Source organism: Lactuca serriola, chromosome 4, assembly GCF_051521515.1.
Source record: "Lactuca serriola cultivar US96UC23 chromosome 4, Lser_US96UC23_V15, whole genome shotgun sequence".
Lineage (NCBI taxonomy): Eukaryota > Viridiplantae > Streptophyta > Magnoliopsida > Asterales > Asteraceae > Lactuca > Lactuca serriola.
In genome coordinates this window covers 46,704,575-46,776,663 of record NC_136411.1, presented here as the reverse complement: position 1 = coordinate 46,776,663, position 72,089 = coordinate 46,704,575, and the positions used below count along the sequence as shown (strand labels likewise).

The 72,089-nt window shown below is 35.2% G+C and overlaps 2 protein-coding genes across 2 annotated transcripts; both read right to left on the bottom strand.

Annotated features, from left to right (window-relative positions):
• Positions 1 to 42,339: 42,339 nt before the first annotated feature.
• Positions 42,340 to 45,503, bottom strand: LOC145101483 (Metallo-hydrolase/oxidoreductase superfamily protein). The gene is made up of 9 exons (XM_079038689.1): positions 45,200 to 45,503; positions 44,383 to 44,518; positions 44,083 to 44,210; positions 43,842 to 43,989; positions 43,627 to 43,732; positions 43,488 to 43,546; positions 43,364 to 43,399; positions 43,165 to 43,274; positions 42,340 to 42,622 (listed from the first exon to the last, which is right to left on the bottom strand). Exons 1-9 carry the CDS (start codon positions 45,385 to 45,387, stop codon positions 42,565 to 42,567), a joined length of 969 nt encoding a protein of 322 aa, XP_078894815.1. The 5' UTR covers positions 45,388 to 45,503; the 3' UTR covers positions 42,340 to 42,564.
• A 2,991-nt stretch (positions 45,504 to 48,494) lies between these two features.
• On the bottom strand, positions 48,495 to 54,370 carry EMB2765 (P-loop containing nucleoside triphosphate hydrolases superfamily protein). The gene is made up of 10 exons (XM_079038688.1): positions 53,700 to 54,370; positions 53,464 to 53,553; positions 53,327 to 53,389; positions 53,161 to 53,247; positions 52,774 to 53,072; positions 51,014 to 52,679; positions 50,753 to 50,938; positions 49,501 to 50,655; positions 49,054 to 49,404; positions 48,495 to 48,968 (listed from the first exon to the last, which is right to left on the bottom strand). The coding sequence occupies exons 1-10, from the start codon at positions 54,138 to 54,140 to the stop codon at positions 48,675 to 48,677; spliced, it is 4,632 nt and encodes a 1,543-aa protein (XP_078894814.1). The 5' UTR covers positions 54,141 to 54,370; the 3' UTR covers positions 48,495 to 48,674.
• Between the last annotated feature and the right edge of the window lie 17,719 nt (positions 54,371 to 72,089).

The window sequence follows — 72,089 nt, the reverse complement described above, 5'->3', positions numbered from 1 at the left end:
ACTCGTTTGCTCGTGAGATTTGGAATTGACTTGTTTCGTGGAGTGGTGCCTTTCCGGCTTGTTTCGAGTCGTTTGAGGTAGCTAAAGAGGTTGCTTAAAGAGGTTTGTGGGAATAAACAATTATTGAAGCTCATGTTAGCTTTTATTTTTACCATGTTATGGAGCGTTTGGAATGCAAAAATGCAGTTATTTTCATAAATTCAAAGTGCACTCCACAAAAAGTTACGGATGACATTCAAGTCTTGGTGTTTAACTAGATGAAATATAGAGCTAAAAGACATAGTTTAGTGTTGTGTTTTTCTCTTCGTTTGGCTTGTAATATGTGATTTTGTTTAACATCTTGCTAGTCTGTTTTTTATAAAATTTTCTTGCCTTTCCCCAAAAAAAAAACTATCGAAAATGTTCTATAAACTCATTTATTTAATTAATCATTTTTAAACATACATTATTCCAATAGCATTTTTAAATAAAAATAACTAATATATCTTCATCTATCAAAAATGTTCTATAAACTTACTTATTAATTAGTCGTTTTTAAACATACATTATATAAAAAATTGTCACTTTGGTCCAAAAAAGTTTGGACTAGCACCAGTGATCCAAAAGTTTGATTTTGGTGTGACTTTGGTTCAAAATTTTAAACTTCTTATAAAGACAAATTTACCCTTGGTGTTTTCCAATCCCCCCCCCCCCCTTTTTTTTTAATTACTCTATCAATTTTCTAAATAATTTTTTTTAAAAAGACAAAAAAATACCCTACCACTACCCCATAATTTATACCCTCTCTCACTTGATCTCTTTACTTCACCGGAGCAAGTCACCGGAGACTTGGGAACACCCCCAAAGCAGTTATCGGACCACCATTGGAACGCTAGCAAACCACCATCAGACCACCACCACCATCACATATCAACACCCCCACGAGCCAAGAACAAGAGAATATGAAAAAAATCTGATGAATTCAAGCCTAATTTTTCGGACCACCACCAACATCACCTGCCACCAGTTCAACACCACCACCAACATTAATTTTCCGGCAACAACCGTCATTACCACCACCTCATGAATGCTTCTAAAATCCCGCCATCACCGATCAGAACACATTTGATTTGAATGTTGCTAGTGCCACACATTTTGCTGCCTCCTTTTAACATCACCACCACTGCCTTTCTACCACCAACACATGTCAAAATACTACCACCACAGTTCAAACCCCATGAACACTCCGCTTAGGGTTTTCATCTTCAACCCCCATTTTCTCCGCTACCACCAACCTTTGATCAGGAAGACAAATCGATATTTAAAGAGCTAGGATTTTGTGTATTTGGTCATCTGCAAACAACAAAGACTCTAACTCTGAAACCACCATCTGAAACCGTCGTTCCTGCGACAAAGACGTTGAGCTATGACCAACAGAAACCTCATCGATCACGTTACATCTTCGGAGTTCCTTGTTGGTTTCAAGATCTGGAAGGGAATAATCACCAAAAAAAAACCTATCAGCTGTGACAACCCGATATTTCGAATCAATGTAATGACCTAAAAAGTCAAGAATTGTAATCTCTTTTGATGTAATGAAATTAGCGTCAAAAATAGAATGTTCAAAAATTTCTATTAGGTTGACTAAAATTATAGTTATCGTGTCAAGGTTTTCAGAAATATAGAGAACACTAAAATCTAAGTTATAACGAAGAAGTTATGACCAATCAAAAATTTGTGCCAACACCGGTAAAACACTAACAAACGTAAAAAGAGAAATTTCAATAAAATACTTTTAGCCTTGGGTATCTAAACGAAAGTCGTAGATTGTACTAGCCTGTGAACGTGCATAAAAAGAACGTCAAAATCCGACTTCGTATGAGGAAGTTATGATTTTTCTAAGTTTCGTGACAACGGTAGTTAGCTAAAAACTCGAAGTAGAGATCGAGGGATTTTTGGCCGAAACAACCTAAATGAGAATCGAAGATCTCAACAACAGTAGCGCAACGATAAAAAGTCTGACGATAACGGACACCGGATGAAGAAGTTATGGATTTTTTACGGACTTTTTGATGGGTTTTGGTCCTAAGAACATCCTATGTGGTCATACAAACCCTAATGCTTGGATCTAGGTTTCTCTATTGTACATGCAAGTTATCCAAGACTATAAACCCTAATTCTAGCATACAAGTAATCATATTAACATGAGAATAGGTTTAAGATGTTACCTTGATTGTTATGTAGCAATAACAATCCTAAATCTCCTTGTATTGACTTTAGACAGCTTGGCGTCACAAATTTCACTCCTCTAATGGTTCACAAACACCATAAGCAAGAGGATGAAGAGGAGAGAGGATGGAGGCTGCCCAAAAACGTGTGAAACCCTAGAACCAAGCTTAGCCACGTTTTTGGTCCTTAAGGGGTCTATTTATAGTGAGGCTATTAGGGTTATCTAACAAGAAAACCCTAATTTGGATGCTTAAGCCCTAAGCAACCCATAGACTCCTTTAATTAAGGCCTTGGACGATTTCCTTATGGGTTTCCCCATAGAATTTGTCCACTCCTTAATTTAAGACAATCCATAGCCCAAATTGCAATTATCTTATAATTACAATTTTAGTCCCTTAAGTTTAATTAATCTCTTTTAGTCACAAAACTAATTACTAATTAATTCTTGACTAATATTAATTAAACAATATGATTTCTCCTTTAATATATTATTCTCATAACATATTAATAAATCATATTTAATCCTTTCTCTCCAAAATTCATCCTATCAAGTTGCTTTGGTGAAGGCAACCCAAAAGGACCATGCACCATCGGGTCAAGTACATACCAAAATAGTTATGGACTTAGACACTAATCCAACAGTCTCCCACTTGGATAAGTCTAATAACTATTATGCGTATGACTTCAGATCCTGATCTGCAATCGTAGCTTTCCAAAGCCGTTGTCAACTCTGATCTTATCAAATACGCGTGTCCTTATATAAGGGATCATATATTCCTCCATTCTAGATATCGTATGAGACACGATTTCCAATCATTCTCTTTGTACTATTTCTCGATTCCCGATTTATGACGACTGACTAATTGAACAAATCAAATTAGCCCTAGCCCGGCCGAGCATTTACGTTTGTCATCACTAAATCATCGAGGGGCCCAAAGATATCGCTTTTATCCTACTTTGGATAAAAGGAACGGATAAACTTTGATACAATGTTTGCTTGTACTCACTCACCGAATCACACACAACAATATGTTTTATAACACCAAGTTACTAGTGTGTTTGCATATTATCAATGTGAAACCGATTCGCAAGATACAACTCACACATCTTGGTTTCAAGAATATAAGATGTTATCGTCTCACCAATCACTCGTGACACAATCCATGGAATGATCTAAGTGAGCGTGGGTCTAATCCAATGTTCAAATCATATTCGTAAGCACTCATGAACGTTGCAGCAAACATTTGCTTATGTCTAATGCTCTTTAGACAATCCACACACAAATTCACGACAGTCTTCATTCATATCTACTTCCAATCATATGAATGACTGTGGCCCGTTTAAATAATTTGACTATTCTTAACCAATTAAATTATTCTGGAAGTCAAAACATGCAAAGTGAAACACAAGAATAACACTAATCCCATATGGCCTCAAACCTTTGAGTATAAATAAAACACCTTTTATTTATCACCATATCGATTACTCATTATTTGTCGTTTCGGGTAATCAACTTCTTACTTGAATTATTACACTTGTCCCATGCTCTTAGCATGCACACAATGTTTACCTATGGTTCTTACTTTGTGAAATAGACCAAATTGAGCACATTTCCTATCATTCTCATTTCACAACTCCAAATCCTTTTTCATAAGTGAAAGAATATCAAATTCTTGCTACTTATAGAATATGCTAGATTCTAACATTCTATGCAACGATCCTTTCGTAATGTCACTGCACCAAAGTCACAAAGACTATTGCCAATGATATTACAAATTCCTCTATCGGAGATTGTTACAAGACAATTCCATATACGTGATGTATCTCACTCAAAGTACATTCTTTGAACATCCTTTTGCATAAAAGTTTCTAATCTAGTCATAGATTTTCAATATTCAATTCCCAATATGGAAACGTTTCTATATTTTCCATATGACAACTCATTCTTAATAATGTCGATATGGTCCATCCAATATGGAAACATTTCCATATTTTCCTATACTATACTTCCAACTACTCACAAGCAACCAATCCTCGTCAAACTTTGGATTGTCCTTTGATAGTTGTTTAATTATTTTAGTCAAAACCGATTCTAGTCCTTTTTCCCTCTAAATGCGCTAGACATTTGGAAAATTCTAGAATGGTCAAATATTATAGCCTATGCAATCAATCCTATACCCGAAGCGTATGGGACACAATGAAAAATGTCTTACATAAAGATTTGATACTTTATCAATCTTCCACCATAATATTTTATTTGCTATGTTCTCAAAAATTCGAATTGTGAAGAGGAATGCCGTAATCATAATCGAAATTTTAAGAACACACTATGTTTCTTTGACTAAGTTATTAACATTCCACAACCTAAGCCTTTAGATTTGAAATGAAGCATAATATTCTCTCCCTTAATTATAGCAAAACAACTATTCCATCCTTACAACTTTGCAAGGTATAACTCTTGTTTTCTATAATTAATATTGCCAACTTGCAATACTTTCCATAATAATCATACAATCATAACTTTTATGCTCCCACTATCATGATGATTACTATAAAACATAACACTTATGCTCCCACTAGCTTCGACATGTATTCATAAACATCTTAACTTTCAGAAAAACAATACCTATTGAATTTCTTAAGTCCATGTGTCTAATACTTAATGCTTTGATAATCTTTTATCAAGGCTTCTTGAACTTATACACCTTTGCCTTAGATAGTTCATATGTGTGTCTAAACACTTAATACTAATTGCCAAACCTCACAATTCAAATCATGGAAAGGGATACCGTAACCATAATCGAATTCGAGAATGCAATTTTACAATCACTATCTTCTTAAAATCTTTCTTAGTGAAAGCATTTCCTCACAATCATTTTCATGAAGGAGGGAATCTTATGACACTTAGATTTTAATGGTGTACGTGTTCCTATCCATGTGAATTTGTCAAAACCAAGGTTTACGACAAATTCAAACTCATATGGATCGAACTTTCTTAATCTTGATTTCTTGCCCTATGGTAGCACAGATGCCCACCATGTCTTCCAAGTAGTGAAGCAGCTCACCATTTCCTATCAATGTACCTTTCATTAATTAAGGTCCTTGCCTTTTATACATTCAAATGAGAACTCATAGGACTCACATGCATAATTAACTCAATTGGAACAGCGTAGAAACATTATAATGTCAACACGATAGGTTGTAAACCTCAACTCGTGTGCTAGCGATGATTGATAAGGTTTATTTGATTTGTTCTTGAAACCTTTCAAGACCATTAAGACTCCCACTGACTTCTTGACATATAAGATTCTCTTGTCAAAACATTTCTTGACAAACAAATATTCAAGAGTTAGTGTAGCTTTTATCAAAACTCTTCATAAATTGGTCCTAGTTGGTCTTTGTCTTATCCAAGACATCACAACTTTCCACATTTGACGAATGTTATAAACCTGCTTAATACTTTTCACTCAATGTCACAATCTTAACTTTAAGACTTGTTTTGGAACGAAGTATGATTGACTTCTTGATTTAACAATTTCTTCAATCCTTGATTCCTCTTCTTAAACATACAATTGTACTAAGACTCACTTAGAGGATCAATTGAGATATGGTTCTTAATCATTAAGACCTATCATAAAGCATAAAAGCTACTCTCCTTTCTTCTTAGAATGGAGAAACTTTTATCTTTCTGCCTACTTGATTCTTCTTATTCGTTCTGCTATTGATTTAAACATTTTCAATCAATTCAGAATTACACTTAATCTTGTAAGTATAATCATATTTACTAAACCTTTAGTAAATCATGACGAATATTTTTGTTATTCTTATGGTGGACTTGATCAACACGCAACTTTGTGTACTCGATCTCCTAGTCCTTCACTTGACACTTTGTCAATGAATTAGTCTAATTTCCAAATATGAAATTTCTCATTCATCGTGCAACCAAGTTGCATGATTCCAAGTTTCTGTCCAATTGAAACTTGGGTGATGAGAAACTTTCCTTATTTGGTAAATTCTTCGACATTTCCACAAATAACATAATAAGAACCAAATCCATTATTGCTAATAATAGAAACATTCAAACATCAATTTTCATATACGCCATTGCAAGGATAAATAAATAATATAAAATCAAAATTTATTTTATTGCGGAAAAATTTGTCCTTACAATGCAATTCATTGAAAAACTTATGCTAATACATCTTTCTTAGCAATCTAATTCTAACTCTAAGTAGTAGCTCAAGAATCTAATTTTCGAGAAATGCGATCGAAATCCATTCCTTCACGGTTAGATTATGCTCACTTCTTCCCTTAAGCTTCCTTTCTTTTCTTTGATCCTACAAAACATCAATTGTAATCTTATCACATTATGTATTAAGAATCTAGAATAGAAGCTTAAAAGAGTTAGCTAATGGATTTTACCTATATTAGAGCCATACGTTTCGACTCTCCCATCTCTTAGATCTCTTAGGTAAATGGGGCAGCTTCGTCTCCAATGCCCTTTCTCTTGGCAATAAAAGCAAATTGACTCTTTTGGAACATGACATGGAACTAATTCAGACATTGCCTTTCTCTTATGATCAAACTTTCCGATCATAACATGTCTTTCGTTGCCATTGTCCATATCCATAGAGGTCTTGAAGGCAGATTCACCAATCAACTTTGCTTTTCTATTGCGCCAAAACATTTTTGATTCAGCACCAATAAGCATATAGGTGAGATCTATAAGGGTCATGTCGCGGTTTATCATATAGTACTCTCTTACGAACTCACTATATGAGTTAGGAAGTGACTGAAGAACCCAATCAACAGCCATTTCCTCACAGACAACGGATCCCAACATTCTTAACCTATCAATGTGTGACGTCATCCCTAGGACGTGTGCACACACCGGCTTTCCTTCTTTATGTTTACTTGCCAAAAAGGGCTTGAGTGATCTTGAACTTTTCAAGCCTTTGAACTTGTGGGTTAGGGAGAATAATTGGAGGAGGTGGAGGAAGTGAAGCATGATTTCTTGTTCCTCGATCGAATCGTGGAATATCATCTTCATGTGAAAAGCTTGTTCCACGGGATTTGGGAAGACCATAGTTGTCAAACTTTGACATCTACAAAACGGGAGAAAACGAATTCAAGTTAGTTGATAGATTGAGTCCTCAGTAAATCACCCAAATGAGATACTAAGGCTAGGACCCAACACAATGTTCTACAACTCGGGAGAGGGATGCCGTAACTCAAATTGCAGAACATTTGAAGGTAAGTGAATGATGATTCACTAATTTCCACCATGAAAAACGAAAAAGAAATTTTAAGTTTTAAATATATGAAAACTCCTAGATCCTTTGAGATTCATTGAACTTTCAATGGCATGTTTAAATCTCGATATGCCCCTCTTGTTTGTGACTGGGATGCCGAGGATCACAAAGCAGGTGTGAATAACCATGCAAACTTACATGGTGCCCTCACATGTTACAGTCACCTATTTGATGTGCCGGTAAACCACACACGCTCCACCGAACTATGACAAACATTGAGTCACCCTTTGCTACCTTTTCTTAGAACCATTTAGTGTGCCGGTAAACCACACACGCTCCACTAACGTCTTTGCAAGGGCACAAAGTGTAATTTCATGGAATTGCATCAATTCACTTTTGCCTAAGTAACTAAGATTGGGAATTTTATGAAAACATTTAGTTACTTTAATAATTCATTATACTTATAATGGAGGGTTTCTTCCTATCCTACCCGTTCGGCTAACGACCCTCCACTAGTCAAGAGTGCGGTGGGTAAGAGTGGATACCCATTCAATCGCCATTTTATAGGCAATTTCCTTAAACACCCCTTATAGACCAACTTCGTGAATAAGGCCTACTAACGGTAAGACTGACTTTTACTCATACATATATATAATGTTAGACTTTTAATGTTATATATATAGTATAGGGTGTATTTTACACTTTTAAAATACTAGGTGGTTTAATTTAACAATTATACTTTTAATTCAATTAAATTGTTAACCTAAACTTTTATGGATTTATTAAACCTCTTTTAATTATACACCTTAATTAATTAATAAAACCATAAGGGAGTGATTTGAACTTTTCAAAACATTACTTGGGTTTTAGAATTTAACATTCCTAATTAAACTTTTAATCAACTTTTAAATTCCAAAACTTGAGGGAAAGTTTTGAAACATTTCAAAACATTAGGGTTTAGAATTTAAATATACATCAAAATTAATCTATTAATTCAAAATTTAAATTCCAAAACTTGAGGGCAAGTTTTGAAACCTTTTTCAAAACATTAGGGTTTCAACTATTTAAATTTCAAAACAACAAAACTTTTGGGTTCAAATTTAAACTATAAAACCTAAAAGGGAAAATATGTAACTTTTCATAACAACAAGGATCAAATAACAAATAATCTAAATTAACATAATTATCCATATTTGATTAATTTAAATGATTTCTTGCAAAACAATTTACCAATTTAATCAAAATAATTAATCAATTATCATATAAGGAAACAATTATCTTATTAATTGATAAATATCTTCAATTAGATCAAGAATATAGTCAAATATATCATAAAATCGGATTAATATCGATCTAATATGATAAGGCAACTATCCTTAAGCAAAAACAGCAAGAAATCCCGGTTTTCCCTCCATCTGACCAGCCGACTCGCCGAGTCAGGCATGGACTCGGCGAGTCCAGCCTCCAGAACCAAAAAATCGAATTTTTCAATCATACAATGCATCAATACAATAGAAACCAACCTGGCTCTGGTACCACTAATGGGTTTTGGTCCTAAGAACATCCTATGTGGTCATACAAACCCTAATGCTTGGATCTAGGTTTCTCTATTGTACATGCAAGTTATCCAAGACTATAAACCCTAATTCTAGCATACAAGTAATCATATTAACATGAGAATAGGTTTAAGATGTTACCTTGATTGTTATGTAGCAATAACAATCCCAAATCTCCTTGTATTGACTTTAGACAGCTTAGAGTCACAAATGTCACTCCTCTAATGGTTCACAAACACCATAAGCAAGAGGATGAAGAGGAGAGAGGATGGAGGCTGCCCAAAAACATGTGAAACCCTAGAACCAAGCTTAGCCACGTTTTTGGTCCTTAAGGGGTCTATTTATAGTGAGGCTATTAGGGTTATCTAACAAGGAAACCCTAATTTGGATGCTTAAGCCCTAAGCAACCCATAGACTCCTTTAATTAAGGCCTTGGACGATTTCCTTATGGGCTTCCCCATAGAATTCGTCCACTCCTTAATTTAAGACAATCCATAGCCCAAATTGCAATTATCTTATAATTACAATTTTAGTCCCTTAAGTTTAATTAATCTCTTTTAGTCACAAAACTAATTGCTAATTAATTCTTGACTAATATTAATTAAACAATATGATTTCTCCTTTAATATATTATTCTCATAATATATTAATAAATCATATTTAATCCTTTCTCTCCATAATTCATCCTATCAAGTTGCTTTGGTGAAGGCAACCCAAAAGGACCATGCACCATCGGGTCAAGTACATACCAAAATAGTTATGGACTTAGACACTAATCCAACACTTTTCCAGTCTCGGCCTGTTAAAAATATAATATTAAAAATAAAGTCAAAATTAGCCGACGGAGTCTAAACGAGAGTTGTAGAGCATAATCTTACCTACGCGTGGATATAAAGAACGTTGAAAACAGAGCTCGTACGCGGAAGTTACGGATTTTACAAGTTCAAGGCACAAAACTCGAGACTGTCAGGCAGCTCACGACGTGAACCTGTGGCTGATGGGTTCCAGAGCCTATCAATGAGTTGATAAGTCTACGGGAGAATACCAGGCCGAGCTCACGACGTGAGCCACCCATGCTCACGACATGAATTCTCAAAATTCACCTCTATAAACAGAAATCGATGGTTTCGGGTTTAGGTGCTCAATTCTCTTCTCTCTCGTGCCAAAGCTCTGCGTTTTAACCCCCGAAGCCATCCCGAAGCCCCGGTCTTCACATCCAAGTTCCAAAGGAAGTTCTTACATTCCCGAGATTCCCGAAAATCCCGAGAAATCAACTCAACTCTCTCCGGTCGAAGCTCTGCTCAACTTCTGTCTCACCTTCTTCAAACTACCAAGTGGGTTCATACCCCTATAACTACGTTTTCAAATGCTTTTATACACTTTAACCGGGGGGGGGGGGGGGGGGGAGGGGAGGGGGGAATACAAGTAAACACACGATTATCCTCGTGTGAATAACATAGGTCTTTTGCTATAATTTTAGTTTTAATCAATCATATGTGATTTATAACTATCATACGAAAACCTTCTCATGCAACATATCACGATAGCACTTTGTCCATTTGAAAAGAAACATGTTATATAAATATCAAACACTTCATTTATATTTTGAGTATAAATGTTCAATAATGTTATTTCAAATGTTATACTTTACATACAAACGAAACATACTTTTGGAAAAACTATAATAGGTATAGTTTACAAGGAAATCATGAGATTTTACATACTATAAGTACTATATCAAGGAAATACTTTCATATACAAGAACAAATGGACTTTTAATACGTAAACCTATTTGATATTAAGTTTTGTGAGACATTCAACTTCATGTACTTTCAAGTATGCAGTTAAAGTCCTGTATTATATACCATAATCTCTTGTAGGAAGAGCGTGATACTTGTGTATAAATCTATACGGGATTGACAATCCCGCACCTAAACTGTTAGCTACAGTTAGACCGGCAGGTCTGGGGTGACAAACGTCATAACATTCCAACGCGTGAAGAACGTTTCTACAGTCAGTCTGGGTCAATAGCATGGTAGTAAAACTCAAATGGAGTATTAAGGACACGTTGATTTACGGGGTTATCAAATGCATTGGCGATTTTATGCATACATAAATCTATTATTCTAGGCATGAAAAACACTATTGCAATTCAGTTTTGGAACTTTTAAACTACCACACTTATGGACAAATATTGGATTTCTAAAGGCAAACATTTAAAACAGTCAAGTCTTGGTAGAAGATTACTTTTATACTAGTAGGAAATATGAGATTTTCTAGGAGTTTTCAAACATCTACAAACAATTTCATTCAAATTTATACAAACATTAACATTAAATACTTATGAACTCACCAGCTTAAATGTTGATCCACTCTTTCAAATCTACTTGTATTTCTCAGGGATTCAGTAATACATGTAAACTTCAGCTTTTGAAGAATTGATGCTAAGGCGTCGGTTTTAAAACTCATTTTTTCATCGTATTGTAATTTGTTTTTGAAACAAGTATCACTCAACAATGTAACTTTTAAATTATATATATATATATATATATATATATATATATATATATATATATATATATATATATATGATAGTTGTGTTTACTTTATTTACTATGTATTCAACTGTTACGATACTACATGAAGTCATCCGCCCTCAAACGATTCTGCCGTTCTGGTTTAGGGGTGTGACATCACCGCCCGTCGCCCTTCGTCTTCTCCTCTGACATGATCGTTGATGCAAGTGGTATTTAAACCCTTAGGAGTTTTGATGCCTTCGATCTGCGAAAGGGAGGTCCAACGCCATCTTCCTCAGCAAACCCTAGCTCGAAGCAAACCCTCCTTTGTAGAAGAAACAGATAGCATGTTGGTGAGGGTTTTTGTCCAAACCTTTTTGGACTAAAGTGGCAATTTTCTTCATACGTCAGGGAACATTTTTGCAGTTTTGCCTTTCTATAATGTCAAAACAAACAAAAATATAATTACAAAATGTCAAGTTTTTATTTTATATACATAAAATACGATATATATATATATATATATATATATATATATATATATATATTGCCATTAAATATTTACTAGAAATAATTAGTAAAGAAATAACAAATATTTAAAACTAAAATATAACTAATTGTGCAAAATGGACACAAAGGGGTTAAATGTACTAAAGTATATCTTACCGCTCAAAATATATATATATATATATATATATATATATATATATATATATATATATTTGTCAATAAAAATAAGTAAATCAGTTCTATGTTTTAATGGTTTTAAATGGTCAACAAAAAACAAATAATAATAAACTATAAAAAAAAAAGTTCCCTTGATCAATGTTCTCTAATAACATTTTAATTTATTTGCCTAAAGAAAAAATTGCAAGAATGGTCCTTGTGGTCGGGTGGAAATTGACACTTTGGGCTAAAAATGTTTGGAATAGCACTCATGGTCCGAAAGTTTTTATTTTCTTGCCACTTTGATCCAATTCACTTTAAACCGTAATAGCGATTTTTCCCTTTGGTTTTTTTCTTTTTCAGTTTTTTTTTTAATTTATTTAAATACTTTTATACTTAAAAGGAAAAAAAATACATCTCTCTCTCATAAACACCCAAGAACATATGCATAGGTTCAAGAACACTTAAGAACATATGCCGCCACCACCATCGTTCGACCACCGTCTACCACCACCACGATATGTCACCTCCATTTCCACCTAAATGATATCTGATGAATACATATACACACACAATCAGAATAGATTTACATACACATACACATACAAAATTAGATGAACACACATGCGCACACACAAAATCAGATGAACACACACACACACGAAATCGGATGAACACACACATACACACATGAAATCTAATGAATACACGCATACACACAATCTGATGAACACATACATACACACAAAAATGATGATAGCTTTGGTTTTATCAAGGAAAAACATGAAAACTGAATTCAAACACGGAAAAAACTCACAAAAAACGATCGAGGTTTCTGGTGAATCTGAAGGAGTTAGAAGATCGGAGGCGTCCACCATCGGAGCTCTGAGCCCTTTATTTTCAGGCAACGAACAGGTTGCACTCTTCATTTTCCAGCAAAAAACAAGTGATTTGATCCCTTCATCGGAGGTGAAGGTTTCATTTCAGTGTAGATATGAAGGGTTTCGGCGGCACTGTAACTTGAGGGTCTTAGAAGGTGAGAGTAGGTTGATGTGGCGACTGGCGAGGGTTTTCATGAAGCTAGGGTAAGGGTTTCTATTGGCGACGGACAACCATAACTCAAGAAACCTACTTCAAACGAATTCGATAAAGAAGACAGTGATAGATCTGAAGACGAAATGACGAGGAACGAAACATATCTGAAGACGAAACGACGGATTCAACGATCACCCTCCCTTCCCTGATGGGTTTTCAACCCAGAACAAAGAACATATATATATATATATATATATATATATATATATATATATTATCTAGTGGCGAAATCGATGAACATGTTCATAGGGACAGCGTCATTGTGAGTAGGTGGAAGAGGTCAGCGGGGAGGGCTTCTTTGCCGTCCATCAAACTCACCCCCTTCATTTCCAAAAGAATCAGTTCATAGGCAATGGTTTTTGATCCTTTTAAGTTTCTACACACACAAAAATACACATAGGGGGTTTAGAGAGAGATGTATTTCTTTTTATTTTTCTTTTAATTATAAAAGTATTTAAATAAATAAAAAAAACTAAAAAAGCAAGAACCAAAGGCAAATCGTCATTACAAAAATTTTTAAAGTTAATTGGACCAAAGTAGAAAGAAAATAAAAACCTTTGGACCATGAGTGCTAGTCCAAACCTTCTTGGCCCAAAATGACAATTTCCACCTAACCACAAGGATCATTCTTGCAATTTTGTCTTGCCTAAAAAAACAACATACTATCACTATTTCTCTAGGGAAAAAAATTAATGAATCCTACAAACCAAGTAAAAGGGTAAAAACAAAAAATATATCACTTTTTTCTTTAAATTCTAAAAGAAAAAAGATAGGTCTTAGCTAAAAAATTGATCAAAAAGTTATATTTGAGTGTTTACAGTGCGGTATTGGACGATTTAAAGTAAAAAACGTAAATTGCACCATATATACGGTTTGCAGCTTTTTGTAAACCACAAACTGCACCGTGGAAATTCTAAACCACATTATGTTCATCAATACATTTCCATGGATATAAAGATTGTCGAAAACGGAGTTGAAACGAAGAAGTTATGGCTGTTTGAAGTTGGGGTGGATTTGGGTGAAAAGTCGTGGCCACAACGTGGGGATCAGAGCCCACGAAGTGGTGATTATTCAGGCCCAACCCACATTTTTTTTGTGACAACCGTCAATTTTCGGTCAAGTCAAAGTCAACTAAAGTCAACAAGTCAAACCGGTCAACTCAATTTGCCGTGAGTACTAGAGATTATGTTATGTAACTTCTAAACAACTCTCTATTCTAATGAGAGATTATAAATCGAAAAGTGCGTTCACCTAGATCTCCTTAACCTAAAACGGTGGTACGTGGAAAGCCAAACCGATAAAACAATATTACATACTCATCGGGAGTATGCAAGATCCCTAAACAAGGCTTAACGGGGTTTACGGACCTTGCAATGCGTAGCCGGACACTCAAAAAGGTCACTAATGAAATCTCTCCCACATATCTCTAAGTATGTGAAATCTCTCCCACATATCTCTAAGTATGTGAAATATCTCCCACATATCTCTAAGTATGTGAAATCTCTCCCACATATCTCTAAGTATGTGAAATCACTCCCACATATCTCTCTGTATGTGAAATCTCTCCCACATATCTCTCTGTATGTGAAATCTCTCCAAGTATGTCAAATCTCTCCTAAATCTCTCTAAGTATGTGAAATCTCTCCCAAATCTCTCTTTGTATGAGAAATCTCTCCAAGAATGTCAAATCTCTCCCAAATCTCTCTAAGTATGTGAAATCTCTCCCAAATATCTCTCTGTATGTGAAATCTCTCCAAGAATGTCAAATCTCTCCCAAATCTCTCTAAGTATGTGAAATCTCTCCCAAATATCTCTCTGTATGTGAAATCTCTCCAAGTATGTCAAATCTCTCCCAAATCTCTCTAAGTATGTGAAATCTCTCCCAAATCTCTCTTTGTAGGAGAAATCTCTCCAAGAATGTCAAATCTCTCCCAAATCTCTCTAAGTATGTGAAATCTCTCCCAAATATCTCTCTGTATGTGAAATCTCTCCAAGTATGTCAAATCTCTCCCAAATCTCTCTAAGTATGTGAAATCTCTCCCAAATCTCTCTTTGTAGGAGAAATCTCTCCAAGTATGTCAAATCTCTCCCAAATCTCTCTAAGTATGTGAAATCTCTCCCAAATCTCTCTTTGTATGAGAAATCTCTCCAAGAATGTCAAATCTCTCCCAAATCTCTCTAAGTATGTGAAATCTCTCCCAAATATCTCTCTGTATGTGAAATCTCTCCAAGTATGTCAAATCTCTCCCAAATCTCTCTGAGTATGTGGAATCTCTCTCAAATCTCTCTCGAAATCTCTCCCCAACTTTCTATAATCACTCGGGGGATTCCGACCCCCGAATTTGGCGAAAATAGCCCAAAAACTGAAGTCTACGCGAAAAACGGACTTAAGGAAATAAACCCTCCGAACCGAAAGTACTATTCATGAAGGTCCGAACCGAGACTACTGTTCATCCGAACCGAACATCGCACAAGAGGAAGGTCCGAACCGAGACTACTGTTCATCCGAACCGAACATCACATAAGAGGAAGAACCGAACCCGAAGGTACTGTTCACAACAGTTCCTTCGGTTCTGGCTTCTCTTCGGACCGAACGGCTGGCCTTCGCTTCGGACTGCTTCTCATCGGACCGAGCCCTTACTTCGCTTCTTCCTTCTGGCTCGCGCCTTCACCTCCGAACCGAGCACCACCTGACCGAACTTCGGCCCAGAGACCGAGCCTCGGCCGAGATCCGAAGAGTCTCGCTGGGAAAGCTCGGATTTCACCCGTTTTTGCGTATTTTTGCGTTTTAAACCCATTTTTAATTATTTTAACATAGGATTTTCACCCAAAACTTTATTTTAAATTATAAGACCCCTAAATTAATGATTTAATCACATTTTAAGGATAAAATCTTATTTAAAAAGGAGTTGGTAAAGTACAAAAGAAGAGTGTTGACCTTACCTTAGTTTATGACGCAAGCAACCCCATACCCACTCCATGATTAACCCACACTCCTCCCCACCATACATTGTCACTTCCTTGTACTTTTTACCTCCCTCACAAGCCATCTCCACGTTTTGAGAGCTGGATATTCATCCTCTCTCCTCATTTTCTCTCATTTGCCCTCATTTCACAAGAAGATCAAACTCCTTTCTCTCTCACTTTCTCTCTCTAGAAATCCGAGATTCAAGGGCTGATCTTGAGTTTTTCCTCCACATTTGGTAAGCATAATCCATTTCCTTTATGATTATCTCAATCATTTCCACTCAAATCATGGATATCTTACACAAACTCCATTATATTTGTGTTAGAGCTTCGAATCTTCAAGCGATTCTTCAAGTGATCTTGGGTTGAACACTTCTCTTCTTCAACACTTATCTACTGAAATCACACAAGGTGAGTTCATACCCCTACATTTTCATGTTTTCTCAAGTTTTTAGGGGGGGGGGGGGGGGGGGGGAATACAAGTCAAAACACCAAGAACATATCTAAATTCTTCTAACAGCTTTCATCAGAAAAGTTGGACTCCATTCACGGACTGTTTTGGACACCTTAAACATTTTAGTTTTCAAAACTGTTTTAGGTGCATGTAGTTCCACTTCTTAGCTTTAAAATGACTACTTGCACATCTCCATAAGATTTTTCTACAATTTATGGTGATTTTTACAAAACTGCCTATCATTTCAAACACCAATCCGGACCAGTCTATGATTATGGACTTTTTCACCTAAGTTTCAGGTCATTAAAAATCATGATAAAAATTATGAGTAAACTAGACACATTTTGGGAACTCCCAGAATTTACGGATTTAGTTTTCGACTTCGTATGATTTTTCTATGAATTTTCAAAAACAGTGTAGAAAGGCTGGAAATTGGTTAACAGCTTATAATTTTTATAACACTTTGTATTATGTTGAGCAAAGTGTATAATGTCAAGTTTTACATATTGAATGTGTTACCTTGTTAGTTTATCATCATAAACTGAAAATGAGTCATTCATGATAAGATTATTCATTTATTTAGAACACACACACACACACACACACATATATATATATATATATATATATATATATATATATATATATAAACTATAAAAAGCATAGTTTAGTGGATTTCATAATCCTAATGCTTTTTCATAAAAGAGTTCTTACATATTACAAACATTTTGGATAAACTATAATAGATATAGTTTATGATACATCACATGACACACACGTACGAAAAGGGTACATTCATACAGAAAGATTTTACACTCCCGCATACAACTTGTAAACTTGTTAACCTAAATTGTGAGACATTCTCTTTCCGTACGTCCGAGTGCGGGATATAAAATCCTGTTCGTTATAATCAGAGTCTCCTAGAGGGAGAACGTGATAGTTGTATATAGATCTATATTGGGTTTGACACCCCACACCTTGCTGCTAGATACAGTTGGACCTGCAGGTCTACGGGTGACAAATGTCATTTCAGCTTTTATTCGACGCCTGAGAAACGTCGTGGCAGGTTCATTTAGTCTTAAGTATGATTATAGCGGCTCACATAAGGATATAACAATACAGAAAATTTACGGGATTTTTATAAAACTTAAATGGGTTTTATGTCGATTTTAAAATCACTTTTTATCTCAATAAGTACCGATATTACTGCACACTTTCGGTTTTGGTATTTATGACTACACATCATTTGAAACCACATTTATAACGTTAAGTATAGACAATACTTGTTATTTTCTCGGTCCTGAGACTTAGGACTACATATACATAAAGTATTAATAAACATAAGACTTTGCGGGAACTTCATTTAATTCAAGCGCGTTTATGACAATTCAAGCGCATTTTATTTTCCTTTGATAAGAAAGGTTACTTGTACATTTGGTCGTCGGTTATGAGACTACATTACATAAACTTTATAAAGAAAATATCGGATTTTCTGAATACATATCATATCATTTTTACAAGGAAAACGGTCTACTTCTCCAATAAAATCTCTTATGAACTCACCAACCTTTGTGTTGACACTTTTCAAAACTACTTGTATTCTCAGGAATTCAGTGAAAACAGGAAACCAACAACGTTTTGAGGATGGGACGATAAAACGTTATACAGTTCATTTTGTTTCATAATGTAAATGTTTCGAATCATGTAAACATATACTTTGATGTAACTTTTTCAATTATATTTATGATGGTTGTATTTACTTTGAGCACTATTATACTCATTGTTGTGATACTCTACATGAAGTCCTCCACCCCCGGACGTTTCCGCCATCCTTGGTTTGGGGGTGTGACATTTTTAGGGTTTTCAACGTATTTAAGCTTAATGTTCCGCATTTTGGGTCATTTTATCTACCTTTATCATCTCTAAAACCCCTTGGGAGAAACCCTAGTCTCCACCTTCAAGATTTGAACTTCTCCTCTCTCTTCCCTCCTCTTTTGAATGCTTTATATGTTATTTTGATGAAGTTTAAAGATCAAGAATGTTCCTATGGGTGCAAGGAAATTTGTTTCAAGCTAGGATTCATCAAATGCACTACATTTCTGGAGTGTTGTAGGTATAAAGTTCCAATCTTGCTATCTAGTTCTTTAAATCTTGTCATTTGGGGTTTTGACAATTTTGGTCCAATTTGTGGGTGATCTTGGAGTTGATGGGACTCCAACATCTTTTGATCAGTTTGTTATGTTTCTTGGACCCCATGGACTAGGAAAGTTATGATCATTTGCCTTCGTTTTTAGCCATGCAAGTTATCTTGGTCCTTTAGGCCATTTTGGTGTATTAAAGTTTAGATATTGAATGATTGGGGCATTATTATGGATAAAGTTGGAAACTTTATCCATCTAGACATCTTGTTGATTAAGATCTGGAGGTGGGAGACTTGAACTTAATTGATTAAGTTGAGAAGGATGCATTTTTGGGTCCCTTTGAGACTTAAAGTCTAGATCTTTGTGGTTTGGACCTTCCTAATGGATAAAGTTAGAAACTTTTGTTGGATTAGGTGTCTAAGCCCATAAATATAATTGGTATGTACTTGACTCGAGAGTAGCATGGTCCATTTGGGTTGCCTTCACCAGAACAATCTGACAGGATTGATATTTGAGAAAGAGGCTATTTATGATTTACTAATATATTACTGTTGGAATAGTGTCTAAGGCTGCAACTATATTAGGCAAGTATTTGACCCGGTTGTGCATGGTCCTTTTGGGTTGCCTTCACCATAGCAACTTGACAGGATGATTTATTATGAGAGAAGAAATATTATTAATATATTATGAGAATAATATAAGGAATAATAATATTGCTATTTGATTAATATAAGTCATAAATTAATTAGGAATTAATTTGGTGACTTAAAGAGATTAATTAAATAAAGTGGTATAAACTGTCAATTGTATGATAGTTAGACTTTGGGCTATAAATCCCTTAAGGATAATAGTGGACGATTTCTAGGGCTTAGGATAAGCTTAGAATTCGTCCAAGGGGTTATCTATTAGGGTATTGGATTGCTTAGGGCCTAAGTTATCCAATTAGGGTTTAAGGGTGAAACCCTAGGAGCCTTACAAGTATAAATAGATCCCAAGGGTCAAGGGAAATCGGCACTTGTGCTTAGAGAAGAAACCCTGGCCGATTTGATCCCCTCTCCTCTCTCCTAAATCATCTTCTTGCTAGTTGGTGTTTGTAAGCCATTAGAGGAGTGACAATTGTGACTCTAAAGCTCTGAGAACAAGAAGATCAAGCAAGCAATTCAAGGTAAACTTCTAATTCTGATTTGATAATGTTATTATAGTCAATTAGCCATTAGAAGTCTTAGATTGAATGTATGTTCAATTAGAGAAACCTAGATCCAAGCATTAGGGTTGCATGTGCACATAGGCATGTTCATATGGCTAAAACCCATCAGTGGTATCAGAGCCTAGATTGGTTTCTATTGAATTGATGCATTGTTTGCTTGTTTGATGCTTGTTAAATTCGAATTTTTTGTTTCTGTCTGATGGACTCGGCGAGTCCCATAGTGGACTCGGCGAGTAGGCTTGACTCGGCGAGTCCATTGGGGTACTCGGCGAGTCCATGCGTCAGAAAAAGGAAACTTCGGGATTTCTTGCTGTTTATCTTTGAGATACTTGCCTTAATCATATTAGATCAATATAAATCCGATTTTATGATATATATATATGAGTATATTCTTGATCTAATTGAAGATATTTATCAATTAATAAAATATTTATTTCCTTATGTGATAATTGATTAATTATTTTAATTTAATTGGTAAATTGTTTTGCAATAACTCATTAAATAAATCAAATATGGATAATTATATGATTAATTGTTAATTTAGATTATTTGTTATTTGATCCTCTATGTTTTGAAAAGATTTAAAACTTGCCCTCAAGTTTTGAACTTTATGCTTTGTGATTAAAAGTTTTAATTTAGACAATTTAAATTTCAAACCCTAGAATTTTACAAGTTTAAAATTCAACCCTATATAATATTACAAGATTAATATACATATATATATATATATATATATATATATATATATATATATATATATATATATATATATAATTAAAATGCTAGTCTTGCCGTTAGTAGGCCTCATTCACAAAGTCGGTCTACAAGGTGGGTATAAGGTTGCTGCCTATAAAATGGCGTTTAATGGGTGTACACTCACACCCACCGCTTTCTTGCTCGGTGGAGGGTCGTTAGCCGAACGGGTAGGATAGGGCAACCTCATCTCTTCATTAAAAGTATAATATACAAAGTAACTACATGTTTTTAAAATTTCCTAATCTTAGTTACTTTAGGAAAATTGAATTGATGTAATCCCATGAAATTACACTTTGCACCCTTGCTAAGAAGTTAGTGGAGCGTTTGTGGTTTACCGGCACACTAATTGGTTCTAAGCAAATGAAACATCCCAAAAATACAGTCTAAAAATTTCGTTTTAAAATAGTACTAAAACCATGTTCATCAATCGTCATTTAAGAATCATAAAGAATGTATCTCAAAATATCTTAACAATTGTCAAATATATCAGAGTATAAACATCCCAGGTTGAACAAATGGTGTGTGCACTGCAATCTTCCCGAGCTCCTCTTTTAAAAACTGAGTACCTGAAACCAAAACTAAAAACCGTAAGCACGAAGCTTAGTGAGCTCCCCCAAACTACCACATACCATACAATAACATATAAAGCATCTACTGGGCCTTGCCCACTGCATCGGACCGAAGTCCGCAAACTAACCAGGGCCTTGCCCTCTGCATCGGACCGAAGTCCGGAAACTGCATCGGACCGGAGTCCGGAACTAACCAGGGCCTTGCCCTCTGCATCGGACCGAAGTCCGGAAATAACTGCATCGGACCGAAGTCCGGAACTGATTGGGACCTTGTCCCCTGCATCGGACCGAAGTCCGGAACTGACTGAACATAACATAACATAAACATAACAACTAGCGTGAATACATATACTGCATCCTGCATCGGAACAGAGTCCAGAACACATAACACAAAACATGCTTGAATCACAAAGACATCAAGCACTCTAACTACTGCATCGAACCGAGGTCCAAAACTAACTGAACATAGCATAACATAATCATAGCATATAATATAAACACATATACCGCATACTGCATCGGACCATAGTCCGAAACACATAACTCATACCCTGTCTATATCACAAAGACACCAAGCATACTGAACTACTGCATCAGACTGAAGTCCGGAACTACTGCTAACTAAACGGGCCGACATTGTGGCCGTAGACGCGTTCCTACTGGAAGGAAACTCACCTCATACTGCTGAAGTCCCGCAGACACAATCCCACACTGCTGAAGTCCCGCAGACTCCACCCCAGCTGCTGGCTGACAGATTCCCGAACTGTCAACACCAAATAACACCCAATTAATAATTGGGTTCTAACACATAACTAAAAATACATGCTTTGGATAATTACTACATTACCCCTAGCTTGGCTTACCCAAGCCCAAGGCCCAATCCATAGACCCAAAGTCAACTAGGGATCAAAGCCCAACATATGGCCCAATTTTCCAAATTAGGCCCAAACCTCTACATGGACTTCCCTTAAGGCCCAATTGCTCAGTCTAGTCCATCATGCCTCATTCTAAGGGACCAATATCATACAACCAACTAGGCCCAACTATGGCCCAATTTTCCAAATTGGGCCCAATCCTTCATATGGGCCTTACCCTATAGCCCAACTAATTACTCTAGTCCATTTGATTATTCTTGGATGGCCCACACCAAGCCCATGTGAAATTAGGGTTGCACATAAAATGATAATTAGGGTTAAGTGTTTCTCACTTAACCCATTAAGGGCTTAACCCACTAAGGACTTAGTCCATTAAGTCCATTATTGCTTAGATTAATTTATGCCAATGATTGTTATTTAATATTTCACTTATTAAATAATTATCGTGTGTATGCTGATAATCTCTCAAATATTAGTATTTTCTCAATTAGCCCATTAAGGACTTAGTTCATTAAGTCCTTTACTCTACTAGATAAATGGCATGGAATAATTTGGGCTTAATTCACAATTCAATCCCAATGGCCCACAAGTGGCCCAATTAGTCTAAGGCCCAATACTCATAATTAGGGTTTTCCACCCAAACATGGCCCAATAGGCCCAAAACCAATCTCTAAGCCCATTAGGGTTTGCTAGCGGGGCACCACCCACTACCACCTCGGGTAGTGGTGGTCTACGGCGGCACACGGCGGCGGCCACCACCTTACGGTGGTGGTTACTATTACCTTTATTATTCATGTTAATTACAATTACAAGGTTTTTATCAAAAAAATAATACACACACCCACTAACATAAACTAACTACTACACATACAGCCACACCATGGTGGCCGGCGGTGGTGCTTTGCGGCAGCCACCACCTCACGGTGGTGGCAGTGGCCTTTCTTGCTTTTCCGGCTAGACTAACACACACTAACAAGAATGGATGCACACACACACTCGCTATGAGGTCGCAAAGCAACTCAGCCACCCCTTGGTGGCCTACAGCGGCGGTAAAGGCACCGAAAAACGGCAAAAGCGGCGATAACGGCGACAACCACCATGGTTGGCCGCCATGGTGGCTCTTCACGGGTTTTCACTAGCCAAACGAGCCCTCACAAACGAACAGCAACCGCAGCCCACACCCCCATGCTTTCGACCCACGAGCACACCAAAACAGCTGCTTCGGGTTGGCGGATGACGACTGGAATGGGGGGAAAAGAAGAACTAGGCGGCGGCGGCAGCAAGACGAACGTCCAATAGCTACAACCGGAGAAGAATGGAGAAGGACAACGAGCGGTTACAACCACGCAGAGAGTCACCGCGCCCAGCGCTATTCCGGTCATTCACAGCCCGCACAAGCTGTTCACGGCTTAAAAAAAATCTCGTCTCGATGGTCCTTGCCGCTCACAGCGTCGCCGGCAGTGGGTTGCGCCTTGGTCGGATCTGAAAAGAACGAGGAGAGGGAGATGGCGGCTACTTCACTCTTGGCGGCTGGAACCTTAGGTCTAGGGTTTGACATGGTGAGGGTGGCGGGTTATATCCCCGACCACTTTAAATCTTTCACAAAATTACAACTCTGGTCCCTCTAACTCTAATTTAATTCGAATTAGATCAATATTTTACCTTTTTAACCCAGGTCATCTAAAATATTTACAATTCAACTCTATATGTTACCATTTAGGCCCTAAGCCTCCAAAATCTCTTCAAAATAAGTCCCAATAAAATACCAAGTAGTCCCTGCCCTTATGATTATTTACAGAACCAATCTAAAACATACACGTTTAGCCCCCGACTTCTAATATTGTAACAATTAACTCCTCGAGACCAACTCTTATTATAAAATTATTGATTTTAGGGCTACTATCCATTCCTCAACTTTATCTATTTACTCAATTAGTAAACGGGATATTACAGCAAAGGTGGCAAAGGGTGATTCATTGTTTATCATAGTTCGATGGAGCGTGTGTGGTTTACCGGCACATCGAATAGGTGATCGTTACAATGAAGGCACCATGTGAATTTGCATGGTAATTCACACCCACTTTGTGATCCTCGGTATCCCAGTCACAAACGAGAGGGGCATATCGAGATTTAAACATGTCATTGAAAAGTTTCAATGAATCTCATCCAAACATAGGAATTCTCAATTCATTTAGAACTTAAAGTTATGTTTTCGTGATGGAGAATTAGTGAATCGTCATTCACTTACCTTCAAATTGTTTGCATATTAGATTACGGTATCCCTTTTCTAATATGTAGATATTGTTGTTGGATCCTAGCCCTAATTTTTCTTATTAGGTGATAATTAGGGATTCATATTCTAATCTATCTTTTTAGTTTCTATTTGTAGATGTCGAACGCTAACAACGCTGCTGCTAGTTCATTCACATTGATGAGCCTTTGTCAAAATGTGACTTTCGATGGGACGAACTTTAGCAAATGGATAAGATACATTCGCACAATTGCTCGCAATGAGGACAAGGAGTATGTCCTAGATGAGAAGCTCGAGAAAATCAACCCAGAAATCGCTACTCCGGCTGAAATGACCGCCTTTGAAACTCATGAGCGTGATGCAACGAAGGTACATTGCATCATGATAGCCACCATGAATGCCGAATTCCAAAAGTCCTATGAGGACATGTATCCGTACGAAATGCACCAAGACTTGTTGGAGAGATACCACCAAAACGCGAGGCAAGAGCGTTACGAGATTTTCACTAACATGATTTCCGCCAAAATGGGTCATGGAGAATCTCTTACCGTGCACCTACAAAAGATGCAAAGGTATGTCGACCGTCTTTGCAAGTTGAATGTTGACTTTGGGGAAGACTTGGCGATCGACATGGTGCTTCACTCTTTGCCTCCGTGTTACAATCAATTTAGGATGACCTACCACATGAACAAAGAAGAGGTCACCCTAAGTAAGCTCCAAGGTCTCCTTAGGGTTTCTGAAAGCAACCTCAAGGATAAGTCTGTTGCACCCGCTCCCAATCCACCCGTTGCTCCGGTTTTGGCCATAGGGCAAGGAAGAGGCAAGAAGAGGAAGACTCCGTCTAAGAGCCAATGCAAGGGAAAGTCCCGAGATGGTTCCTCTTCTAGTGGGACCAAAGTTGATCCTGCTAAACCCTGTCCTAACCCTAAGGAGGCAGAGTTCCATCATTGCCATAAAATAGGGCATTGGAAGAGAAGCTGCCCAGACTACCTGCAAGCCATAAGGGAAGGAAAGATCAATCCGTCTTTCACAGGTATATACACAATTAAATCTAACGATTCATCTCATGCTATCTCTTGGGTCCTTGACACCGGTTGTGGTTACCACATTTGTTCTAAATTGTAGGGACTAAGAAGAAATAGGGATGTGGAGCATGGAAGAATAAATCTAATCATGGGGAACAGAAGATCGTCGCCTGTGACCAAGATTGGAGTGTATTCTTTAGTGCTTAGGAATGGTTTATGTTTAGATTTGAACAATTGTCGCTATTCGCCAGAAATGGCTAGAAACATCATTTCATTTCATGGTTTGTTTAGACAAGGTTTTAGATTTTCTTTTAATAATGAGAATGGTTCTATTCTTGCTTATCTAAATGGTGTCTTATATTTTGAAGCAATACCGTGTAATGGAATTTATGAAACTGTTATGATTGTAGATAACTTAGGAAATGATGTTTTATGCATGGATTCTTCCAATGGTATGGATAGAGCATCCTTGTAGCATTGTCGTCTTGGACATGTCAACAAGAAGCGCATAACCCAACTCCAAAAGGATGGAGTGTTGGAGTCATTCGACCTTAGGGAAGATGACACATGCGAGTCTTGTTTGCTTGGAAAGATGACTAAGTCACCCTTCACTAGTACATGTGAAAGGGGTGAGGGTCTATTGGACCTAATACATACCGATGTATGTGGACCATTTAGATCAACCACAAAGGATGGGAACTGCTTCTATGTGACTTTTACCGATGACTATAGTAGATATGGGTACATCTACTTAATCAAGCAAAAGTCAGAAACGTTTGAAAAGCTCAAAGAGTTCAAGAATGAAGTGGAGAATCAATTGGGCAGGAAAATCAAGATGCTTCGATCCTATTGAGGAGGAGAGTACCTAAGTCTTGAATTCCACGGCTATCTCAAGGAGTGTGGAATAGTTTCACAATTGACGCCACCTAGGACACCGTAGTTGAATGGTGTGGCAGAAAGGCGTAATCGAACCTTGTTAGACATGGTTCGCTCTATGATGAGCCGTGCTTCACTACCTATCTCTTTTTGGGGGTATGCCTTAGAGACTGCCGCCCATATCCTTAACCGAGTCCCTACTAAGAAGGTTGCCAAAACACCTCACGAGATGTGGATAGGGAAAGCTCCCTCGTTAGCACATATCAAGGTTTGGGGTTGCGAGGCTTTCGTAAGACAAGATGCTCACGACAAGCTTAGAATTCGTCCAAGGGGTTATCTATTAGGGTATTGGATTGCTTAGGGCCTAAGTTATCCAATTAGGGTTTAAGGGTGAAACCCTAGGAGCCTTACAAGTATAAATAGATCCCAAGGGTCAAGGGAAATCATCACTTGTGCTTAGAGAAGAAACCCTGGCCGATTTGATCCCCTCTCCTCTCTCCTAAATCATCTTCTTGCTAGTTGGTGTTTGTAAGCCATTAGAGGAGTGACAATTGTGACTCTAAAGCTCCAAGAACAAGAAGATCAAGCAAGCGATTCAAGGTAAACTTCTAATTCTGATTTCATAATGTTATTATAGTCAATTAGCCATTAGAAGTCTTGGATTGAATGCATGTTCAATTAGAGAAACCTAGATCCAAGCATTAGGGTTGCATGTGCACATAGGCATGTTCATATGGCTAAAACCCATCAATTACAAGTATAATATATTAATTGGGAAATCATGTTATCTAATGAGTGTCGATCAAGAATTAATTTGAAATTAATTCAGTGATGGGGACTGATTATGTAAATCAGTGATATATAGTGTTTGGGCTATTGATCCATGATGGGCTAAGTCTATGTAAGTATCCATAAGAGTCAGCCCACATGATATATATGTGTTGGGTTATAAGCATAACATCATTCCTATAGTGTACATGCAACCCTAATTGCTTTGATCTTGGTTTTTCTAATTAAACATACAACATTGAATGTGAAAGCAATAAACCCTAATTGACTCGTATACAAATCTAAAACTGACATGTGATTAGGGTTAGAATCATTACCTTGATTATTATGTAGCAATAACAATTACAATCCTTCTTGGTCTTGACTCTTGAAAGCTTAGTGCCTCAAGTGTTGCACCTCTAATGGAGTCACAAACACTCAAGCAACAAGATGACTTTAGGAGAGGGAAGATTTTTGGCCCTTAGGGTCTCTTAGAAGCATTGGCCGAATATCCCTTAGTCATGGGGTCTATTTATACTTGTAGCTGCTAGGGTTTTATATGGAAACCCTAATATGACTGCTTAAGCCTTAAGCAACCCATGGACTCCTTCCTTAGAGACCTTTGGACGAAATCTTATGGGCTTCCCCATAAATTCCGTCCACTCCGCTCTATGGAGTCCATCAGCCCAACTAGCAACTAACAGTTAATTGCAATATCAGTCCCCTTTATTTAATCAGTCTCGTTTGATCACTAAATTAATTTCTGATCAATACTAATTAAATAGTATGATTTTCAAATAATATATTAAACTTGTAATATATTATTAAACCCATTTTCGAGTACCAATTTATTATTCATATAATAAATTCTACTCTCTCTCATCTTATCATCCTATCAAGTTGCATGAGTGAAGGCAACCCAAAAGTACCATGCTCATAATCGGGTCAAGTACATACCAAAATAGTTATAGGCTTAAATTACAAAAACATTAAATCTAGTAATTGAAAGATTTCAAAGGATGCATCTTTAGGGTTTATAACTTCAAAATTAATTAAATAGTTTTAATTTTGAATTTTTAATAACCTAGATGCCTTGAATAGTTCAATTACACCTTATGGACTTTATTCAATTAATTAAGGTGTTTAATTAAAAGAGAAGTTTAATAAATCCATAATGACATGGTTTAAGTTTAATTAAATTAAGAGTATAATTTATTAATAGATTAAACCATCTAGTATTTTAAAAGTTTAAAATACACCCTTATACTATATAAAAGTTAAAAAAAGTTTAATATATTATATGTATAAGTAAAAAGTCAGTCTTACTATTAGTAGACTCATGCACGAAGTCGGTCTATAAAGGGGTATAAGGTTACTGCCTATAAACTGGTGGTTTAATGGGTGTCCACTATCACCCACCGCTTCCTTGACTGGTGGAGGGTCGTTAGCCGAACGGGTAGGATAAGACATTAATTCTCATAAAAAGTATAACGAAAATACCAAGTAACTAAACACTTATAAATTCTCAATCTTAGTTACTTAGGAAAAATGTGAATTTGGTGCTAACCCATGAAATTGCACTCTGCACCTTGTTAAGTCGTTAGTGGAGCGTGTGTGGCTAACCGACACACTAATCTGGGACTGACAGTGTGTGGCAAAGGGTAGCTTGACGTTAATCATGGATCAATGGAGCGTGTGTGGTTAACCGACACATTGATTTGATGATTTATAATATTAAGTGTACCAAGCTAATTTTCATGGTTATTCACACCTTGTTTGTGATCCTCGGCATCCCAGTCACAAACTTGAAGGGAATAATTGAGATTAAACATGCCATTGAAAAGTTCAATGAATATCAAAAGAATCCAGGAATTTCAATTCATTTAAAACTTAATAATCAATTTCGTTTTTCATGGTGGAAATTGGTAAATCGTCATTTACCTACCTTCAAATATTTTACAATTGGATTACGGCATCCCTCTTCCGAATTGTAGAATATTGTGTTGGGTCCTAGCCTTAATATTTCATGTTGGGTGTTATATTAAGGACTTAAATCAACTAACTTGAATATCTCCCATTATAGATGTCTAGGTCAGACAACTATGGTTTTCCCGAATCTTATGGAAAAAGCTTTCCTCATGAAGATGATATTCCACAAGACACTCAAGGTGAAAGATTAATCCCTTCTTTTTACTGTAGTGGAACTTCACTTCCTCCACCTCCTCTAACAATTATTTCTAACCCACAAGTTCAAAGACTTGAAAAGTTTAAGGTCACTCAATCCCTATTGACAAGCAAACACCAAGATGGAAGGTATGTGTGTGCACATGTCTTGGAGATGAAGTCACACATTGACAGGCTGGGAATGTTAGGAGTCGTGTCAAGGAAGTTGGTTTTTGACTTAGTTCTTCAGTCACTTCCCGAGTCGTATAGCCAGTTTGTTAAAGATTACTATATGACAGACCGCGGCGTGACCCTTGTTGATCTTACCTATTTGCTAATTGCTTCTAAATCAGCAATGATTTGGCGCACTGGTAAAGCAAATTTGATTGGAAGATCTACTTCCCAAACTTCCATGGACATTGACAATGGAAACATTGGAAGTCCAGAAAATATTTCTCTTTCTAAGGAAAAGGGAAAGGCTAAGTCTGTGATTGTCCCGTGTACCATTCCAAAGGAGTCTGATTGTTTTTATTGCTAAGAAAAGGGACATTGGAAGCGAAGCTGCCTTGACTACCTGAGAGATCTAAGAGATGGTAGAATCAAATTGTGTGGTTCTGCTTCAGGTAAGTCAACTATCTAACTCTATTAAGTTCTTATTTGTAGATTCTTAATACATGATGTGATAAGATTACATTTTGATGTTTTATAGGATCAAAGGATGCTTAAAGGAAAAGCATGCGGCGTCTGATCGCAAAGAGATGGATTTCGATCGCATGGTTCGATGATCGTATTTTTGAGCTGATGCTAGGAGTTATGATAGATTATTTAGGAATATTTAGAAGCATAGTTTTCATATGTACTTGCATTGTAAGGAAAAGTGTTCCGTATTTTATAAATAAAGAGAAAATTTGATAATATCTTATTTATATTTCCTTGCAATGGCATTTGTGAAAATTGATGTTTGTATGTTTCTATTTTTATCAATATGGATTTGATTCTTTCATTTGTGGTAGTGTCATAATTTACCAAATAAGGAAAGATTTTCATCACCCAAGTTTCAATTGTCCAGAAACTTGGAATCGTGCAATTTGTATTGTGTGATGGATGAGAACCTTCATCTTTGGGAAATTAAGATTGATTCCTTGTTCATATGTATATGTGAGTCAAGTGAAGGACTAGAGGATCGGGTACACTTGGTTGTGCACTAGTTAGGTCCACCACAAAGAACGATAAGACTATTCGTCATGATTTACTAAAGTTTAGTAAATATGGTTATACTTACAAGATTAAGTGTAACTCTGAACCATTGGAAAAGTTTCAATGTATAGCAGAACGAATAAGAAGAATCAATTAGGCAGAAAGATAAAAGTTTCTCTAATCTGAAAGGAAATAAGAGTACTTTAGTATCGTGTTTTATGATCATCTTAATGATTATGAAAACCATATCACAATTAATCCTCTAAGGACACCTTAGTACACTTGTATGGCTAAGAAGAGGAATCGTGAATTGTTGAAATGGTTAAATCAAAAGGTGAGTCATACTTCGTTCCAAAATCATGTCTTAGAGTCATACTCCAAGACTGTGCCTTGAGTGACCTAATATTAAGAAAGGGTTATAACACTTATCAAATGTAAAGTAAAATGTTTCTTACTCTTGTACATTTGAAATTGGTAAGTTGTGATGTTTTGGATAAAACAAAGACCAACTAAGACCAATTTTGTGAAGTGTCTTGTCTTGATAAGAAACTGCACTAACTCTTGACAAATAGAGTCTTAAATGTCAAGAGGTCAGTGGGAGTCTTAAATATCTTGAAAAGCTTCAAGAACTAATCAAGAATAAACCTATTGTTAATCACTAGCACACGACTTGAGGTTTGTAACCTATCGTGTTGACATATTCTTGTTTCTGTGTCCATTCCGGTTAAAGTTGACTATGCATGTGAGTTATATGAGTGCTCAATTGTTTTCATAACAACTTGGAAGCAATGGTAGGCCCTTGAGCTGCCAAGTGGCAAGAAATTAAGATTGAACAAGTTCAATCCATATGATTTTGGGATTTGTCACTAACCTCGTCTTATGATTTTGTGATTTGTCACTAAGTTCTGGATTGTTTAGACACACATATGAGCTTTCTAATAAAAGGTGTACGAGCTTAGATAAAGGCTTATCGAAGCATTTCGTATCATAAATCTGGACTTTGGTGAGAAAGTCAATAAAGTACTAATTTCTATAAGTCCAGCTGATTTCTGAGTGCATGTCAAAGCTAGTGGGAGCATAAGTGTTATGCTGGTAAAAATATAATTATCATGACAGTGGGAGCATGATTATTATGTGAAGTGTTGCAAGTTAGCAATGTTCATTATAGAAAACAGAGGTTTCAATTCACAAAGTTGCAGGGTTTGAAAAAGTTGTTTTGCTATAATTAAGAGAGAGGAACTTATAGTTCATTTCGAATATAAAATCTTATATTGAAATTTTAATTTGGTCATAAACATATATGAATGTTATGTTGAAAAGATTCGACATAAGGAAATTCTATATGTAGAAATGTTATAGCAAGAGATTGGTAAAGTACCACGTCTTTATGTGAAACATTATGTATCGTGTCCCGTATGCTTCGGATATAGGATCGATTGCATATGCTATAACATTCTCATGTTCTAATTTTCGAAATGCCCAGGGCCTTAAGAGGGAAAAAGGACTAGAACTGGATATGACTAAAGTGGTTAAACAATTGCTAAGGACAATCCAATGTTCACTAAGGATTGGTCACTTGTGGGTAATTGGAAGTATAGTAATGAATGGACCATATTGATATAATTCTGAATAGATAGGATTCTATTAAGAATGGATAGTCATATGGCAATTATGGAAAAGTTTCCATAATGGTAGTTGGATATCGACAATCTATGAGTAAGTTAGAAACTTTTATGCAAGAAGGATGTTCAAAGGAATGTGCTTTGAATATGAGACTTTGTATCTATAGAATTGTCTTGTAACAATCTCCAATGGAAAGTTTTTTAATTAGCAAAGTCACTGTGACTTGTGTGCATAGTCATTACAAAAGGATCACTGCATGTAAGCTTAGAATCTAATAGATTACAGTAAGTGGCAAGAACTTGGTATTCTTACACTTACAATAAGGATTTGGAATTGTGAAATGAGTTTCATTGGAAATGTTTGCAATTGATCTATTTCACAATAAGGACCATAGGTAAATATAGTGTGCATGCTTAGAGCATGGGATAACTATTGTTTTAATTCAAATATTTAGTTGATAAATCGAAACATTATACAATGAATAATGTGTAATCAATATAGTGATTAAATAAAAGGTGTTTTATTTATATTCAAAAGTTTTGAGACCATATTGGATTCGATTATTCTTGTGTTTCACTTTTCATGTTTTGACTTCCCGAGTAACTAGGTTATTCAAACTATCCACAGTCGACCATACTTTGGAAGTAGGTATTGAAGCTAGACTATCATGAATCCGTCTGTAGATTGTCTAAAGTGTTTTTGACATAGCACAAGTTTGCTGCAGTATTCATGAGTACTTCTGGAATAAGATTCGAGTATCGGATTAAAACCACGTTCATCTGAATCACTTCATGGATTTTATCACAAGTGATTGTGAGACGATAATATCTTATATTCTTGAAACCAAGACATATGAGTTGTAGTGTACAAGTCGGTTGCACATTGACATATGTAAACGCACCAGTAACTTGGTGTTATAAAACATATTGGTGTGTGTAATTTGATGAGTAAGTATAAGCAAGCATTTGAGTCGAAGTTTTTCCATTCCTTTTATCCAATGTGGGATAAAAGCGATATTTGTGGGCCCCTCGATGATTTAGTGATGACAACCCTAATCGCTTTGCCAAGCCTGGACTGATTTGATTTGTTAAATTAGTCGGTCGTCATTAATCGGAAATCAGGAAACAACACATGAACAGAGAGAATGATTATAATCCATGTCTCAGTTCATATGATATCTAGAATGAAGGAATATATGATCCCTTATCTAATGGACACGTCATTTGACTAGGTTAGAGCTTGACAGCGGATTTTGAGAGCTACGATTGCTTGTCGTGATTTTGGATTCGTACTTGCAATAACAGTTATTAGACTTATCCAAGTGGGAGACTGTTGGATTAGGTGTCTAAGCCCATGACTATAATTGGTATGTACTTGACCCGAGAGTAGTATGGTCCATTTGGATTGCCTTCACCAGAACAATTTGACAGGATGGATATTTGAGAAAGAGGCTATATATGATTTACTAATATATTATAAGTATAATACATTAATTAAGAAATCATATTATTTAATTAGTATTGATCAAGAATTAATTTGGAATTAATTTAGTGATCAAAAGAGACTAATTAAATTAACAGGGACTGATTATGTAAATCAGTGATATATAGTGTTTAGGTTATTGATCCATGATGGGTTAAGTTTATGTAAGTATCCATAAGAGTTAGCCCATATGAGATATTGATCATAACCCAAGTGCATGGATTAGGGTTTACCCATGGCTCTTGGAATCCTACATTGTATAAATGTCACCCCTTAGCCAAAATCGACACCTAATGAGTTCTAAGAGAACCCTAGCCGATTTTGGTGGTGTCTAGGCGTCTAGCCTCTCTCTCAAAGTCTTCCATTGTTCATGGTGTTTGTAAACCATTTGAGGCATCACACTTGAGGTGCTAAGGTCTTGAAAGGCCAAAACTACAAGCTACAATAAAGAGGTATTATTCTAACTAGTTTTATGATTCATGTACCAAAATTGTATGCTAGTTGTAGGCTTCATGCTATGGAAATTTTATTGCATGTATAACTAGAGAAAACTTAGATCCAAAGCTATTAGGGTTGTATGTGCACCATAGGAGTGTTATAGTAAATAAAACCCAACAACTTTATCCATTAAGACCTTGGAAAGAATCAAATATGAGCTTTGGAGCTCTTGAAATCGGAAGAAAATTGATTAAGCTCGTTTGAGTGGTTCAGACTAGTCCCCACACTATGGCCTTTGGCTGCCACGACGTGGCGATTGGGGAGTCAGTGACTGTTTTGACATTTAGTGCCCATGACATGGCCAAGGAAGGCCACGACGTGGAGGGCTGATGTTGGCAATTTGACCTTAGCTTTGACCATTGACTTTTTGACCGATTTGGCTTTTGGTCAAACTTGGATAGAATTGAGTATTTGTCTAAGGGTTGGTTTAAGTTTTTGCTTTAAGAAGCTTAAGTTGGATGTACTGATGTTGAGGTAGTTATTGGGCTTCTGTTGAGTAGTTCAAGTGGGTCTCTTCACTGTGCTCGTGGGTCGAAGGCACCAATGTCGGCCCACTGGATTATGTTTGTAGGATGATAGTTGTCTTTAGGACACTTGCTGATATGCATGTATGTGCTTGTTGTCTTTGTGACTCATGTCGATATGCATGTATGCTTATGTATGTGGGATGAAATAGAAATAGGGGTTGTTACGGACCTGACACTGCTACATGATGTTATATGGAGTCATTATGGACTCAGTGTTGATTTGGACCCGGGAATTGTTATGAACCCGACACAGCTACATGTTGTTATATGGAGTCATTATGGATTGAGGGTTGATACGGACCCGAGACAGGTACGTATTGTTATATATATGTTGTATGTGGTGTTTTGGGGAAACTCACTAAGCTTTGTGCTTACGGTTTTGTGGTTTAAACATTTTCAGGTACTTCCAATTTCAAAAGGAAGAGCCCGACTTGATCGCACTGCATCCCCTGGAGATTTATTCCGCAATGATTATTTATAATTTTACTCTGACGATGTTTTGAGAATACCTTTACTTTGATCGTCTTTTGGGATGATGAATGAATGGTTTTGATTTATTTAACAATGAAAATTTTACTCGGTATTTTTGGGACATTACATGATTTTCGAGGACTATAAACACCACATCCCCATGGTGGGCGCTAAATTGTTTTGGTCAAAATCACTTGAATGAATATCAACCAAATTGAATGAGAGGCTGTGGTGTTGTAGGTTAAGTGATTATTGAAATTAGAACAAGATTGCACAAGTGATTTACAAGGAAAACCTTTGATCCTTGCTAGAATCTCTGGCACAAAACCTTGGGAGGTGATAATGATCACCTGTTTTGTTAATTTGTATTAATTGAAAGACTGATTACAGAAATGAAAGTAAGTAAACGAGTACAATTATTGTAGTAAGTCTAGATGTGTGTAGTGTGTGAAATACATGTGTATTTATAGTCTACTCTAAGTAACAATAAGTCTGATATTTTTAGGATCCTCTCAAATAAAAATGAATACATTGGTTTGACTTGGTAATCCTGGGTCTTTTGCCTGATTGAAACATTTTTTCGTTGAGAATGAATCTTATGTTGACTAATTTGTTAGAAACGTTAGGAAATAATAATAATAATGATCAAGATCCTGAGATCCATTCGGGATCCTGAAAGTTCTTGAAGATCCGAGATCCTAAATAGGGTTGAGGATCTTGGCCCTAATAGCGGATATGATAGGCCACGAGCACGACGAACTACGAAGGTCCAAGCTAGCATGCACGAGCCATAGTCGTGGCCACCTAGACCATGGAACCATTTGTGGTATACATAATTTATATTAAGGTCAAAACTTGATAACTTGTGAACATTAAACTCGTCTTTCAATATAGTGTAATAAAAAATTCTTAGGCATACAATATCAAATATTTATGTTTATGTTAATTTTAAATTAGCTAATGTATTATTCACGTAAATTAATAACATAATATAACTTTAGTTCGTTCAAGCAATTTACTTTAATTATTCTAAGGAAAAATAGCATTATAAACTGACAATGATAACTTTATATATTAATTGGTGCTAGTTGTAGGTGCTTTGTCGTAACATAAATAAATAAAAATTTAATCTCATATAAAAAATATATTTGATTGATTTATAAGGTCATCCATATCAATAAGATATCATTAATATTTCAAACATGTCATATTGGTTTTTATAATTACTTCTGTATCATTGCAATGTCACTCATATCTCACCCCTACAACCTCTATCTCTCACTTCTCCCTCATGTAGCCTATTTTCCTTAAGTTTTCTAGCATCTTGGCGAAGCCCTGCGATACCTTAAGTGCCCGACTAGTAGTAGATATCTAGTTGAAGCTCCCGGGTCAGAGTTATGCCCGCATAATTTCCTGTTTTCGTTAGATTACTCTGTAAGTCAAGCTACACTTATTTATTTTAAGTGTAACTTTTAATTATAGTCAGTCGTTATTATGGACCTATAATTAAGATTTATCAGTGATCCCAAGTCATTATCCTGATTGATCTACTTACGGGAGTGATGTCTAGGCTGGATTTTGTGAGATATTTAAAATGACATTTCCAAATAGTATACTATGTATACCAAACGACCCTACCTCCGATATGATCCTACCTGGTTATTCCTTACTTGATAAACCTTGATGTAAACATTGAGATTATTTAGGAATCTAGACTATCAATAAATAGTTGTCGGGATTATGAAACTAGACTGAGACTTGGTGCTTTATACATTTAGGTCTTGGAGAAGTGTTAAGGCGAAGCGCTGCCCTAACCTCGAGTCACATACTTTTGTTAGGTGAGTGCATAGTTACTTTCAACTTACACATAAATACAGGTAGTCTAATTGCTTAAATGATATGTGTGTTGTCTTGTTGTGTTTAATATATATATATATATATATATATATATATATATATATATATATATATACATACATACGTGCAACATGATATAGTTATTACTTGGTTAAACTATCTATACTTATCATACTTAATAATAATATTGGGTAGTAATGGGCCATGTGAAATAATAGATGAGAGGTCGTGATAGATCCGTGTGAGACAGTGGTTGTGGTAGGTTAGTAAGAAATGTGTAAGAGAATAAGTCGTGTCTGTCGTGTCTATCCAAAGTACTAATGTACTGACATGCTTATCCAAAGTATTATCGTACTGTCGTGCCTTCTATGTTTGTCCAAAGTATTGATGTATTGTCGTGCTTACCCAAAATATTATCATATTGTTGTGCCTAATCATCTAAGAAATATAGGTGTCGGCTGATAAAGGTCATTTAGGAAAGATCCTTCGAGATCATTATTTAAATATTAGGAAGTGAGGATAACGGGAATGTGAAACTAGGTTATTTGTTTGCTAAAAATATATAATTAAAGATTATAATATTGTGGGTTTAAAACTCTATATACTCACCAGGTTTCCCAACCTGACCCACTCAGTTTATTTGTATCATGGATACTTGGATAATGGTATATGTGTCTACTGAGAGATTCAAGGAGATGTAGACCATTAGTATATTGAGATGTTGTAAGTATCCGTTTATGCTTATGTTTCTTTGTATCGGTTATGACATCCAAACTTTTGAAATATAGAATCTTCTGAAATGTATTGATTTTGATATTACATCATGTCAAGGATATTTGGGACCAATTCTGCAATAACAAAAGTATTAAATAAGCGTAAACAAAAAGTTGTAAAATGGTCGTCAAAATGAGGATGTCACAACGTTACATCCTCCTCTTTCCCCACATCCTCCGGTATGTTTCTCCATCTCTCAATCAATCTGTCATTGTTCTTTAATTTTGGATTATTACTCTGATTCACCCTCTTGGTGTTCTTTAATTTTGGATTATTTCTCTTATTCAAGCCCTGCTCCACAATCGATTTTTATAAAGTTGGGCTCAATTCATATTCATCATTTAAGTTTTTGAGTTGTTTCTTGTGGATTAGTTAGGTATAGGGTTTATAGATTGATTGATGGTTGTTTCAGATGCGTTGTTAACTATTATAATATCACGAGTAATGATTGTAGGAAGTTAGATGATATTGCCCTTGATGCTATTGACTTCCTTTTAAACATGTTTATGGGTTCTGATGGAATAGTGAGGGTGGTTTCTGTTTTTTTTTTCTAAAGTTGAAATCATATTGGATGCAAAAATCGGAACTTCATCAGTTGCAAAAATTCGAACTTCATCCTTTCTTTACTATTACATTATAGATTGATCAAAAGCTTTATATGGTTCAATTATATAATTCTTTTGTTTGAGATAATGGCATTCTTTGTAGTTAATTCATGATAAACAAGAAACACAAGGTTCAAAGCCATTAGAAGGAAGTGAAAGGAAAGAAGATGGAAGCATGAGCTTTATAATGAAGTGAATAAGAGTCTGAGTTCAAAGAATGAAGAGGACCTGATTGAAAAAGTTGAAGCCCATCTTGTGTCATAGCCATGTTTTTTTTTTGTTCCATATGATTTCACGGGACATTTTAGTTTTTTCTCGAATGTGAAGTGATGAAGTGATGATCCTAGAATGGGTCAAAGTTGTAATTTGTGGGTGGTTAAGGATGAGATTCTCTGTTTTTATCGTATTTGAATGAGTATGAATTTAAGAATAATATCAAGTGGTTTTGATTAAAGATTTGAATTCTCTAGTGCTTTTGTTAAGTGTTGGATATCAAAGGGCATTTAGCCCAATGATATTAGGTGTTGCCTCCCTTTTTGAGGTTGAAGGTTCAAGTTCCGTCTGATACATAGGTAGTAATGAATAGTTTAGGAGTAGGTTATATTTGTTTTAAAAAAAAGTGTTGTTTTGGATAAAATGTTTGGATACATTATTAGATCGATGAACAAAAACGAAGTGCTTTCTTGTAGTGTTGTTTAAAAATGTTGTTTAAGGGTAATAGTCATTTTGTACAGTTAATCAGATCTAAAATTAAACAGTAAGCTTTAGTCAGAACTTCTAACACTATCAGTTCTAACCCAACTAGCAACTATCAAACGTCCCTTAAATAACTTGCAAAGTAGGAGAAGTGGCATTGCAAAAGAATTTGAAAGACCCGATTTTGGTGATCTAAGATAGCTACAATAGATAACTATAAGATGAATCAATGAAAATTTCACTTTCTAGAACAAAAATCAAATATATTACCACCTTTGGCAAAGATACGTATAATCTAAAACAAAATTCGGTTTAAAATATATGTGTATTACTATTTAAGTATTTGATGTTTTAAAAAAAGAAATGCCGCCATTATTTCTTTGATCATTTGAAACCTATTTTAAAAAAGAAAGAACTAAAGAAAAAGTAAAAAAGAACATTGGAATTTGAACCCACCCAAAACTTCTCTATAATTCCTTTCCTTCTATCCCCTGCAGCTAAACTTTTCTTTTGCGTTTTTTGAGCCTCATCTTCCGCTTACTTTATTTAATTTAAGTGATGATTTACTAGTTTTTAAATATCATATTTATTCGGGGTGAACCTTTTTTTTATGTTTTTTTTATATATTAAAAAATCATATTTATCCAATTAGTTTTTAAATATTATATTTATTTCTCATAAAATTTTAAAACATCTATTTAAATCCTTGTGTTTAATATTTTTAAATATTTTATATCATTTTAAATTTTTATTTTTATTAACCGACTATCATATTTTTCTTATAAATTTAATTTTAAATTATTATATGTATTTTAGTAAACTTTCAAAATATAATATTTATCAAAATTATCATTTTAATCAGTTTTAAAAAATTAAAAACCATATACAACTAAATAATTTATTCATATTAAAGCAATCATGCACTCTCGTCATTTTTATTTTTATTGTTAAAACTTAAACGATGTAAAGATTTTAGAAAAAAAAAATCCAACAACTTGAGTAGAAATACCAAAAAAAAAAACTTTTTAATGTGTGTAAGGATATGTTTACAAAGATTTTATGCTAAGCTTACATAGTCTTTGAATAATATTTTCCATTTCATGTCTTTTGGAGATCTCTAATAAATGATTTATATACGTGTTCAATTGGTGTGGGGTTTTTTTTGTTTACGAAGTCTTTGTTGATATAACATATTATTTATAATAACAAGTCGATATATTGTTTACATATCTTTCATAACTAAAATCAATATAAAATTTAATTATGTTTATTATCTTTATTAATAATCTGTACTTATATTACCATTTTAAATATATATTTATATTGTGATCAAAATTATATGAATCTTATTTCATGAACAATTTAATTGTTGATATAACATATTCTTTATAATAACAAGTGGATATATTGTTTACATATCTTTCATAACTAAAATTCAATATAAAGTTTAATTATGTTTATTATCTTTATTAATAATTTGTATTTATATTACCATTTTAAGTATACATTTATATTATGATCAAAATTATATGAATCTTATTTCATGAACAATTTAAATGTTGATATAACATATTCTTTATAATAACAAATCCGTATATTGTTTACATATCTTTCATAACTAAAATTCAATATAAAGTTTGGTTATGTTTATTATCTTTATTAATAATTTGTACTTATACAACGAATCTTTTCCCCTTACGGTCTAAAAATCTAAACTTCGAAATTTATTTTATCCAAAAACATGTTATTGGTGACACAGTTAATTATACTCTTTAAAGAAATACTCTGTTAAATATAAATAGTTTCTCTATTTTGATAGTCATTAATAATAGTATATAGGTGGAGATTGTTAGGATCAAACCTAATGATTTGATAAGTCAATGAGATTATTAGCCAACTATAAGAAAGTGAAGTTAATGGCATCAACGTGAAGATTTGAAGATCTGCAGCGCGGCTTGGGAAACATAAGTTTGATGTTTAGGTATTGCATTGACAACTATATCTAGTATTTATGTAATGTTATTGGTGTTCATTCATTAGTCTTATGTAATCATTTATTTATGTATAAATTTCTCTATGAAAGTTATATTCTGATGGTGTGTTCTTGATCAGAGTTTGTTTATGATTAACTACCATGTTTATAAAAATGTTCATAAAGAAAGAATAAGAAATGAAAACTCATAAGTTTTAACCAAGAACCTTTTTAAAATTTTCAATGAAAACTCTACTCCTTTTTTTTTTTTTTGAAAAATTTACAAGAAAACTAAAAAGAATTTTCTACAACCTTATACACTGATAATCATCAAAAAGAATTTCATTTAAACCATCATTTCTCACTAAAATTGCCTACTAATTAGGCATGCCAAACCATGTTTGTGTGTCGTGTATATGTGTCAGACTAGAAATTTACACAGCACGAATTGTAAAACGTGTCTTGGGTATCAAGCACGAACACGACACGTAATTAACCTGTGTGACACGTTATACAACACGAATAGACCCGTTTTTAACTGTATTACATGATAAACACGAATTTACACAAATTTATTTCGTGTCTATACGTGTTTATACATGTCACGTGTTGCGTGTCAACACGAATTAAATTCGTGTGTATACATGTTTATATAGGTAAATTTGTGTTTGACACGCATAAGACACGAATCACGAGTTTAAAATTTCATGTTGACACAAATAGACACGAAACACGAATTTTTAAAACTCGTCCACGGAAAACTTGTGTTGTGTATCAAATTATCAGGTATATACAAATACTAATATAATATGGACAACAGACGAAAAGACCATAATTGATAACTCAAACCGTCCTCTCCAAAGTTGGCCAAAAAAACAGTCCAAAACAACCCAACATAGAAAATTTTGTAAGCATCTTAACCAGCAATCCCATTTTAGTATGTAAATAATACTTAAATGCAGAAGTTTAAATTATCGGTAATTTTTTTTGGGAAGAAAAGTACTTGTAATGGTATGAGGTAAAAAGCTAAAAATGTGATAGCTTTTCTGAAAATTCATCTATATAGTTTTGTTGATTTTTACAGATATTATCGCTGAAAAGTATTTTTAACTTTTTTCGTCCTTACAAAATATTGTTTCTTTTTAACCGATTCAGTCCTTGAGGCGTTTAACTTAAAGTTTCATGCATTAATTTTTTTTTTAAAAGGACCATTTTGCCCCCATCTCCTTCATCACCATATTCCAAGCATCAAAATTACGCTTAACTGTATATCTACTACAAGACACGGTCAGTTTAAAATACAAGCATCAAAATTAATGGAACAACAGACTTGAAAATCCTTCAAGATATCTCAAAACCTTGGAATATTGAGGAGTTAAAATACATACAACTTTTACCCAATTTCTAGCATCTTTTTATGCAAACTTAATTCATATTTCAAAAGCCTATTTCTTTGTGTGTATCGGGTCCAAAAACATTCTATAGCTGAATAGTTGTGCAATTGTTTTTTTCTACCATTAAAGATGTATAGGTATCCTCAAACCATCATGTGCAAGCTGAACTGGAATTCCTTCTCTGTAGCAAGCAACAAGTGAAGAATTAAGGGTCTGTTTGGTAATCATGGAATGGAATCACAAAGAATGGAATGAACAAAGTAAAGGTAATGGAATGGGTCATTACATTTAATTATCATGTTTGGTTGGTTTGAAAGAATGGAATTAGCAATTCAAACATGTTGTTTGTTAGAAAACAGGCAAAATGCAAGAAACAGCAATGTAGTTTCTAAACTTTTCCTTAATATAGCATTGTGCTTTCAAATTATTCCTTATTAGAACATTGTACTTTAAAAAAATTACTCAATATAGCAATGAGATTTAAAAGATGATATGACATGGCACAGGTTAACATGTGTATGTGTGAAGTCATTGTCCACATAGGACAAACACATGTAATATATACTGCTGACATGGCAACAATAATAATATGAAGATTTTAAAAAACACACAAAAATAAAATGTTATTTCTTGAAAATTAAACTAATAAAAGATATACCAAACAGGATTTTTTTTTTCATTCCATTGTGACTACCTAAAGGAATCAAAAGGGTAGGAAAGTACCTTTTAGACCAATCCCGAAGGAATTCATTATCTTTATGGTGATCAAACTCATGAGTCATTCCAATAAGAAATGCTCTCTTTGGTTGCAATCTTTTAATGGCTTCCAGAGACTGTTAATACATGTATAAATTAAGATAAAATTAGATGATAGTTGAAGTAATTCAAAGCAAGATCACAATAAAGGAACTTAATGACAAACCTGTGGGAAGCAAAAATGTGTATTATGGGATCCATTCTGCAAATAAAAAAGAAAATTTCATGAGATAATAACAAATTATGAAACCAAAACCATATTAATGAAGTGGAAGACTTGGAGTATTGACCTTATAAAGTGTATCCAGTATAAGAAGATCTAGTTGTTGACCTGCACTTTTAGATATACCTGCAAATTCAAAAAACCTGAGGATAAACTGAAACACAAAAAGGTATGAATCTATGAAAAGGAAAAGAAGAAACACTCACAAAGTTCAGTGTCTTCTATAAAGCGTGAAATATCAGATATATAAGCTACTTTGCTATTTTTTCCAAACAAAAAACCTAAACAAATATAATCCTCCCCATGCATCACCTAAATAAAGGTAAACAACACTCAAAAACCTATATAACTGTAATTATAATATATTATTAATTCAAGCAGAAAATAATAAATAGATAAATGAAAAGGTTAGAATATTAACTGGAAAGGGTGTGATTTCTAGTCCGGATGCAACAAATGGTTTCTTACTATCATTCTCAATTATTTTCCACTCAAGTTGTGCTACACGTCTAACTTCTTCACCAGCTTTGAGCTTCCTTTGTAATAGGTAAGGAAATTTCACTTTTAAGCTGTTTAATACATGAGAAAGATTGACAGATCATGCAACCATAACATGAGTATTGAAGTGTCAACAGATGAAAAAAAACCAAGAACTTGAATACCTTTCCATTGCATGTTGATTTAGGAAAATAGGTGTAGGTTCAATGTCGTTTACTGGACTGAATGGTTGCACTGAACGGATGTCATCAAGACCAAGAACTGCATCCGCATGTTCATGAGTCAAAATAATCTGCATTTTATAACAAGTATTTATTATTATCAACATCATGGATCCCATTTGTCTTTCCGTTAAAAGATTTGATCAAAGAAACTATATACTCCCCCTCCCATGAAAGTTTCAAGTAGAGGAAGAATATCCAAGCAATATGAACTAAAAACTGTATTAGGGAGAAGAAAGTTACAGAATCAACTTGAGGGATCTTATGGAAAGTAAACCACCGGAGGACTTGCTCCCTGAATGTCTTTCCCACATCAATTAGTATGTACTTATGTTCCCCAGCACTTGGACTATAATCAATCAGAAGAGATGTATTGCACCTATATAATCATAACTTTTATTAGCCACCATTAACATTAGGATAAGCTTAATGAATATATAGATGGCAATGATAAGCATAATCTCAGACTTAATTTGCTCAATGAAAATATAGATATTGTCCAATCAGTGTCAGTCTGCAGGGGGTGGCTATGTTAGCACATACACCCTCTATTCAAAAAGAGGAGGTAGCCGGAGAAAGTCATAGCATCATATATATGGATTTTGATAAATATCTGCCACAAACTTTTTATATGTATGATTTGTTGTAGAGTTTTATGTTTTCATCAGAATTTCCAAAAAATCGTGTTTGAAGTTCACAACTAAGGTAGAAGGAGTTAATACGTTTCCTAGAGTTGAACTTATATACCTTTTCATGTGTGATCAAAAGCATTTTCTTGCCGAATTTGAAACTAATAACCAATACATGTGTGTCTAGAAGTCAAAATTTTACTATAATTGGGAAGGAATGAAGAATGAGAACTATTTACAAGTTTGAACATACAAGTTTCTCCAAAAAATCAGAATCCCCGACAAGTTTGAACATACAAGTTAATCCATCATAAGCATTGATTTTTATGCAGGCAGATCTACAACATCTAAAGGTTAAAGATCCATGACGATGCAATGGAGGGGGAAAATGCAACTATAACCCTAGAATTTAGTTTATCATCGTCGAATACCTGTAATTAGGGTTAGATTCAGGTGGAGTCGATAAGGACTGGAAGCAGACTTTACAAGGTGGATCCGATGGTTTGATCAGACACATTGCGTTGGGGACAGCACTCGAACAACCAGTACCTACAAAGATCAATGCTGAATGAGGTTGCTCGCGATGGCCGTTCTCCAAAAAGTCACCGCCGACGTCCATATAAGCTGCCGGAATGAAACTGGAGATATGAAATAGATTCGGAATGACAGAAATCTTCGATCGCAGTATTGGAAGAAAAAAGGGTGTTGAAACTTGAAAGAGAAGAATTTAGCGGTTTGCAAACTTTATGATTATTTCTCGTTGGTGGATCCCACACACGTTATTTCTCGTTGAAGAATTTACCAAGACTAACAACAGCAAAACTATTATTTCATTAAAAAAAATTCTTTATTATCTAGACATTCAACCAAATTCAAATTTTATGTAGTTATCAACAATCTAATACATCAAAAATATAGAAGTTTCAGATATATATGAAGATTAAATTATATCAATATTATATTATATATAAAAAAATTTAAAACCATAAATTTTGTTAACTTTTCAATAACATATTATGTAATAAATAGTTATGGAAATTGAAAATAAAATATATGTCCACCCATAGCTTTTCATGTTTTGAAAAAAGAGTTTGTTAGAGCACCCACAAATTCCATTTGCAATGCCAATAATTCATTTTTATATGTCACGTAAAACACGTTCTTGTAAGTGATATTTAATATTAAATAACGTTTTTCATTTTAATTTTTTTATTTTATTAAACTGTATTTATTATATATATATATATATTAGAAGCTTGTACGGTCTTTGACGAATCCATATCGAATTAAATGAGTGTGGATTGTAGACATGTATGTTTATATGTGTATATAAATATTCTAAGCTAAATGCTCAAAAATTAGGTATGTGTGCCATATATAAGTTATTAGTATACTATTTTACAGACAAATTATATGAATAAGCTATCAGTTTACTATTTTTATGTAAAAATAGGAGTGTGTGCCATGAGATACATAACAATATTTAGAGATGTATTTTCCTACGTAGAGCCAACTACTATTATTAGTTGACCATCGTGTATGTGGTTCAAGGAAATAATTGGAAAAATAATAAGAGCATGTGTCATTATGCACGATATAATTGTGGAAGATAAACATGATTCATATATTCGTCAATTTGATTTTATCGATAATAATGTTAATTTTAATATAGTTAGGCATGAAATTTTCCGAAATCGTCTTCACTCATATGAAATGTATCTTCAGAGTCATGCAAAAATCCCTAACATATCCATAAATCACCAACTACAAGCGAATTTGAGTGAAGAGATTTGAAACCAATTTAGAGATAAAGAAAATAAAGATTAATATTGTGATATTCGTTTTGTAATTCATGTTTTTGTAACGTCTTAATATTTAAATAATTAATAAAGTAAAATAAATTTAATATTTATTATTATTTTGTTATTTTATATTTAAAAATATTATTTTCATTATAATAATCAAATTTATGTTTATTTATTATTGAGTGTGTGTGTGTGTATATATATATATATATATATATATATATATATATATATATATATATATATATATATATAAACGGATTTGATGTATTTGAGAGATGAGTGACATTTCATTGATATGGATGACCTTAGTCAACTTAAGTTTGTACATTTTTTGTTTTTGCTTTTTTTTTTAAGGACCGATAAACATAGTTTGCAACTTTGCATCATTTATATTAACTAGATAATAAGTTTTGAGAACACATAGCCACATTGTATAAGAGAGATACCGATAAATGTATTTTTATTATTTGAAATTATAACAAATGTAACTTGTTCTAGTATGTATCATATAATTTAATAATTTTAAAAAATTAATAGGCAAAATAATCAAAAAATAACATCTTGTGAAAACTGAAAAGATGTTGCATATTTTGTGAAATAAGGGAAAAACATATTAGGTTGGGCTTAGATAATCATTTTTGTTACAATAACATGCAATATTTGACACCTTAAATAATTAAATCTAAATATGTTTATGATGACGTACGGTTTATATGACTAAGTCCAGTCCGATGTCATTGGTCGGGTAACAATAACATCAGACTGGGGGAACTTGATGATATATGGTCAATTGGCATGGCCTAGACTGCTCTAGCGCGCCATCCTGGTCTGGCATTCCCTTACCAACCTTGTTGGGGACTCTCCTGTCGGCCCGGCCTGGCGCTCCCTTGCCTGGAGCCCCCTTGTCGGCCTTTCCTGGTGCGTGCCCGTTAGCCTTGCCCGAGGCGCACCTGTCAGCCCCGCCCGGCGCCTCCGGGCGGCCTTGCCCAGCTCCTTGCTAGGTGGGCCTGAATTGGGCTGGCCCAAGGCCTGACCTAATTCCCCTTGACCTAGTTGTCCCCTATAAATAGAATAGTGTCTCCTCCATGAAGGAGGATCTTTTCCTGGGACCCTTCCCCATGGCTCGGCCGCCACACTATACTCCAGCCGGGTGACTCAACTGCCACCCGTCGCCGTCAGCCACCATACACTAGCACCAACACCAAGATGGTTCTTTCCAGCTAATCTCAGATCTATCAGCTGATCTAACTTGATCGTCGGAGTCCGCTCCCGGGGCACAGTCCCTAGGGCGGCTCTAACGACTTTGCTCTGTGATGTCCAGATCTCCGCCGCAGCAGAAGACCAGAAGACTTGCCGGAGGTCGATGTCGCATCAGTTTATTTAAATAATTATAATTTTGGAAGGTGCTACATACCAAAAACATTTTGGTAATAATCCACTTGAATTAAAAGAGCATATTGATTCCAAAATTAGTCACTTAACAAATAAACGATGTTCAGGTGTATCTTTCATTCCACATTTTTCGTGTGCATCTTGTATTCCACCTTTTCTGTAGAAGATTCCATGATATCATTATAACAAGTTTGCACGAAACATTCAGTCTCACTCTCACACTCAACGTTTACTTCTTTGCTTTAACCACAACCATGTCAACCAGCACCACATATATCAAATAGAAAAATACCAAAATCTACCACACATGTCAACATTTCATCATGTTATCTTTTAAAAATGATTGACAGCATGCAACCACCACTTAACATGTAAATAGGCATGCATCTTTCATGACTTTAACACCAAAAAAAAGGTTTAGGTGTAATGCATAAAAATAGTATCATCTTTCTTTCTTAGCAAGCCAAAGATTACACTATATAATTTTTTTGGCATAATCGCTTTACAAGAACCAATTGTACAAAACTTCAATCAATGGGAATCTAGTTTTATAGAACTACAAAAATGCAAGTGTTTATATGAAGATGCCAAATCTGGATGCATTTCTTCTTTGTTATACAGCGGAGCGGGCCCCTCTTAATCCTAATGCAAATCAATCTATGTTTTAATACAGGAGACGAGATCAAAAAAACTTGTTCTTTAAACACTAAAGAGGAGTTTCATTTTTGTCTACCCCAGTGGCTTCCACACTAACACTATCATCAGCATTCAAGCCACTCTCAGTGGGCATGCTTTCACCATCTGCAGGAGGGGTTTCAAGTTGTGTTGCTTCATCAACTTCCATCTGTGTTTCAGCCTCCTTTGCTTCTTCATGTTCCCCATTTCCCACATTCTGCATATCAGTCTCCATATCATCATCATCATCATCATCATGCTCATTTGTTTTTGCACCACCCATTTCTCCAGAATAATCTGAAAACTGGTTGCCAATCATTCTCGCCTAAAACACCACCCAAAAAAATCATCATTAACTTCACTCTATCCAACTCATAAAAAAAATCCACACCAAAAAAGGCAATTATTACCTGATACACTTGATGCATTCTAAAGTTAACGATTCCAGCCATTTCATCGATCCCACTCACAAAATGTGTGGGCCCCGTGTCTTCAACAGAACGATCAGTAGCAGGTGCAACCTCATGCAGATTGAGTGCAAGCAAATCAGGCCTCTGGAGTAAAAGCTGAAAAGTGGGCTGCAGTTCATAACACTGCTCAAACAGTGACCTCCTACAAAACACATAAAGTCCCAATCGAGCACGTGACATTGCAACAATCAGTCTTCTAACATCACGAAGATGCCCCACAAATCGTGTCCTCACAAGAGACAGAAGTATAAAATCATTCTGTTGACCTTGAAACTTGTCAACCGTTGCAACCTGTAAAAAATATATATTATATTATATTTTTCAACACAAAACTTACAAACACTATCGAAGGGAAAATAGCTAGCATAATTTATGTCCTAAACTGACCTTGTGTGGAAGGCCAATGAAATCATAAGGAGCACATCTTCTATTAAGAACATCGCGTATGAGAAGCTTCTGACCATTATAAGTTGTCAAGATTGATATTTTATTTGCAGGGTACCCCAACAACCGCATATAAATATAAACACTAACAAGATACTCAGCCTCCCCTTCATTTTGATAGAACCAAGGAGAAGGAGCACTCTCACCTTTCCCATGGTAATCAGGCACATCCACCAACTGATAATCAAAACCAAATCCAGCATTTGCTTTATGGAAAAAGGGATTTTCCTTAACATAAGGAAGATCACCTAAATCCCTATATCTCCAGTTATAAAGCTTGGCTAAACTCGGTCTTGCTCTACCTTGTGCATTCAGCTCAATGTAAGGGATTCCTAACCTCACAAAACGTGTAAATAAGCTTTGATCCATGTGGCTGTATTTTTGGAAAGCCATGTTTTTAACGACAGGTGGCAGTTGATGATGATCACCAATCAGAATGCAGCGTTTGAGTCTCGCGTGCCCATCTTCTTGTCTTTGAAGCAGCATCGGGATAAAAGTTTCTATTTCTAGAATCTGTGCGCTTTCTTCCATTAACAAGTTGTCATACTTGAATCCCAGGTGTAAAAAATCCTTTCTTTTTAAAGCTGCATGTGTACAAGTCATTGCCACAATCTTTGCTTGTTTTGTCATGAGGTGATTCGCTCTGTCAACTTGTGACTTCAGCAACTCAAACGCCCTGCATTCATCTAGCTCCTGGAAGACGGTTTTCAAATGACGAAAACACCCTTTCGCAGCACGCATGTCTTCTTCAAATGATGTTCCATTGAAAACAGGATTTGGGGTGTTGGAAAAGAATTCAGTGAAGGGAAATTTGTCTTTGACAAACGAGGGCTTATCTTGATTTTCATTGCAAGAAGCTAGAAACTGTTCCCAACGTGAGTACACGTGGAGCAACCAGAAGTAGCCAGCTGTCTCACAGGTGTAACCAACATCTTCAGGTAGTTGTAAAGATCTTGCAAGCCTTTCAACTTCACTAAGAAGCTCTAAACGTCTCACAAGCATTGCATTCACACGTCCTTGACGACTGAAATCAAGATCTGTTGCAAGTTCTTGCTCCCCTTGACCTAATCGAAGAAGATAACGAGCTGGCACATCCCTCTATTTATAAATAAAAAAAAAATCAAAATTAATTAATATGTAAGAGATAAAGATATATACTTTGAATGTAAATATGGAAACTGTTTTCATTTCATACCTCCATTATTTTTTCAAATAGGTCATTCAGAGCTTGATTTGAATGGGTGATGATTAATGTCCTCTGAGAAGGGCAATTGTGGTAAAGTACATTCAGTATCTGAACTGCAGTATCAGTCTTTCCAGTACCAGGTGGACCCACCACCATTGTTAATCCTGGTTGTATCCCTGAGATTATTGCTCCAACCTGTAGACAAAGTAATGATGTCATTCACCAAATATCTTATAAAGAACAAAATTAAAGATAAACACAAAAAAATACCTGTGTAGGGGTAAATCTAACAGAGTTTTGTTTTGGCTGATCTTGAGGATAAGGACCAGGGTCAGGAGGTAAGTAAGCTTCAACAATAAGTTTTTCTTTTTCTTTTTCTTCTTCAAAATCCTTCACATCAACTGAATCTGAATTGGACTTCTCATTTCCAGAAAGAGCATGAGTATTTCCTTTAAGATTTCTAGGAATGTTGATCCGAAATGGAGGGCCAGGATTCAAGTTCTCAGTGCCATCTGCATTTGTAAACATCAACTGATACTCTGAAAAACATTCTCTAACATGATCAGCATCAAGAAACGTGTCTTTGAAATCAATGGTTTCAAGAAGATCAGGCATATTAGTCCATTGAGCTGCAGAAGGATCCCCATATCCCAAAAATATATCATGCAACCATTTAGGAACAATACATGTTTCATTCATGAGATCTCTAATACTCTCCAATATTGCTTTGAAATTGTTCTCTTTTGGTTTCCTCCTCATCAAAATATTAAAACTACCATAAACATCTTCAGCACCTTTCTCAGCAATATCAGTAACATCCATATGATATTGAGCAGTATCAAGAGCAACAGTCACAGTTCTCAAATCCCCTTTTGGTGGTTTCCATTCATCTCTCTTAATTCTACCTGTAAAATCATTCATTAAATTCCCTTCCTCATCACGCATTTCAATAATCTCACATCCTCTTACAAATTGTAACCCTAGTTTTTGTGGGACCGATGCGTTTTCCGCTTCTTCAGCACTTAAAGGTTCAAAAGAAGGACGAATACAAAGCAAGAATAGCACATCATGTTCCTTTAACGCATTCCATTCAGACCTTATCTGTGCTTTGTAACTTGAAATGGCAAAAGTAACCTCAGCAGTTACAGATGAGGGCTTTACTTCACCAATATTTGGTTGTTTCACTTCAGTGATTTTGAATTCTTTAATGGGAACAGCCATTCTTGACCACCCACGAAAAGCAGGGTCCCCTTCATTGTTGGTGTATGCAAGAAGATGTGGAACAGCTTCTTGAATGTCCTCACGGATTTCATAAGTGGATTCGAGGCGAAAAAGATTAAAATTTCTTAAAAGGTAATCATGAAGGGTTAAAAATTGTAAATTTAGTTTAGGAAGTGCAAGGCAGCCTTCACCAGAGTAGTTGATACTAGGGACAAGACTTTCATCCCACATTATCTGTTCATTTGGATAAAGTGGTAAAGCATTAATTGATTCTTTTTGAGACTGTTGTTTCTCAAAAAAAGAGACCATGACTTCGATAAGAAAGTCAACTCTTTCAGTCCATGGATCGTTCTTTGAAACCAACTTTAGCTTACTGCAGACTAAGTCACGCAATTCATCAGGAGAAAGAACAGATAATTTCTTTGAAAGATCAGCACGCCTATCAATTGCTCCAATGTTAGCAAGTGCAAGTTCTTTCAATTTGGGTACTTTTTTAAATGAAAGAAGCTGAAAAGCTTGAAAGCGTTCATAATGGGCTTTAAGAACATCATCATCTGTCATTTGTTTCCCTGTGTTGTCATCGATTTCAAAACCTTCATAATACTGCAGCAAGTCAACTAGCTGTGCGAAAAGCTTGCCTTTTTCATGTCTATAAAGAACACTCAAATGACATTTCGCAACCACCGCCACATCAGCAACAAGAGCCTTAAAGTATCTGTGGACAATCATTCATCAAGATAAATAACAAAACATGAAGATGAAAAAAGTAAATAGCAGATAATGTATTTAACTTTGTGAGGATGAGTTACCTCCTGGTTGGAAGTTGGCTTAAAAGATCAATCAAGAACTCCATAAACCTCTCACAATACAAGATTGAAGCTTCATTGATTTGTTCAGACCCATGAACTTTGGACCCTTCATTGTCATCGTCGTGATAAAATACCTTTGAATCAAGCACCTCTAGAAACTCTTCAATGAAATTCCTTAAGAACTTCACTTCTAGCATTACTGACATATCAAAAGATTCCCCTCGTTTCTTTGCCTTCTTGGCTTTTTTTGCAATTCTTTTCCATTTGTCTATCAGATCATTATCAAGACAAAGCTCCATCTTAAAACAAATCAAAAGAAAATTAAACAAGTAAATATGAGAATCAAGTTTCATAAAAATAAAAGAAAAAGGTGTATGATGGACTTACCTGAAAACGACCAAAGGATAGACTATGCCAGCAATGAAGGCTTGCCAATCTCATGACTTTCTTGCTTACTATATCATCCTCCAGACTCTGTAACACAAAAGACAAGAAACATCAATTGACTATATATTGAGAGATAATATGCAACAAGATATACAACAACTTTTACCTGAAAGGCATTAATCATGAAAAGTAGGTAATTTGTCTTCTCTGCAATACTCAAGCTTTTTCCCTGCATTGAAGTTATAATGTCAACCATTAATCTTAACCTATGTCAGTAGCTACCCGGAAAGCAAAGACACATACCTCCTTTAAGCAGAGAACCCTCTCAAGAAATGCCTTAAATATATCTTTCCTATCATAAAAGCATATCCACGCAGCAACATTTTCTCGAAACTGCATCGCCCAAAAGGATAAAGTTATTATATAAGTCACTATTCACGGACTTCACCTTCTAGTTCATCATTTGTTTACTTAGCACAGGAATTCAAACCCTAAAATTATAGAGAAAAGAGTATACAGGGGTACTGAACTACTGATACCTTCTCGTTAATCATGAGAATCATTGACATGACATGCTCAAATGATGAAGTCTCGGGATCGAAATTTGGCCATAGGTAATTCTCCAAGTACTGACTTACTTCAAGAATCATAACCCTCTGCAACGGCACCGTTCTCCTCATCCTACCACTTTTGTCCTCCTTAACCAGCAACTCCGTCTCATAAATCTCCTTTACAAGCTCCGCACTAAACGGAGGTTTGTCGTTGTTTGATGCCGTTTTAGACCAGTTCGCATCGGCAATCTTAGTGAGCCGGTCCCGCTGGATTTCAACAAGGGTTATCGAGCTGGGCAGATTGGTACCTGGTTTTGATTCCGGCGGCCTTTCCGGAACTGCTTGGTCGGAACCACCGACGGTAACGGGGTACTCAGCAACGCGGTGGCGCCTGAAGTCGAACACTCCAGTTCCGTAGACTTTCGTCATTGTTCGGAATTCCTGGATCGACGAAGTGAGGGTCTGCTGTCAGTACCACGTAGAAATGTTCAAAAATCAATGTTAGCGTATGGAAGAACTTCAAACTGGACGATTCTGAATATGGGTTTGAATGGAGTTCTTTCTGAAATTACGTGAAACCCTACTCGCCTCTGATAGAAGCAGTACAGTGTGTCGTTGAGAAGGCGGTCGTGAAGGCTCGAATCCAAGGGTGTTCGGATTTGGGTAATTTGGGTAAATAGCGGAAAAGTCATAGCAAGGGACCAAGGACGTAACATTTCCTAAATGGTTAGAATTTTAATCCAAGTCTTTTTACCTATATTTTGTTTTACTAAAAATGTTTTTTAGCTTTATGCTAATAAAAATAAGTTTAGATAATATTTAAAAAGACATAGCGTAATCTAACCATTTTTTAACGGTTTTTGAAAAAAAAAATAATAATAATATCAATAGAATTAATGCTCATTTCGGATCTGTATTTTGAAATGGGTAAACGGATATAATGATCCGACATAATAACGTGGTCCCTTATAAATAACATTTCGAACCCACTTTCATTACATACTTCATTTCGGACAACATCAAACTCAAACAATGTCTTCTTCTAGCAATGAAGAGATTCAGTTTTTTTTGGGTATGTTTCGATTATTTTTATAATTATGTGTTAAAAAGTAAATATTTTCGTTTATTTTGTATAACAGGGGTTTTAAACCGCGCGAGTTTAAGACATAATTAAATTGTAAATAAAAGTAACCTCATATGCATGAGTTTAAGACATAATCAAAATGTAAGTAAGAGTAACCTCATATTTGATCTGATCTGAATGGTTTGTAATACTTATTTACCATAAAAACAATTGGGAAATCTTCAAGTATACAATAATTACTTACCAATTAACTTGCGATTCATCCCTTTGTTATTTATGTACCTGGCAAGCTCTAGCATATACAAAATTATGGGTCGGGCACATTTTGTTCTTTCTAAATAACAAGTGTTTTTGGCAAGAACAAAACAAAATGTGATCATTAACAAAGTTCATATTTAATAAAAATATAATAAAATAAAACAATGATAGAAAAAAATATAATGAAACAAAATGCTACAAATTTTAAATGACCATTGTTCCTCATAAGAAGCAAAAGAAATATACGAAGTCCAGATATGGCAAAGCATGTGCAAAATTTAATTGACGATTAATAATCATAAATGTCTATAAAAACATAACAATTATAAATGTCAAATAGAGCATATGTCTAATATGTGTAATATATTTTAGAATGCAATACATAATATAAGTCTCAACAAATATGTTCTATTACAACATTATATCTAAATCATTAAATCCAAATTGAATGCTTTTATCCTCTCTCTCTCTCTCTCTCTCTCTCTATATATATATATATATATATATATATATATATATATATATATATATATATATGTGTGTGTGTGTGTGTGTGTATGTATAGTGTGAATCCTAGTAAGTCCAAATTCCCCACATTCACAAACTCATTTAATAGCCTTAGCCTCGTACGATGGGATCATAACAATCCAGTAAAGTTTCACCTGACCAACTGATCCAAAGCTTAAAAACCAAATAGATGAACCGATCCAAATCTAAAGCGAAAAGCATACCAAGTAAATACTTGAAATATATAATTCCTTTTTTATCATAAATCTCATTTGACTTTTGAGGGTTTTAACATGATGCGGGAAAAACCCAACATAAAAATAGTAGTCTACTTTGCTTTGTTGTCACTATTGAAAATTGTGATCATTTTATCACTTTGTATATGACATACTCTGATTGGATAAATTTGTTAAATCATTGACTTAGTGCAATGACAAAAAAGCCTTGGATTATTGGTCAAACTAACTTTCAATATACAATGTGTGGTGTAATTAGATAGATTTTGTTAAATCATACTGATTTAGTAACAAAAAAATGTAATATTAATATAAAGAAATGAAAAATACAATGACTATAAGGCATACATGATGCATTGAACTTAATAAAGTTTAATGAATTGTCACATCATCTTTATACAATCCATACAACCCTATCATTTTTTTTCGTACAATGCATTGAACTCTACAAAGTTTAGTAGAATGTTATAAAATGTAATTTATAGTAAATATTTAAGAATTAAAAACTTTCTTTTTTCCATTGAAGAGTTCAATGGTCATTGAACTCCAAATCCATGGATGCTAATGTGGCATTTCATAATGGTAGAGTTCCATACATCGAATGACCCATAGATTTGTCACCTTATTCGACTCTCTCATTAAACTCATCATTGAATGCATTGTGGATGCCCTAATACATAAATAAATAAAAGTGTATTGCTATATGTGAATTTTGTATAGTCCCAAATGCAAGAAATGTAAAATTACTTTTATATATTCTACTTTTAATTTTTTTTATATTACAACATTGTACTTTTGTATAATCTACCAAATTATAGCAATTTTCGTCTGATTTTACATGATGCAACTTATTTGGTATCCGATTATCTATTTGACTGGTCAACTTAAATACTGATTATTTATATCCCTTGCTAAATGAAAAAAGAACTTGGATGAAATCAAATTGATAACTTCAAATAGCAAGTAAATCATGTGTGGTTAAATTCTCACCAGTGAAGCTGCGAAAGGCATTCGCAGTAACCTGTTGTACATCTTTTCCAGTCCTACCCATCCCAACACCCACTTGCCCACATGTCAACACCACATGCATCATTCACACGTGTTAATAAAAAATAACAAAAAGAATAATAAGAAACAAGTAAAACCTAGAAAAAACACCTAATTTATAAACATAAAAGATATCAAAAGACAATATAACAAAAAAAAAACATGAAGTCTTTCAACACACGACGCCTTAATAATAAACAGTGGGATTTTCAAAACAATGGTAAAAGTACTATTGTTTTTTCATAAAGCTAGACATTTTGTAAACCAACACGATACCTTTTACTCATCATCCAAAAGCATATATTTTATTTGTCGCATGGTTATCTGTTGCAACAAATAAAAATTATTAAAGAATATATATTGCATTTGAGGATTACACCATAAAAAAAATTAAAACTCTATGCATTTCAAAAGGAACTCAATGATGATCGTAATAGGCCATGCAAATCAGTTTTGAATATCTATATGGAACATGAGAGGTCGTCCCCTCACTAATCTTCCTAATTACCTGAAAATCTAGTTGAAATAAAATTCCCAAAGAAAAATAAATATCATTAGTGTCAACATAGATGTAGCATCATAAAAATACCGAGTAAAAAATCATTTTAAATAACTCAAAATGATTCACTTATTGTTCAAAAGACGATCAGAGTCGGAGTATTCAAAAAACACCAGAGTAATTCGTAAACATTTAGTGCGAAATAAATCTACAGGGGATGCAGTGCGATCAAACCGGGCCCTTCATTTTGAAACAGAAGTACCTAAAACATTTTAAACATAAACCGTAAGCACAAAGCTTACTGAGCTTTCTAAAATACCACATATCATGCAAATCAGTAGACCTAGCCCTATGGTATGTTTCAACATAATACATATCAATGGGCCCAGCCCTGGGGTATATTTATGATGGGTTTTACATGCAATAATGTGGATAAATCCTTATACACTTAAGGATACACACAACCTATTAGATTTAGTCATAACACTATTGAAGTAACATTCTATTAAACAACAAGAAACCTACAACCCTAGGTAATTTCGAAATTCACAGAAGATTACATACCTTTTGATTGTTGTAGTAAACAATCAAACAATCCTTCTTGAAAAGCTCTTGGAAGGTAGCACCAAAAATCTTACGCCTCTGATGGTTCACACCCAAACCCTAACGACTAGGAAATTTGAAAAGAGAAGCAGGAAGAGACAAAATTTCGACTGGCTTCTTAGCTTGTAGGTTGGCCGAAATTTAGAGGGTGGAAGGCCCTTTTTATAGCTGACAAAGAAACCTTAGATAACCCTTACTTAATTAAAATAGCAATATCTTAAATCATCTAATTATTTGTTTTCTTAATTGTCTCCAAGGCATGCTCTATAAGCCTTATATGACTCCTTAAAACCGTCCATCACTAGGAAGGTTTTGAAAGGCTTTCTGCTCAACTATTGAATAATTACAACTTAGATCATTGCACTATTAATTAATCCAATTAATCCCAAATTTAGTTTTAAATAATTTTTGATTAATTCTTAATTAAATAATACTAGTTCTAATTAATATATTATTCTTATAATATATTAACAAAACATTTATTGTTGTTTATTAATCATATAATAAATCAAAAAATCAATCTCTCTTTAAAAGTAATTGTAACACCCATAAAATTCGAGCCAAATTAAAACATTTTAATTCATATCACATAAATCATAAAACATGAGGAGTGGTACGATCACGCCTTCTCCTTGGCACGATCTCCCGAAGTGCCTGAAACAAAACATTGAACTGTAAGCCCGAAAGCTTAGTGAGTTACCCCCAAAATACCAACCACATACAACGATAATCATATCATATCATATCATAAATACAGAACAACCATGTCTCTCAAGTCTGCAGTGTGACTGGTCCACCCTCAACAGGCCTTCAGTCTACATGGTCCACGCTCTGAGTCTACAGTATAACTAAACCGCCCGCACCGGGCCCTCAGTCTATCTGGATCTATCACGCGCCTTCGGTATGACTGGACCGCCATACAGGCCTACAATCTATCCGGACCGCTCGTAGGGTATGTTGGCCTTCAGCACAAAGCAGGACCGCCTCAACCCAAACATCAAGCAAATAAACATGTGCACATATAACAAGTAATCACATAATAGTCCATAGACAAACAAATCGATCTAGCATATCATAAAGCATAGCAACATCCTAACCAGGATACCGACCTAACCAGTCACTAACATAGCATCATCCTATATACCAGGATACCGACCTAAACCAGGTCACTAACATAATACTGTCCTAATTACCAGGATGTCGATCTAACAGATCAATAAGCACATCAAACAGTACATGTACAGATATTAGATATAACTATCTCACTAATCATCGATCATAGTAATCTCTCATAACCAAAACACCGACCTAACCAGGTCACTAACATACCAATCCTAACGGATCATAAGAGCATGACAACATACTGTCTATCCGGATACCGATCTAATATATCATAACCACATGTAACATAGTGTAACCATGATAACAACTAAAAGGGCCGACATTGGTGCCTTAGACCCTATTGATATAGTGAGGATAACTCACCTGCAATTGCCGACTGAAAATATAAGACCAAGTTGCTCCAACCATCGACACGATCTTCTCCACAGAACACTACCAAAGAACCAATTCCATAAATACCAATATTACCAATGTACCCTTGGAAGTCAAACTGGTCAAGTATTGGTCAAAGTCAAAGTCCTCGGTCAAAGTCAACCTTCCTAGTTGACTCTACTCGCCGAGTCAACCCGTCAACGCGCCGAGTTCCCATACCCAGAAAACTCTCATAGCACATCTTAACTCGCCAAGTCGCCCCAAGACTCGCCGAGTCCAACGATATATGAGTCCCATCCTGTCCAACTCACTGAGTCGCCAACCGACTCACTTAATCCAAGGCTTTAACCAAAAGAGGTTGGGGTTCTGTGACCTAACTCGCCGAGTCCAAGGCAATCTTCAGCAGACTCACCGAGATGTTCTTCCAACTCGTCGAGTCCATGCACATGTTCATTCAACTCGTCGAGTACACTTATTTGACTCGCCGAGTCTCTCTAGTTCTCAATCCATTCAGAGGCTTTTCGAGCCATGTCGGGGCTCCAATCCATAGATCCACTCTTCTACAATCTAACCCTCACATAAAGTTGCAAACTTTACGTGAAACCAAGGAGATATAGGCCCAAAACACACTAGGGCTAGGGTTAAAGACTAGGGGGATTCACCAGCAACTTTTAAACAAAAGCTTTATGACATTTTGGACCATCACAAGCCTAGATCTGGAGTAGCAACCTCATATCCAAACTCCAAACCCGAAATAGATCTCAAACAAGCTAAGGAACTCCAAATCAACCACCAAGGATGAACCAAAACGGAAATAGCTCAAGATTATGGCTTCTTACCTCTGAAATGTGCCCAAACTGATGTAGATCCCAGATATACACAAGCCCCTTGATGCTAGCCTCTAATTCCTCAAGCTCCTTATGTAACGACGTAAATTTTCAAAACAATTTTTTCATTTTTAGAACGTAATTTCATTCAATACAGAACCATAAAATCCAATGTAACATGGTTATTTTACAAAAAATATCAAATCCCAAGATCAAAACATATCCAAATCCGTCCGTGTGTGTACGAGTCACGCCAACGCCTTCCCATGGTCCTCATTAGTACCTGAAACACATTACACATAAACACTGTAAGCAAGAAGCTTAATGAGTTCCCCATATACCACTTACACATATACGCCTTTCCAGGCCATACTCTACATGACCTTCCAGTCCATGTGTCTCAGGGGACTTCCGTCCCAGTCTCGGTAGACCTTCCGGTCCTACCCATACCGACCTTCCGGTCCATGACTCCCTGACCTTCCGGTCCATGTCATAATGCCTTCCGGCCCATATCATACATAGCATACATATCACATACATAACGCAAACAGAACATGCAACGTATAGCATACAATACATGCATCTCATAGCATACAAGACCTTCCGGTCACACATAGGTACCTTTCTGGGTACAGTATAGTGAGAAGACTCACCTCGAGTAAATCTCGGACTCTGTGAGATAAGATCTAGCCTCCGCCTAATCATAGCAAACACTTCTCATTAATACATTTCCCCAAGGATAGACTCTTTCCTTTCTTATAATTATCAGAAGGGTAAAAGACCATTTTACCCCTCTCATGGCTTAAATACCCAAAAGTTGACCAAACCCTAAAAGTCAACCTTCTGAGGTACGCGGCGCATGCCAGATCTGTACGCTGAGCGTACCCGGAGGCTTCACAGAATCAGGGTACGCGGCCCCTTACGTCGCGCGTACTGGGATTATGCACAACGTAACTCCCATCTTTCTCCTCCTTTTCATTCATGTCTTAATCGGTTAAGACTTACGTCCAAAATCCAGATCCGACTTCTCTAATATGACTTAATCCATAAAGTTGGTGACTTTAAGCCTTTGCATGGTTTTGGAAGTCTCCAACACTCAAAACACTCAATTTCCAACCTTAAAAGGTCCATATCTCATGCATGAACAACCTTTAACAACCAAGACTGGATTTTTATCACATAACAACACTAAATGAGTTAGTATGGGACAAATCTCGGCTTCTATGAGCTCAACTACTCAAAAAGCTATGAACTTGGGGACCAAAAACCCTAAAACTTCTCTCTACAAAGCATGAACAGAAAAGATGCAAAGCTTGAAGCTTTTTACCTCGAAATGAAGCTTCTTTCACTGCTAAACTCGGATCCAAAAGCTTGAGCTCCAACCCTTCCTCTTCCAAGGCTATCACTTTGCTCCAAATGTCCAAGAACACAATACAAAGCCCTCCTAAACACTCCCTTGCTATATGAACGAGATTTAGGGTTTTGAAATGGCAAAGCTCTGGAAAAGGTGGCCAACAAAAGGGCCTTAAGGTTGCTTAAATAGGGAGGCTCAACATATTAGGGTTTCTCTTCTGGGCTGGGTACGCCCCGCGTACCTGGCGACCCTTCCCGCTCAAGACGCGGACGAGTACGCTGAGCGTACACCCCAGTACGCCCCGCATACTCGCCAAACATGCATTTCCTTAACAAGGGCCAAATGTGCTAACTGCTCAAAGATGAAGGTTCATAAGGTATACCTGTTTTTGGGATGTTACACCTTACACCAAATTCCTCTTCTAAGCTCCAATTTCCTCAACAATGAAGTCTCACACGAAATTAGGGTTATCTAGAACTCTATGGGGAATAGGATGTTGGGAGAAGGACATAAAGTCCTTTAAATAGGGTGCAAACCCTAAGATTAGGAATTTTTTCCTTCCAGCACCAACTCGTCGAGCCCAGCTTCGGACTCGGCGAGTTGGTCACTTAATTCGCGACCCAAACCCGCTCCGACTCAGTGAGTAAGCATACTTACTTGTCAAGTCCCTTCTTCGAAATTACACTTTAAACCCTTAAGTCATACTTCTGAAATTCGGGATGTTACAGTAATCCTATTCAATTACCAGGTTTGAGGGCAACCCAAAAGGACTTTGTTAATAATTCAAGTATATACCAATTTAGTTATTGGCTTAGACACCTAAACCAACAATTTCAACCCAATACACATCAATAGGACCAACCATGGGGTATATTTCAACCCAATATATATCAATGGGCCTAGCACTGGGTATATTTCAACCCACACATACATACAAAGGTCACAATGACAATTAGCATTATACACAACATAATCTAGTGGGCTGACATTGGTGCCTTTGAACCACGAGTACAATGAGAATACTCACCTCGATCGGTAAATGAAGAGATCTCGCACACAAGTTGACGGTGCTAAAGTCTCTCTCACTAAAACTATCCAAAACCAAGCTCTAATTAGTAATTAAAGTAAATACTCCAACTTAAAAATTCCAAATACCAATATAAATCCTCATTTGGGCAAAAGAACATCCTGTCGTTCTATATCCTTAACCCCTCACAGTTGACTAAAAGTCAACAGTCAACCTTTCGTTGACTTACGTGTGGCGTACATTTTACTCAACACAAGGCGTAGAGTCTTATCCAAAAAACGGGCAAGAATCAGGTTACGCTGGGTGTAGCCCAGATTACGCCCCGCGTACGATGTCCCTTGCCAAACTTTATTTTAAGCACTTAATACGTTAAGACATTTCACTCAAAGCTCAGATCTGGTTCTAATAGCTCCATAATGGATAAAGTTTCAAACTTTATCCATTATGATAGACCAAACAACCAAGATCTAGTCTTTAAGTCTCAAAAGGACCAAAAATGCATCTTTCTCATCTTAATTCATTAAGTATGAGTCTCCAACCTTCAAGTTGAATCAATATGATGTTTAGATAGATAAAGTTTCCAACTTTATCCATAACATGGTCACAAACTTTCAGGATCTAAACTTTATGCACTAAAATGACCAAAAATGCTAACAAAACTTGCATGACGTAATGAACACGCACCAAAGCATAACTTTCCAACTCCAATAAGTCCCAAGAGTGTTCCATATAGCTCAAAGGTGCTAGAGTTCTTACAACTCTCAACACACAAGCTCAAGGGACCAAAAGTGGCAAACATGACAAATAACTAGATCTATGAAACCAATGAGCAAGTTTGAAGCTTTTTACTCATAATTGTCCAGGAATGAAGTAACCTTGTTGGATCCATACTTGAACCCTTCTTCTATACAATTTGCCACCACCTTGTTCAAAAATTTCACCTTCCAATGGAGATATAACCTCATAAAATGATGTCAAGGCTCAAAAAAAGTGAGAGTAGGCTAGGGTTTCTCAAGGAATGATCTTAAGTGATGGAGGATGGTCATGAGAGGATTTCCCATAAGTTAGAGCCCTTAAATAGGGCTAAAAACCAAATATTAGGGTTTTGATCTGTCGTGATTATGCTCTGCGTAATCTAAGTTACGCCATGCATAGCCCATCAAGAACACGATCCACACTTAGCAAGTTGTGCCCTGTATAATCTTTGTTATGCCCTGTGTAGCAGTGACGCTTTGTGTAACTCTCATACGCCCTAAGTATGACAAAACCCCATTATTTCCACTTCAACTTCAAAAAACCATAACATATCCGTTTCAACGTTCTTTATATGCACATAAAGGTATTAAAGAGCCTCACAGTTTTATCTAATTAGTTTTGAATTAAAACATACCAAACTAAAATCCTTAATTTACGAAAGAAGTCTGAAATAACACTTTTCCCATTTTACCCTTTGACTCCAAAGCACAAACCAAGGGATTGGATCACATAACCAATATTATCAACATCCAATAGGGTATAACCCATATTCCCTTGAATCCCAAGGCGTTTACTTGATCCATTTATTGTCCAAAATCCTGAAATAAGAACTTCTCAAAACATGATGTTACAATAAACATGAACAAGAGTATTGGAAATATATATATATATATATATATATATAATAAAGTAATAATATAATACCACATATATCAATCAATACACATTTATGTCTCCACTCACATCCTTACTTATCTTGATTACATTTGGTTTTATCAAATTATATAAAGGCATCAAAAACCAAAAGCATGATTATAATAAATAACTTAAACTTAAAGAAGAATGGATCATACGTGCATTTGCTACCAATACGGTCAATGTTTTTTTTTTATTTTTGCAAAATAGAATCTATTATTTCGATACAAACATAAAGGATCTATCTCTTCATATATAACATATATTTGTTTCAGATCTGAAATATTTGAAAATCTTGTTATTATCACGAGGAACAACATTTTTTATCACACGTAACATGTAATTTATTAAAATGTAGGGAAAATATAGAAAAACATACATGAGCATACATGTATTGACCGTTGCACGCCTAGTTGACCAAATGTTGACTATTGACATTTTGACCTTTAATCGTTGATTGTTGAGCTTCTGTTGTTTAGCTCAGGTGGGTTTTTTCACTATATGTCGCACCCCCATACCGGATGGCGGAATCGTTTGAGGGTTGAACGAGAGCATAGGATCACGATAATTAAATACGTTGAAACACAAGTACATAAACAACCATCATACATTATAATTAGATAAGTTACATGTTCCAAATGTTAATTGTTTCAAATCTAATTACTGTATGAAAACAAAATAAACAAGCGTGGCGTCTTCGCGTCACTTACCAAAAGCTTAGTCTCTTCTAACTAATGATTACCTGAGAATACAAGTGGTTTTGAAAGTGTCAAAATTATGTTGGTGAGTTCATAAGATTTTGTAGTGAGAAAATAGTGTATTTCCTTTGTAAATTTAGTAGTGTTCGTATCAAGAAAAACAATGTTTTCTTAAATATAGATGTGATTTTAAAACCATAAAACCATAATGCAATAGTAAATACTTACTTATATTGAGTATAAAAATGAAGTTTCATAATTATGTAAGACTAAAGAGGGTATTATGAAAACAATAAATATTTGTTGTAGTTATTTGTAAGTGATTATAACCCTGCTATCGACTATGGCGTGCGCCTGCCCGACATTCTTCAAACGTCGTGATATGTTAAGACATTTGTCACCCAGACCCGTCGATCGTAGCTCTAGCGAACAACTATAGGTGGGGATTGTCAATCTCATATAGATCTATACACAACTATCCCGCTCATTTAAGATTTGGTTACAATCGAGGACTCACTACGATACTTGTTTAATACTATGAAGAAAATGTCTCATATAACCGTTCAACATGATCTTTTTCATTGTTTGTAAATATTATGAAATCTCCTTTGCATTCGTAATTATCAAAATGTCCATGATAATTATAGTATGTAATAATTATATTTTTATATAATTATTTTTCGTGTATTTGTCGTATCGTTGCTGTTCGTTTCATACATTATCGTATTTATGCTTAAAAGATGTTATGTGTATTTGAAGCAAGTAGTTTTCTTACATCTAAGGCACTAGATATAACCAATGAAGCAAACAAAACAATTTTTGTAATAAATGATGACAACTAACTAGTTTTAGTCATTTTATGAAAGTGATGACAACATTTAAAATCTTTTCTTTTTGCCAAAAATCATATGGTGCACTTTTTATAACTATTTTTACCAAGAAAGTAATATTATGTATTTTTTTGTTGGTGATTCTAAAGTGTAAGAGTTTTATATGTTATTTTCTCAAAATAAACATGAATCGTAGCTTATCATAACACATTTTTCGTATAAAACACTTTTATAGCAAAATAACCAAACATATTCAACATACTATATTCATGGGTTAACCACACATGCTCCATTGATCTATGATTAACACCAAGATACCCTTTTCCGTGCACTGTCAGTCCCAGATTAGTGTGTCGGTTAACCACACACGCTCCATTATCGACTTAACAAGGTGCAAAGTGCAATTTCATGGGTTAGCACCATATTCACATTTTTCCTAAAGTAACTAAGATTGAGGATTTAATAAAAGTTTAGTTACTTTATATTTATCATTATACTTTAATTGAAGGTAGAATTAGTGTCATATCCTACTCGTTCGGCTAACGACCCTCCACCAGTTAAGGAAGCGGTGGGTGAGAGTGGTCACCCATTAAACTGCCATTTTATAGGCAGTAACCTTATACCCCCTTACAGACCGACTTCGTGAATGAGGCCTACTAACAGTAAGAATGACTTTGTTCTTATACACATATATAAAGATTAAACCTATAATATTATAATAGTATAAGGGTAGAATTTTAAACTTTAAAATTTTAGGGTTTGGAATTAAATGTTTCAAAATATAGACTTTTACATTTACAAATTCAAAAACTTGAGGGCAAGTTTTGAACTTTTCAAAAACTTTTGGATTCCATAACTTATGAGATTAATAATGTTTTTATTGAAAACTTTTAAAGTTCAATAACTTGAGGACAAGTTATGGAATACATTAACACCATTAAAAATGAGACTCTTCCATTTTTCATAACCTATGAGTTTTAATGACTCTTTTAAAAGAAAAAACTTTTCATTTTCCATAACTTGAGGACAAGTTATGGAGTTCATAAAAAACCATTAAGATCAAATATTCTAATTAACACAATAATCAAATAATTTTCTATGATCTAGATTAAACTCATAAGTAAAGATAATTCACATCAATAATTTTCAAGAAATTAGCTAATCATATAAACTAATACAAATCTTGAAACTTTGACAATTATCTTGTTTTTGGACGAGGATAATCATTACCATAACATTAAAATCAAATTTTATGAACCAAAACATTTTGTGGTAATGAACCTAATCCAAAACAGGACAAAAAACTCGGAAATCTGTTGTCATGTCAGGGGCACCAACTCGTCGAGTGCATGAACTGACCCGACAAGTTGGTTGAATTATAAGGTGAACTCGACGAGTTCCCCAGTGGACTCGGCGAGTCTACTGTCCAGACAGCACAAAAAAAACGTTTTTTTTCACTTGAAAACCAATAATAACATCAAGTATAATAGAAAACAACTCATGACTCTGATACCACCGTTGGGTTTTCGTATACTACAACATCCTATGGTGCACATACAACCCTAAATGCTTTGGATATATGTTTTCTCTAATTATACATGAATATTAGTTCCAAATCATTAAGCTTACAACTAGCATGCAATTGGCATAAACAATATAAAATACTAGTTATGAGTTTACCGCTTTATGTAGCTTGTAGAACTTGCTGTATTTGGCCTTTAAGAACTTAGCACCACTAGTATGAATGCATCAAATGGAATCACAACACATCTAGGACAAAGGATGACATTTGAGAGAGAATCCTAGCCACCAAAATCGTTCGTACTCTCCAAGAATACATATGTCATGATTTTGGCTATGGAGTAACATATTTATATGTGGGATTCCAAAGGTTACGTGTTAACCCTAACCCATACCCATGGGTTTATGATCCATGGTTTATGTGGCCTAACTCTTTATGTATCCATACATAAACTTAGTCCAACATGGATCATAAGCCCAACATATAAATATAACTAATTTACACAATTAGTCCCCATTGATTTAATTAGTCTCTTTTGATCACTAAATTAATTCCAAACTAATTCTTGATCAATACTAATTAAATCATATGATTTCATATTAATATATTAGAACTTATAATATATTAATAAACCATAAATATCCTCTTCTCAAAAGTCCATCCTAACAAATTGTCCTGATGATATGCAACCCAAATGGACCATGCTACCCTCGGGTCAAGTACATACCAATTATAGTTATGGGCTTAGACACCTAATTCAACAGGTTTCGGTTTCCTTAGGAAGGCAGCAGTATACTCGGGATTGTGGTCGTGTGGCTCAGGTTGTTTGGCGTGTTGGGAATGGCAAGGACTAATTCCGAGGACGAAATCGAATTTGAGTAGAGGAGAGTTGTAACGCCTTGTTTCGAATCGTTTCCCATTTTGGGTTGGTGATAAAGGATTGGGTATTAGCAAGCTTAGGACCCTAGAATAATTGAGATTTGGGTTCTTTTGGAGGTGGGTGATGTAATTTGGATGATCAGGGTGTTCGGCTTGTGTTTTGGAACTAAAGGGGCATTTTAGCAAAATGTCAGGTCGGGCCTTTATGGAAATTGGATTTTTGTTAAGGAATTCTTAAAGCAAGTACGAGTTGATAGAAGTGTATAGCATCTCGTAACCTCTTCGTCGATATAAGGATCGTCAGAATCGGGTTTATAAAGATGGATTTATGGCCTTCGGAAGATTGCAAGGTTTAAGGCAAAAACCTTAGTACACGGGGCATACATAGGGAGTATGCGGGGCGTACTGATGCGAAGTTATGTACGTTAGGCATTCCTCGGTGTACGCTAGGCGTACGAAGGCGAAGGATCAAAACTTGAGAGGAGTATGCTCTCGCGTACTCCAAATTCATGCAAACCTTATTTTAGAGTTTTAGACCATATTTAAGCTCCTTATCTCATAACCTAACCCTAATATCTTCAGTCTCCATCCCTCTAAACCCTATAAATCGACCCTTAGCCTTATTTGAGTGATTCTTGAGCTTGGTATGTGCTTGATGGGTGTCTTGAGAAGGAGAAGAATAAGAGAATCATATGGCGCTGTGGTTTGAGCTTCTAGATCCAGGAGTATCTTTCCATTTGCAAGCTTCCAAAGGTAAAAAGATTTTGACCTTGATGATCTTTGTGTTTAAGTTTTTTGATGAAAATGTAAGCTTTTGATCTACTCCAGAGTAGTGGATGTTTGATCTAAATTCCACGAAGGTCCCATGTTCATAAAATGGAAACTTTATGAAAGGTTTGGTCCATGCATGCATTAAGCTCTTATTTAGTCTCTTCTTTAAGTGTTGAGTCCCATTAAGTTGTGTTTATGAGTAAAGTTGGAAACTTTACTGGTTAAGACCTTGGTTAGGGACCAGATCTAGGTGTTGGACATCTTGACTTAACCCATTAAGAGCAAAGTAAAGGTTTTTGGACTCCTGACTAGTACGATGAACGTACGAGGAAGTACGCTTAGCATAATATGAGGTCTGTGAATAAGGTTGTTGTACGTTGTGCTTTATGGTCTAGTACGCGGGGCGTACGTCTTTAGTACACTGGGCGTACTCCCCAGAAGGGCGTTTTGGGCTTTTGAGGTTTGTGCCATTGTTGGGTTTTCATAGTTTGGGCCCTGTTGGGCCATTAGATTCTTTTTGGGCTTATGGCTAGTATATTTTGGGCTTCTTTGGATGTTAGGCCCATAAAGGGGTTTTGGGGGCCCAATTTGGAAAATTGGGCCATAATTGGGCCTTGGGTGTGTATACGGAAGTTGGGGCCTTTTGGATTATTGGTTTGGGCTTGGGTCTTGGGCAAAGCATAGGGAAGGGTAAAAAGGTCTTTTACTCTAGTTTGGAATGTTAGGTTGATTCATGACCCAGTTATTAACTTCAAAGAGCACACAAAGCTCTCTAAAAGCTTTAGAACTCACGAATGGTGGCTAGGGTTTCAAAGGAACGATATGAGGTGATGCAGGTTCGTCATGGGAATGATCCCAAGAAGTTAGAGCCCTTAAATACAGCTTAAAACCTTAGGGTTAGGGTTTTTGTCTGCAACGGCTACGCCTAATGCAACATAACCTGCGCCCAACCTAGGTCATTAAACTTGCGTCAAGAATTCAACACATACACCCAACATAGGGGCTTTCCTGTGCTTTGCGTAGGGAAAATTCCCAATTTCCAATTCAACTTTAAACAACCATAATTTTTTTTTTCGTTTCAACTCCGTTTTCGGTGTTCTTTATATGTACAAAAGGTATTGACGAGTTGCACAATTCTATTTAGGTTTTTTGACTAAATAGTATCGAACTAAAATCCTTAATTTATGCAAGAAGCCCGATATATCACCTTTCCAGTTTTACCCTTTTGCTTCAAGGCACAAATTGAGGGCTTTAATCACTTAATCCAAGATTATCAACATCCGAAAAGGTTTAAACTCTATTCCTTTGAATCTCAAGACCTTCACCTGATCAAATTCCGGCCCGATGTCTCGAAGAACATTACTCAAACTAGGTGTTACATTTTTGGGATCTTCCTTGATCCATGCCTAACCCAACTTTTACGGTGGTCTTCAACGTTCATGAGACATTGACCACATGTGATTTGACCTAGTCCATTCCTTTCGAGTCAAGCTCTTAATTCATGTACAATATAATACAAGAGACACGATGATAGTACACGATATTGACTAAATCCAACATCTTATGCTTGCTTGAGATGTTAGTACATATTCAAGATAAAATTAACAAGTTAAAAATTCTACTTTACAATTGACCCTATAAATCATCAATCCAAGATCCTAGGTGTTTTGATCGAAAATTAACAAACTAATTTCGTAACCAAATTAGTAAGTGTTGTGTTATTTTTAAAATAAGGTAAGTGAAAACAAAGTGCTTAAGATCTTGAAACGTGTCGAAGATCTTGGTTGTGCCCAAGATCCCGGGTAGGAAATGATTAAGTTTAGATAACAGTTTAATAAAAGTTTGTTACTTCATAATGAAATTAAGTGTATTTAGGACAAAAATAGTGTTAAAGTGATTCAACAAGTGAATTTATGTAATAAAACTTAAGACATTAAAAAAGATACCAAGATACCATAGAGTACCTTGATAATTTCGATAATTAAAAGAAATTAACAATAAAATAGATAATGGAATAATTTGATAAGTAAATCAAAGTAAATGCAATAACACAACAAATTACGAGAAAACCCTTTAATTATTTTGGATCTCCGACATAAAACCTCAAGAAGTGATGAAATCACCTGCTATAGAACTTATATCAAATTGAAATAAAATTACAAGTGTCGATTAATCTTAGAAATGATGTAAATGTGTTCAAGTGTCGAGAGAATTAGAGAGAATGTGGCAATCAGAGTGTATGTGTGAACAATGATCACTTAGACTTTATATACGTAACAATAATAACTAAAATCCCGACATTTTTGTGTTTTTCCTTGATCTATGCTTGACCCAATTTTTATGATGGTTTTGGTTGTGCCCAACCTTCAAATATAACCTTCTATTGCAATTGAAAATAAACAAACGACAAATGCAATATTTTTTTTTGTCTTAGAATGTATTTTTTTTCATTTCATTATAAAGTAACTTTTGTTTTTATTTCATTATAAAGTAACTTTTGGGCATATATTATCAATAAAAGAACCTATTTCATGATCTTCATCATAATATTAATATATCACATTTGTCGTTTTTTACAATCGGTTACAGCACACAAAATATCATATCTTTAAAAATTAATTAAACTATTTTTTAGTTCGTTGACAATATATGTTTATAAAACTTAGTGATAATGATATGAAAAATGACATAAAAACGTAGGCAAATCGCAATCATTCGTAACGTGCAAGGATTCGCTTAAGTTGCTGGGAGTGGTGACACACTTGCCAGAGTTAGATTTGCTACACTCCTTCAAATTTTTACCATTTACATGGCATGAGTTGACACACTCGTCATTGTAATTAATTAATTTAAAAAAACAAACATTTCAAACACACAATATTTTTTAGAACTAAAATTTCATTGACTTAAAAAAAAAGCACACACTTTATACTTTAAAAACAAAACACATTTGAAATTAAAATAATACACACTTAAACTTAAAAAACCTAACACACTTGAAATTAAACTAATACACACTTAAACTTAAAAAACATAACACAGTAGAATTGAAAACTTAAATTAAAAGACAA

Excerpts from the sequence above, each read along its gene's own strand:
- LOC145101483 (XM_079038689.1), bottom strand. The coding sequence starts at position 45,387 with ATGGACGTCGGCGGTGACTTTTTGGAGAACGGCCATCGCGAGCAACCT. Across the intron at positions 44,211-44,382 it reads AGATCCCTCAAGTTGATTCT|ATTATTTTGACTCATGAACA; the intron begins GTAACTTTCTTC and ends TATAAAATGCAG. Across the intron at positions 43,547-43,626 it reads TATAGAAGACACTGAACTTT|GTATATCTAAAAGTGCAGGT; the intron begins GTGAGTGTTTCT and ends TTGAATTTGCAG.
- EMB2765 (XM_079038688.1), bottom strand. The coding sequence starts at position 54,140 with ATGACGAAAGTCTACGGAACTGGAGTGTTCGACTTCAGGCGCCACCGC. Across the intron at positions 53,554-53,699 it reads TTCTCATGATTAACGAGAAG|TTTCGAGAAAATGTTGCTGC; the intron begins GTATCAGTAGTT and ends TGGGCGATGCAG. Across the intron at positions 53,248-53,326 it reads TCATGATTAATGCCTTTCAG|AGTCTGGAGGATGATATAGT; the intron begins GTAAAAGTTGTT and ends TTTGTGTTACAG.